Source organism: Pristiophorus japonicus, chromosome 18, assembly GCF_044704955.1.
Source record: "Pristiophorus japonicus isolate sPriJap1 chromosome 18, sPriJap1.hap1, whole genome shotgun sequence".
NCBI classification, from domain to species: Eukaryota; Metazoa; Chordata; class Chondrichthyes; family Pristiophoridae; genus Pristiophorus; species Pristiophorus japonicus.
Window position 1 is genome coordinate 30,847,575 of NC_091994.1, and position 72,089 is coordinate 30,919,663.

Genomic DNA, 72,089 nt, shown 5'->3' on the forward strand with positions numbered 1-72,089 from the left:
TTGCAATTTAGCTCTTGCTACCCTGCTATATATTTTTAGATTCTAGATTGAGGCTAATACCAGTTATATATGCTAAAATCACTCTGGGGTTATCTTTTCTGCTAAGAAAAATTTATTACATTACCCTATTCTTTAAAAAAAACTGGAAGAAAATGGCTTGGACTAGCAGCGCTAACAACCCATTGGACACAGCACACTAAGTTAACTGCATGTGATTTTGCACGGTCAAATCACATGAATTATTGGCATACTATATAATACCTGGCAATTCGATGTTGTACATTACTCCTATAGAGGAATAGTGTGGAAAGAAAAAAATCACCCTTTTTGGCCATGCTAATCAATGGTTGCAGCATACTGTGACCTTCTAACAGTGCGTGAGAAAGTTCTAATAAATGTTCTAATAAATTGTTTCCTTATATTTTAAAGGGAGAGGCAACTGGTTCTACATCCTTGATAGTTCATAAAATTTCCAACAGGTTTTTCCAGAAAATACTTTACAATTATCCAACAAAGCTAAGTGTGTCCAAAGGCTTGGTAGTTCGCTGTGGCTCAGTGGGTAGCAATTTCGCCTCTGAGTCATAAGATTGTGGGTTCAAGCCCCACTCCAGGCACTGGAACACAAAAATCTAGGCTGGCACTCCAGTGATTTGTTGGAAGTGCTGTCTTTTGAATGAGATGTTAAACTGAGGCCCTGTCTACTCTCTCAAGTGGACGTAAAAGATCCCATGGCACTATTTCAAAAAAGATCAGGGGAGTTATTCCTGATGTCCTGGCCAATATTTAAAACTCAATCAACATAACCAAAACAGATCATCTAGTCACTATTACACTGCTGTTTGTGGGAGCTTGCTGTGCGCAAATTGGCTGTCGTATTTCCTACATTACAACAGTGACTACACTCCAAAAGTACTTCATTGGCTGTAAAGTGCTTTGAGATGTCTGTTGGTCGTGAAAGGTGCTATATAAATCCTAGTCTGTATAGTTAAAAAGTGCAGAAGAGGACAGGTATAGTCACCTGCAGCAATCCTTCTCCTCATTGAGCAATTATATTGTTCTTGAAAGTTGGTAAAAACAAGTATATGGTTAAAACTGGGGCTATTGCTACCTGTGTAAAATGCATCACATACATTTATGAATGTTTGTCATTTGTTGCATAATATACACAAACCGTTTATACAGGGTGTGTGTACTATCCTTGCAATATATTGTACCATTTCAGTTAAACAATATTTTTTCCCGTCACCAACTCAGTCAGGCTATCCCACTCATTATTTCAAGTTGTCCATCATGCTCTCATGCTCTAAATAATAGTCCACTGATGTAGCAGTCATATATACATTTCTCACACCAGTATTGATTCATATACAAGTCGGTATAAGCTAGAGGCAGCCTTATGACTGAATACCCATTTCTGCCATGTTGCTACCATACCATCCATCTCATTCACCCTGATGGTTTGTAATCGACTAAAAGAAATGCATTCAGCATTTGACACATAGATGCTGCACATTAAATGTACATCTGATTTAGTTGTATCTATGATGCCCTTTGTCCACTGAGATAAATTCTTGTTAAGTGCACAGAGCCTCTGGCCAATCAACATTTTCTTTAAAGGGATCTGTGGAATGTGAGATTAGAGTGTTTCTTATTCAGTTGTTTCCCAGCATAGTCAGCAGATTAGCAGAAGTAATGGAGTAAGCCATTGCTAACTTAAGTGGTACCCCGAGGTAAGGTTTCACATCCCTGCACCTCACAGCCTGCAGCTTCGGGCAGCTCCAGACAGATCTGCAAAAAATGCTGACACCACAAATGCTCAAAGACCTCCACTGATATGCAGACTGCGGTCATTGAGGCCTTGAATAACAGATTGCAAAAGGCAGTCTCTTTGTTCTCCAACCTTTTGGAACAGGGTAAAAGACAAACATCTCTTGGGGCTGCAGCTTGTCCTCCTCAAATTCTTTCCTGCTGCCTCCTGTTGTGCATCATCTTCTCCTGCAAAAAAGAGGGAAATGTGTCAGTGAGTGTACTGCAATATGTTTCAGTAATGTGGCTGCCATGGTTGAACAGCTGACAGTGTTTGCGAGCTGTGGGATGGGAGTGCGAGGATTGCAACAGTGTTTGAGGGTGAGATAAAGCATATGAATTGAAGGGTTGAGTTATGATTAATAGAGATTGTTGATAGGTGGCTGATGGGGGTGTAGTGAATTGAGCAATGGATGAAGCTCATGGTGCAGATGGTAGGATATACCTTTTGAAGATGAACTCAATCACCTTGACAATCCATGTCAGATCATTAAATCCTTCCTACACTGCATCCAAGTTCTTGGAGCAACATTCCTGGCATTGATCTTTACAGCTACTTGTTCCCACTACCTCGTGACCATATGACTGGAGGGCCTCCTGCCCCCTGCAGATACAGGATGTCTCTCCTTCTCTCCACATTTTGCACCAAGATATCCAGTGCATTGTCAGAAAACCGAGGTGCTTGCTCTCTCGCATGTTTGGCCATTTCTCAAAGTATCACAGCCCAGATTCACTTTTCAAATACCTCCTGCCACTTCTTACAGCCACACTGCATCACCCCTTTAATAGATGCAGGCTATCTTTAAATAGTGCTAGTCAATGTTCCCTCTAATTTTTATTTTGTTGCACAGTACCTTTAACTGGCTGCGTGGGCCATTCAAATTTTCACGCATGTGCAGTTTCTTCCATGTAAAAGCCGGCGAGCGACCTGCGCGAGACCTCCAGACCACTGCTTGGCTGCTTAGTGAGAACGTTGGTGCTTGCCACGCGTGATATTCGGCCCCCTGCTGATGCAGCAGCCGATGAACAGTGCGAGCCCTGCGAATATGAAAGTTGAATGATTGTCCAGGTAGGGGCACAAAGGAAGAAACTGCATTAATAGAGTCTCAACGTGACAAAGCTGCACCTTGCAAATGCACCCATTCATATTTGTCCAGGCACCGAAAGCGCATCTTCAGTATTCTGATCTCTCTTGGGCTCATTCTTTCGGCTCCTAACAGGTGTCATCAGCCACGTTTTCAGAGGGCAGCCCTGGTCTCCAAGGAGCCAGCTGCTAACTTTGTTTTGAAGTCCGAAGAGCTCTGGAAAGGTGGACTGGCGCAGGACAAAAGCATCACGGCAGCTGCACATACATGATGATCTTCTTGTGGTTGCATACGAGCTGAACATTGATGGAGTGGGGCCGCCTTGATTGCGACGCAGGCAATCGATGATTCCCTGGATCGGTGGGAAGCCAGCCAGAGCCGCAAAGCCGAGCGCCTACTTATTCTGACTGGCCTCATCAGTTGCAAAGTGCACATAAGTTTTGGCCCTGGCAATCATGGCATCAGTCACTTGAGTGATGCATTTGTGGGCATCAGATTGCAAGATTCTGCAGCTATCTCCTGCAGACCCTGGAAGAAGCCAAAGGTGAAGAAACTGAGGGTGGTGGTAACTTTGGCAGTCACTGGAAAAGTGTGTCCACCAGGTCCACTTGGTGGCAGAAGGTCTTTTTCCAGAAGGCTACAACTGTCTGCGACCACCTGACGCCATACCCTGAGCCTCTTGAGGTACTGGTGTCCCGACATATCCCGGAAGCTAATCATCTGCCTGTATATCCTGTGTTGGGAGTTTCGCCACCTGAGTTGCACCCCTGTGCTCATCCCCCCTCTCCTGTGGAGCAGCAGGTCGGTGAGGATAAGGCTGCTGCTGCTGCTCATCTTGATCCTCACCTGAGGTCCAAGGGAAAGCTGCATAAGCTGCATGCTGAACTGATGCTTGGCAGATGGAAAGCGTAGATCAGACTCATAAAACTCCAAGGTAACAGAAATGACCTCCAAAGTAGTGGAAATCAGCTGCAAAGTAGTGGAAGCACAAGTCCAGTGAGCAAAAGCCTTTCACTTAGGCAAGGAAGCAGGTGTAAAGTCTGAGTACTTATAGGATTGTTTGCCTGTCATTTGGTCAGCCCCCTCAATTCTCAGTTCCAGGAAGCCCGGGAAACCGTGTACTCAGAGTTAAAGTCCAAGTCTGCATTTAAAACAACTCCTAATTGCCTCGTAACATCTTTCAATTGCTAACAGGCTCGCCCATGGGTGTTTCTCGCATGCAGTCAAAAGCGCTGAAGTTAAAAACATAAGTGGCCGGGTTCAAGTCGCCTTCCCAACCCATTGTCATTTTCATCTCTTTTTGGCGGGTGTCCTAGTTGCCTGCTCAGGAGAGCAAATTAAAATACAAACTCTTCTCCTGAAGTCTCCAGGGTGGATAACTAACTTGAGCAATTTTAACTGCTCATTAGTTCTCCCATGCTATATGCTCAATTTTGCTGACAGTATTAAAAATTCTGATATGTTATGCATCCCCACCCAGGTTCAAAATGTGTCATTCTTCATTACACATAAGAGAGTCACCCTTCAGCTTCACGCTGAGAGTTCCAATGACATTGCTTGGATTGGTACATCAGCACAAACTGGTTGAGCCTCTTTATTCAGTCGCCAGAATGACAGCTTTGGTAAGCCTCACAAACCCAAGCTCCAGACAATCTTGCATTCCGCAAACCATAACAAGTAGTTAGAAACTTTTGAAACACACAGTCCGGATATTTGCAGTATTGCACAAATCAGTTACGTGATTCACAATTAGGAATGGCCATTTGGAAAATGTCAGATTAAATAGAATTTCCGTTATCCGGCTGAAATCAGCTAAACCAGTGCAAAAGATTGTGTAATTTTAAACCCAGGTCATATCACACGTAATTCGAGTTTCCATGATCTTTAACGCTGGATTAAAAATCATTGCTTATTAAGCCAATGCCGCTCACAAAACTGATCATGCCCCAGATTGAAATAATGAGCATGGAGGGTTTCCACCAATTGCACCCATTTGAGCTTCAAATTAAGCTAGTTTTCTTTACGCATACAGGCATTGGTAGGCACATTTTAACAGTGTTTACATATTAAAATCTATTTAATTTACTAAAAAACTCACTAGTATACACCAATGAAACTATGGTTCAGTATAGTTTATTAAGCAATTTTCAGTGATTTCAAATCAGGTTACTCACAGGTGGAGACACTCTTAATCAAAATGTTTATTTTTTTATGAACTACCAATTTTCAGCTGTATTAATAAAACTACACCAGGTTACCACCCTTAAATACATCAATGAATATACTTTACAGCTAAAAAATAAAAATAAATCATTACACTCTATTCCACTGCCCAATTGCGCTGGTTCATGCAAGATTTTAGTTTTGTGATTTTGGAAATGAGTTTGTGCAGAAACTTGAATCATAACTTCACTTTGGAAAAACAGCGCAATTTCAAGCGTAATTTGTGCCAAGTTTACCAATTGCACCCAAAGGGGAAACTCTGCTCTTAAATCTGTTATTTTACCTGGCGCACTAATGCAAAATACCAAGTGTTGCTACTGAAAGGTCACAGCCTATGTTTGTTACTTATTAAAAAAATCATATTGCACATTGTGTACTAAACTATACCTGGGCTTGTCATGAAACCTCGTCATGTTTGCATATGGCAGATAGTCAGGTTAAAATTATTGTTAAAATGTTTTTCCCATATTTATGAGCAATTCACTTCTAATGAAGTTGCACACTGTTAGAAATTAGGGTTATCTAAAAATAACACTGTGTTTATTGATTGTATGTTTCTGCTCAAGGCAAATAAAGGGTTAATGTATAAGCTATGTTTTACCCGAGAATGAAGTTTCACTTTCCTGGAAGACTTGCCTCAGACAATGTTTTTAATGAGTTAGATTAAAGAATTTTGACAGTCTTTAATTTGGCCAATGAAGGCCCAACCTAATGTTTCTTCCATTATTACAAATAATCAATATTATAAGGCTAAGGTAGAATTTGGAGTTTGTTTAACAGTAAAAGTTAATTAGTATAAAAGACATAGAGAGGCTGAAATTGTCCCTTTCGATAAGGCCTCTGGCTGACTGAAAGTGGCGGCCACACGTTGGTGCGGAATGGCTGTTGAATCTCCGTGGAGGGGCCGCCATTTTTTAAATTGCCCTTCCTCAGGTTTGGAGCGGTGTCTGGGACCGCTCCACCCATTTTCGCACCGCAGCAGACACACGCCGACCCCTTACCAACTGGCAGGAACCCCTTCCCAAAATTGCCCCTCCAGAAATTGCCCTTTTCCTGGAATTGTCACGACAGGAGTGGCCCCACTGCCGGTCGATGCTCCTGACAGCTTTTGCTGGCGGTACACAGTGCAGCCACCCTTAAAGGGGATGTGGTGCTGCCGTCGACGCCATGTTTTTTTTTGTCGGCCAACTGCCAACTTGGGCCGACAATTATACCCAACAGGCAGCCTGGCACCCTCTCTTGACGAAACCCTCCCTGGTGGCCCAGTGTTTGCCACTGAAGTGGCTGCAGAGTTCGCAGTGGCCCTCCCCTTTAACTGAAGGGGAGCGATGTTGTGACATGTCAGCGCGGTGCTGCATGTCCACATTGCACGGTGCTGAGGACTGGTCGGGACAGTGGACCTGCTTTAAGGGCACTTCCGCCCCACTTCCAATCAGAACACCGCACCAAGGACAAAACATTTTCAAGAGCTGAATTTCTCTGGTGTCTCCGTCCCTTGGACTAGGGCGGAGAAAAGCTTTCAAAAATGGTAGGTGCGCCCCGTTTGGGGTGGGGCTCAATTTTGGCCCCAGAATGTGTTAGAGATAGGAGTTAAGAGTTTCCACAGCAACCAGCTGGAGTAAGACAGTTCTAAGAAAGGGCCTCTCTTTTAATGGCCCAAGGTTGTGCTTGAGAATGCACCGGGAGGACAAGGCAGGACGAGATAAGAGGGGGTCCAGATGGAAGGATTGGCCTTCAAAACCATAAACAAGAAAGATGCGTAATGGTTGTAAAAACCCTTCCTTTAGGATGGGTCTTCATCAGCAAGTGTGGACAAAGAGCTCGAGGCCCCATTGGGTAAAGAGTTTTTAGGAGAACCTCAATAGGCTAAAAGGTGTTGTCAAATCCCATTCCAGGTCTTAAACTCTGATTAAACACAATATACCCACACAATATTGGTTTGCAGTCGAACCTGATTATTAAAGTGACCAGAGATAGCCTTAACTGGCAATTTCTAACAAACGCGTAATCCAGTGGACTCCCACAATATGTTTACATTGCGGGCAAGGTTAATTGGTAGTTATTAACAATTATTTCATCATTAAAAGGGCACTTACACTATTAATTTTCTGTGGCGAGTTTAATGGGCAATGTGCAAATGCAGCAACTTCATGAAAATCACAGGGAGGTTCAGCGCAAGATGCCATTTTTGCGAAGCTAACAGCAGAGCAGCACAAATCAGTCATCAAATTGTGGCAACTCGCAATTCATTGCGTATATATTCCTCGCTACGATGCACGCTACTTTTTTTCAACAATGTTTGTTTGTTCACACTACAGCCAACAGATTTAATAAGGAATCAAAACCAATGCTTTAAAAAAATAGGTTGCAACACGAGCTTAAGTTTTCATTTCCAATGGTTCAAATGAAGTGTAAGGCTTAGGCGTGGGAACCAAAAGAAGTATTATCACATGTACCTGTCCTGACAAGTAAGATATATTTCCCATTGCTACACTGCCAAATGATCTGCATGCGTTGCATGTCTTTATGAAACATCAATACACATTCTCAGGGCAAGTCCAAAGTCTATCTTTTGCTATAGTCTGCACAAAATATAAAGCTTTCCAAACAAATGCAAGAAATGTTCACATTTATCTCCCCACTTGGAATTCTCTTTCTTAACCCTCCCCCAAGAATGTTTTACCATAAAGGCAGAGATCGATTTTCTTAAACTAGTGTTCATCAGTTCTAAATAATTAAGAGCTGGAGCAATCTTGACAGAATGGTAACACGTTAATAGGATGATATTTCTGGTATTAGGCAATTTAAATATAATTATTCACAGCTCCAAGTGGATATTTGGACAAGTGCAAGAGAGTAGTCTAATGCTGGGATCAGAAACTCGCATGCAGGTGAAATTTAAGGGTAGAGGCAGAACTCAAAACTTTGAAGTTTTGGCAAGGGCTTCATAGACATTTCAACCCACTAGCACCCTTTGTCAAGAGGAAAAGAGCCAAGAGTAAAGGTAAAGGAAAGCCAATGTGTTGGCATGGGTTTGCAGGTACTTGAAGAACAGTTTAGTACTTGACTTCTGTTTTATGGCTATTGAAGTGAAGGAGGTTCTGCGTGGTGTGTCGCACCACAACACCAATACAAAAGCAAAATACTGCAGATGCTGGAATCTGGAATAAAAACAGAAAATGCTGGAAATCTCAGCAGGTCAGGCAGTATCTGTGGAGAGGAAGCAGAGTCAACGTTTTGGGTAGATGACCCTTCGTAAGAATTGGAGAGTGTTCTTAACAAGCACTGAAGGGGGAGGGGAAGAACAAAAGGGAAGGTTTGTGACAGGTTGGAAGACAGGAAAGATTAGAGAGACAAAACGGATGATGGGCCAAATTGAAGTGGTAACGCCAGGAGTTAGAAAAACATTCGTCAAGATAGGGTGTGAATGGTGGGATAATGACCAACTGCCATTAGAGACATGGCATTTTTGAACTCGATGTTGAGTCCAGAAGGCTGTAAAGTGCCTAAATGAAAGATGAGGTGCTGTGCCTCGAGCTTGAGTTGAGCTTCGTTGGAACAGTGTGGGAGACCGAGGACAGAGAGGTCAGAGTGGGACTGCAGTGGAGAATTAAAGTGACAGGCGACTGGAAGCTCAGGGTCACACTTGCGGACTGAACGGAGGTGCTCTGCAAAGTGGTCACCCAATCTACGCTTGGTCTCCCCAATGTAGAGGAGATCACATTGTGAGCCCAGCGAATATATATACTAAAGTGAAAGAAGTACAAGTAAAAATCGCTGTTTCACCTGGAAGGTGTGTTTGGGGCCCTGGATAGTGGGCACGGAGGAGGTAAAAGGGTAGGTGTTGCATTTCCTGCGCTTGCATGGAAATGCGCTGTGGGAAGGGGAGGGGGCGCTGGGGGTGACTGCGGAGTGGACCAGGGTTTCGTGGAGGGAGCAGTCCCTTCAGAATGCTGAGAGAGGAGGGGAAGATGTGGTTGGTAGTGCGATCATGCTGGAGGTGATGGAAATGGCGGAGGATGATCCGTTGAACATGGAGGCTGGTGTGGTTGAAGGTGAGGGGAACCTTGTCATGGTTCTGAACGTTAGCGCTCCAAAGGGGGAGATATCCAATTTCTTGAAAGGACAAGTGCACCACAGCACTGAACAGAGGCGGAGGCAGGTTTGAGGCCACTACTCACTGGTACTCTCACTGGCTGCACCAGCCCTATGTTACATGTAACTGCAGATGGCCATTGGTCCTCATATTCCTAAAGCTGAGATGGGGATTCCCATTGGGGCACCCATTGGTGGCACTAAGCTAGCTGGAATCTCAGATTGGAGAAGGCTGAAATCAGTGTACCCCAGAGGTCAATGCTGGATTCACTTTTCTATTTACAGATGATTTGGACTTGGAATAGAGAATTGAAATTTGCTGAAGACACACAAGTAGCAGGTTTGACAAAAGTGAGGAGGATGGTAAAATATTTTAGGAGGACATAGACAGGTTCGTGGAATGGGTAGATGTAATTTAATGCAAAGAAGTGTGAGGTGATACATTTTTGGAGAAAAAACAAGGAATAGGATTTTACATTCAATAGAAAGACATTGAAAATTATGGATGAAGAGAGAGACCTATTAGTGTTTCAAATACATAAGGGCAAAAATTTGTACCTTTGCACCTCCCGTTAGTGCCCCCGGGATGCGCTAATGGGGCTCAAATGACTTTGCAACCGGACGCGGCGATAACATTGACTCCTGCCATATTCGGCGGGAGTTTTGCGGTGGCGCTACGCCGTTACACCCCGATCTCCTTCGCCCGAAGATCGTGATGTGCCGTGCATATCGCCCCGGAACTGGGCGAAAACACTGACAGCTGCAGGAGGCCTGCACAGGCGGCTGGCCACTTTGGGGGCGATGTTTAAAGGCGAGGTGGCCGAGGTAAGTACAAAATCTTAACTTATCTCTTGCAGCTTTTTCCGCGGGTTCCTGCCCGCGATCGATCAGCATGGCACTCTGCTTCAGTGCCAGGCTGATCGTGCGGGAACGCGGCTGTCAATCGTTCAGAAGGTAAGTTTATTTTCCTTTGCAGAGCCTGCTGCTATGGCCCTTCCATTTAAGGGAGGGAAGGAGTCTTTCAATGTGGCAGAGCTGCACGGCCTAGTGTGTAGCGCTGCTGAACTCACGCACCGCCTGCTGCTGATCGCGCTTCAAGAAGGAAGTGGAGCACTTTAGCATTCCACTTCCTCCTCAGAGTGCAAACGTCGAATTTTTTTAAAGTTTGAAATGATTTAGCGCCTGTCACTAATTTTTAAAACTTTTAGAAGTTAGCGCTCCAAACGGGGAGATACCCAATTTCACCCTCATAGTTCTTTGAAAGTGTATATAGAGAAAATCATAAACAAGGCTAATAGCAATTAGGGTTTTATAATGTGACATAGAGTACAAGGGTACAAAGGGAATACATGTTGAATTTCTGTTATCTGGCACCCTCGGGACTGGGCCTGTGCCGGATAAGGGATTTTGCCGGATGAGGGGAAGTCACGTGTTCTAAGGGGAACAATGCTATACAAACCATTTTTACAGCCAGCCCCCAGCCATTTCACTTTGATATCAAACTCACCATAAAATCTTCAATAAAAAGAGAGATACCTGTACTGTATCTTTGATTTGTTGTCTGACTGAAGCCGGGCCCAACCATTTAATAACGTGGCATTTTTAATATTTTGTCCTCACAAATGTTTTCAGGTAGCTGTTTCTGTCCCAATTAAATATGCAGTTTATTTACTGTAAATGCTTGATAAATAAGGGAAAATAAACATTTTTGGATCTCTCAGAAGCTTTGCTCCACTAGTTATTAAGGGAACCTATACAGCCAGCCCCCAGCCCCAGCCAGCCAGCCATTACTGATGTCCCCGAACCCGTGATCCACCGCTGCCCCTCTCCCCGCGATCTCTGTGCCACGCTGCCTGCCAGCCCCCAGCCCCAGCCGGCCAGCCCTGATACTGATACCGATGTTGCCAACCCCACGATCCACTGCTCCCTCCACCGCCCCACGATCTCTGTGCCGCACCTCCTGCGCCTCGCTCCTGCTCCAAAACTGATGCTAATTAGTGATGTGATTCAAAGTCCCAAGTGTTATTGATGTGATGATGATAATATTACAGGGTACATGTACAGTACAGTAATAATAATAAATCACTTATTTCTGTAGCGCCTTTAGAATTGTAAAACATCAGGTGATCAACAACAGTGCAGTGCAACAAGAGTCAACATTTACACTGCTGAGGATGTGCAGTCCATGCAATAAGCCAATGCTACACTCTTACCATTGAATATATAGTGTATTGTAGTGTAACTACAAAAATAATTTATCTATAGCGTCTTTAGCATTGTAAAACATCACAAGGCGATCAACAACAGTGCAACAAGATAAAACAGATAAATTTGACACCAAGCCACAAAAAAATAATTGGTAACTAACTCAAATTACATCCCAGTTACATCTGAGGTCTCGGCTGTGGTGACATCTGGGGTCTTGGTTGTGGCGACATCTGGACCTTTAGTCTTTTTGAACCAATCTTGCAGCTTGACTTGCCTCATCTATTTCTTTAATGGCTGGTCTTGTATCATGATTTCTTGCTCCAAAATTAAACATCTTTGCTCCAGTCTTGCTATCTGTGGCCATCTGAATACACTTATCAATGGAAATTCTTTCTTTAACTTCACCCTCACTATCAGCTTCATCATCACTAGCTTCATCATCTTTATTTTGTCCCTGCTGTACCATTTGCACAATCTCTTAATCAGTAAGTTGATTCACAATTGGTGCACCTTTGTCAACATCCATCCAGTCTTGTAAATTTTCCCCTTCCAAATCCTTAGTCACATCAAGCACTGCAGAGTTGTCGGACATCTCTGCACTGGTGCCATAATTCAGCAATTCACAAATAATTTGTTTGTCTTGACACGTGCAAAATCTGGTGAACTCGGCCCCACCATCCACATCAGGACTGTCCTCAAACATTAAGGCTGGCCACAGCTTGTGCCATCCATTTTTTAAAGTAGATGGACTTAATTTCTCCCAGACTTTAGCAGGGAGTCCAAATCACAGCCTTCATGTTAAAATCTTTCTGGAATATTTTCACGGACTTCCCAGCATTAACTGACAGTAGCAATCTTTGCATAAATTCACAGCGGTACTTGCACTTCAAGGATCTTAAGATACCCTGATCACAAGGCTGAATAAGAGAGGTACAGTTAGAGGGTGAATACAGTCCCACCACATTGGCCTATAAATTCCAGTCAGCTGCTGCCCGCGAGCGATTGACTGAAAAAGGAAAAAAAGATGTGCACTTACCTGCACCTGCTGCGCGCACGAGAGATCCCGGTCCTGAGGCCTCCACTCACTGCGTGTTGGAGCGCGTGCACATCGGGACGTCTGTAGAGCTGGAGCTGCAGTCACATGGCTCTGGGCAGTCAATCAAGGTACAGTATTTTCTCATTCATAATAATGGGAACTCCATAAATTGGAGTTCCCATTATTATGATTGAGAAATCCCCCCCAAATACCCAAAACACCAATAGAAAGAATACACCACAGGAAACATAGAAACATCGAAAATAGGTGCAGGAGTAGGCCATTCGGCCCTTCTACCCTGCACCGCCATTCAATGAGTTCATGGCTGAACATGCAACTTCAGTACCCCATTCCTGCTTTCTCGCCATACCTCTTGATCCCCCTAGTAGTAAGGACTTCATCTAACTCCTTTTTGAATATATTTAGTGAATTGGCCTCAACAACTTTCTGTGGTAGAGAATTCCACAGGTTCACCACTCTCTGGGTGAAGAAATTCCTCCTCATCTCGGTCCTAAATAGCTTACCCCTTATCCTTAGACTGTGTCCCCTGGTTCTGGACTTCCCCAACATTGGGAACATTCTTCATGCATCGAACCTGTCTAACCCCATCAGAATTTTAAACGTTTCTATGAGGTCCCCTCTCATTCTTCTGAACTCCAGTGAATACAAGCCCAGTTGATTCAGTCTTTCTTGAGGTCAGTCCCGCCATCCTGGGAATCATTCTGGTGAACCTTCGCTGCACTCCCTCAATAGCAAGAATGTCCTTCCTCAGGTTAGGAGACCAAAACTGCACATAATACTCCAGGTGTGGCCTCACCAAGGCCCTGTACTACTGTAGCAACACCTCCCTGCTCCTGTACTCAAATCTATGAAGGCCAACATGCCATTTGCTTTCTTAACCACCTGCTGTACCTGCATGCCAACCTTCAATGACTGATGTACCATGACACCCAGGTCTCGTTGCACCTCCCCTTTTCTTAATCTGTCACCATTCAGATAATAGTCTGTCTCTCTGTTTTTACCACCAAAGTGGATAACCTCACATTTATCCACATTATACTTCATCTGCCATGCATTTGCCCACTCACCTAACCTATCCAAGTCGCTCTGCAGCCTCATAGCATCCTCCTCGCAGCTCACACTGCCACCCAACTTAGTGTAATCCGCAAATTTGGAGATACTACATTTAATCCCCTCGTCTAAATCATTAATGTACAGTGTAAACAGCTGGGGCCCCAGCATAGAACCTTGCGGTACCCCACTAGTCACTGCCTGCCATTCTGAAAAGTCCCCATTTACTCCTACTCTTTGCTTCCTGTCTGACAACCAGTTCTCAATCCATGTCAGCACACTACCCCCAATCCCATGTGCTTTAACTTTGCACATTAATCTCTTGTGTGGGACCTTGTCGAAAGCCTTCTGAAAGTCCAAATATACCACATCAACTGGTTCTCCCTTGTCCACTCTACTGGAAACATCCTCAAAAAATTCCAGAAGATTTGTCAAGCATGATTTCCCTTTCACAAATCCATGCTGACTTGGACCTATCATGTCACCTCTTTCCAAATGCACTGCCATGACATCCTTAATAATTGATTCCATCATTTTACCCACTACCGATGTCAGGCTGACCGGTCTATAATTCCCTGCTTTCTCTCTCCCTCCTTTTTTAAAAAGTGGGGTTACATTGGCTACCCTCCACTCCATAGGAACTGATCGAGAGTCAATGGAAAGTTGGAAAATGACTGTCAATGCATCCGCTATTTCCAAGGCCACCTCCTTAAGTACTCTGGGATGCAGTCCATCAGGCCCTGGGGATTTATCGGCCTTCAATCCCATCAATTTCCCCAACACAATTTCCCGACTAATAAGGATTTCCCTCAGTTCCTCCTCCTTACTAGACCCTCTGACCCCTTTTATATCTGGAAGGTTGTTTGTGTCCTCCTTAGTGAATACCGAACCAAAGTACTTGTTCAATTGGTCCGCCATTTCTTTGTTCCCCGTTATGACTTCCCCTGATTCTGACTGCAGGGGACCTATGTTAGTCTTTACTAACCGTTTTCTCTTTACATATCTATAGAAACTTTTGCAATCCGTCTTAATGTTCCCTGCAAGCTTCTTCTCGTACTCCATTTTCCCTGCCCTAATCAAACCTTTTGTCCTCCTCTGCTGAGTTCTAAATTTCTCCCAGTCCCCGGGTTCGCTGCTATTTCTGGCCAATTTGTATGCCACTTCCTTGGCTTTAATACTATCCCTGATTTCCCTTGATAGCCACGGTTGAGCCACCTTCCCTTTTTTATTTTTACGCCAGACAGGAATGTACAATTGTTGTAGTTCATCCATGCGGTCTCTAAATGTCTGCCATTGCCCATCCACAGTCAACCCCTTCAGTATCATTCGCCAATCTATCCTAGCCAATTCACGCCTCATACCTTCAAAGTTACCCTTCTTTAAGTTCTGGACCATGGTCTCTGAATTAACTGTTTCATTCTCCATCCTAATGCAGAATTCCACCATATTATGCTCACTCTTCCCCAAGGGGCCTCGCACAACGAGATTGCCAATTAATCCTCTCTCATTACATAACACCCAGTCTAAGATGGCCTCCCCCCTAGTTGGTTCCTCGACATATTGGTCTAGAAAACCATCCCTTATGCACTCCAGGAAATCCTCCTCCGCCGTATTGCTTCCAGTTTGGTTAGCCCAATCTATGTGCATATTAAAGTCACCCATTATAACTGCTGCACCTTTATTGCATGCACCCCTAATTTCCTGTTTGATGCCCTCCCCAACATCACTACTACTGTTTGGAGGTCTGTACACAACTCCCACTAACGTTTTTTGCCCTTTGGTGTTCTGCAGCTCTACCCATATAGATTCCACATCATCCAAGCTAATGTCCTTCCTAACGATTGCATTAATCTCCTCCTTAACCAGCAATGCTACCCCACCTCCTTTTCCTTTTATTCTATCCTTCCTGAATGTTGAATACGCCTGGATGTTGAGTTCCCTGATCATCCTGGAGCCACGTCTCTGTAATCCCAATCACATCATATTTGTTAACATCTATTTGCACAGTTAATTCATCCACCTTATTACGGATACTCCTTGCATTAAGGCACAAAGCCTTCAGGCTTGTTTTTTTAACACCCTTTGTCCTTTTAGAATTTTGCTGTACAGTGGCCCTTTTTGTTCTTTGCCTTGGGTTTCTCTGCCCTCCACCTTTCCTCATCTCCTTTCTGTCTTTTGCTTTTGTCTCCTTTTTGTTTCCCTCTGTCTCCCTGCATTGGTTCCCATCCCCATGCCATATTAGTTTAACTCCTCCCTAACAGCACTAGCAAACAATCCCCCTAGGACATTGGTTCCGGTCCTGCCTAGGTGCAGACTGTCCGGTTTGTACTGGTCCCACCTCCCCCAGAACCGGTTCCAATGCCCCATGAATTTGAATCCCTCCCTGCTGCACCACTGCTCAAGCCACGTATTCATCTGCGCTATCCTGCGATTCCTACTCTGACTAGCACGTGGCACTGGTAGCAATCCCAAGATTACTACTTTTGAGGTCCTACTTTTTAATTTAGCTCCTAGCTCCTTAAATTCGTTTCGTAGGACCTCATCCCTTTTTTTACCTATGTCGTTGGTACCAATGTGCACCATGACAACTGGCTGTTCTCCCTCCCTTTTTAGAATGTCCTGCACCCGCTCCGAGACATCCTTGACCCTTGCAACAGGGAGGCAACATACCATCCTGGAGTCTCGGTTGCGGCTGCAGAAACGCCTATCTATTCCCCTTACAATTGAATACCCTATCACTATCGCTCTCCCACTCTTTTTCCTGCCCTCCTGTGCAACAGAGCCAGCCACGGTGCCATGAACTTGGCTGCTGCTGCCCTCCTCTGATGAGTCATCCCCCCCAACAGTACCCAAAGCAGTGTATCTGTTTTGCAGGGGGATGACCACAGGGGACCCCTGCACTACCTTCCTTGCACTGCTCTTCCTGCTGGTCTTCCATTCCCTATCTGGCTGTGGACCCTTTCCCTGCGGTACGACCAACTCGCTACACGTGCTACTCATGTCATTCTCAGCATCGTGGATGCTCCAGAGTGAATCCACCCTCAGCTCCAACTCTGCAACCGCGGTCCGTCAGGAGCTGGAGGCGGATATACTTCCCGCACACATAGTCGTCAGGAACACTGGTGTCGTCCCTGAGTTCCCACATGGTACAGGAGGAGCATAACACGTGACAGAGCTGTCCTGCCATGACTTAACCCTTAGATAAGCAACAATGCTAAAGTTTACTCACTGTTATAGAAGAGAAAAAAGAAAAACTACTCACCAATCACTTACCCCCTTGGCTGTAACATCACTTTTCTGTTTCTTTCTACTTCTTTTTTGCCTTCTCCCTGTAGCTGCACCAGCTCGCCTTTTATAGGCCTCTCCACACACCTCCTCGACGCTGCTCCCGACTGCCGCCGACGCTGGGCCCCGGACTCCCTGCTGTGCCTTTTATAGGCCTCACCAACGGACCTCCTCGACGCTGCTCCCGACTGCTGCCGACGCTTAAGGCATCGTAAAAGCTGGTTTTCAGCACACAATGTGCATGCACTGAAAACTGGCTTTTCCAATCTGTCAAGTTGGACATTTGCATGGGCAAGATTGTGGTATTTACCCATATCTTGCCCATGCGAATGTCCAGCGGATGTCCTGAAAACTCTTATGCCTGATAAAAGCAGGCGCATAGCCTATTTTACAGGCGTAAGAGTGGTAAAATATACAAAAACAGTATAAAATAAAATTTAGAAAACAAATGTTATTGTTCAAAACCCTCCCCACTATGGTAAGTTTATTTTAAAGCTTAATTTTAAAAATGTTTTAAAAAATTGGAAAAATATTTTTTTTATAATACATAAATAACTTTAATTTAAATTTATAAAAATATGTGGTGTATTTTTTCTTTTTTTTTTTAATTGGAGTTTTGTGTGTTTTGGAGGCTTTTTCCCATTCAAAATAATGGGAACTCCAACTTACGGAGTTCCTATTATTATGAATGAGATCTTACTTTCCCTGGATTGGCTGCCCAGAGCCATGTGACTGCAGCTCCAGTCCTGCGCACGTCCAGACATGCACGCGCTCCGACGCGCAGTCAGTGGAGGCCTCAGGACTGGGAACTCACATGGGCGCAGCAGGAACAGGTAGGAGCGCATCTTTTTAAATTATTTCCCTCGATCGCCCACGGGAAGCAGTCGACCGGGATTTCTGGGCCATTGTTTAGTGGTTATCCAGCCTTTCTTGTTGCCATGCTTTATCAATGGGAATATTTTCACCCCGTTAATGCCCTTGGCTTCACTCTTTTCTCAATGACCATGAGCTTGCACTTGTGCATACCTGCAGCAGTGCTGCAACCAAGGACAGTTAGCCTGTCCTTTGAGTCCTTCATTCCAGTTGGTGCCTCCTCAGCATCTGTTGTTCAGGTTTTTCTAGGCAGACAAAGCCAATAGAGAGCAGTTTCATCGGCATTGTCTACCTGCTCTGGGGATAACTTCTCCTTTGCAATTAACTGTGAAAATTCAGCAACGAATTTAGCTGCTGCTTCGTGATCTGCACTTCTTTTTTCACCGCAAACACAATGTAGAGTAATATACCATGCCTGGTTTTAAATTTCTGCAGCCATCCTTGAGAATATTCACATTCATGCTGGAGGTTAAATTCTTTGTGGAATATTTTCGCTTGCGCCATCATCATCTCGCCAGAAATGCTAACCCCATCATTCCGACAAAGCCTAAACCACTGTAATGGAGCACTTTCTAATTCAATACTTTTTCCTTCCCTCAATGTTTTACGAGAGGCCATACTTCTCTTACTTTCACTGTTAGCAAAAAACTTAAGGATCTTATCCTTTTGTTTCTTAATGTCATACACTGTTAATGAACCAATATTGTAAAACTCAGACAAGGCCCGTACCGCTGTGCCCAGGTCCAATGTCTTCAACAATTCTGTTGTGTATCTGTAAAGCATGCACTCCCATGTTCCACCACCAGGGAGCGCATCCCCTGAAGTACTAAGGGATCCCAGCATCCCTTGGGAGCACTGTATTATAAGCCGGCCCCTAAGGCCTGCTCCTCACTCTGGAGTGTCTTAATAAAGACTGAGGTTAGTGTTACTTTAACTTCCCTGTGTGCAGTCTCATCTGTGTTAGGAACACAATAAATTCCACCTTTTGCTGTATGGATAACGACACATGCTTACACCTGGTACCACTACCACTGCTTGATGGTCCCCTTGAAGCCATAGTCAGGGGTAAATCAGAGCACTGAGCACTGAGAATTGGAAACCAGGACACCAACCGCACAGCGCTGCACCTCTCACACAGACAGGAAGTGTGGTGAGAAGTGCGGGAAAACACCACTGTAGAATCCCCGGCCTCCCTCTCTCGCGATGCTGTTTTGCCACTGCTGATAACGCCGCTGACAACGACATTGTGCAAAAGCCGACTGCGCAGCATTTCGTGCCCAGCGATAGTGTGTGAGTTTGAATTACATGCCACTTTCATGCCACTGTGACCCAGGCCCTCTAAGGCAAGTATGTCTTTCCTTTGGTAAGGAGACCAGAACTGTACACAGTATTCTAGGTGTGGCCTCACCAATTTATCTCCTTATAAAAGTGTGACTATGAGGGAGTGGCATGACATTGCCAAATGGCCTCCTTCTGTGCTGTTACATTTTATGATTCTATGATTCCATTAGGATGAGGGTGAGTGTCAGTGGTGAATAGACAGTAAGGAATGGATGCACCTGCAAGGTAAGCTAGTGTGAGGAGTAATGTGCAAGAGTAGGCTTGGGAAGGCAGAGCGATGGGGTTTGAGTGACACACACATCAGGATGTGGCATTGCACTCACCTTTCCTGTCCTCATGAGGTCATTAAATTGCTTCCTGCACTGAATCCAGGAGCGGCTGACAACAGTCCTGCTGCCTAATTCCTTGGCGACCTTCAGCCATGCGCTTTTTGTTTTAGCTGTTGGCCTCTTCCTCCCATCACCAAGGAAGATGACCTCCCTGTAGGCTCTCACTCCCTGGAGCAGGATTTCCAGGGAGGAATCACTAAACCTGGGCAAAGCCTTTTGGCAGTGAGCCTGCATCTTTGCTTAGAAATGGTTAAATATTCACAGTCAAACTAATTATTCTATCTCACAGCAACAGCTAACTCAGAGCCATCTCTGGACCATCTCCAACAACCTTCAACTCTCATCTGTCCACTGCCCTTTTAAATAGGCGAGCTGAAGTCAACGCTCCATGATGTCATCAGACCCGCTCCAGTTAATTGGCTGGGAACCCGCATGGTTCACTCAATTGGAGTACTTAAGTTAAAACAAGACTGCAGAGCACGCTGATGAAACTTTCGGGATAGTGACCCTTTACATGCTCCCCCCAGCCCCATTCCCTCCACCCCACACTAAGGTGAAAATGCAGCACCATATTCATAATATATACCAATGGGCATGACTCTACTGCATTCTCCTTTCAACAAGGATGCTGTCTTATCCCCCTATCCACATTTGTGTTGGCCATTGAATTCTAGTAAAAAAACACAAGAATTGAATAGAATAAAATTAATTGCTGGGAGGCCCCGATTTTAACATCCGGTGGATTCCCCACTAAGGCTGGAGTTAAAATTACAGTCGGGTCTCGATGTCATCAGGCTGCAACATGCATATGTAAAGAAGGACCTGTTGACTTTGGGCCCGTGTCCTTGCTTCCTGCTCAGGAGAGCACATTAAAATTGCAAATGCTGCGATCATGGCAGCTTTCGGTCAGATAAGAGCCTGGGCAATTTTAACTGGCCACCCGCCAGATTTTTGCTGAGTGAGTATGGTTAGAATCGCCCCCTACTCCTCCAGCTCACAGCCCAATATCACCAAAGTGGTAATTTTGTCTTAATAGCTTTACAAGAGTGATGTCCCTTTAAGAACAATGGGCTCAATTTTCCCCAGTGATTTTCACCGTTTTTTTGGTGCGCGCTTTTTTTGGCCTAAGTTGAAAAATACAAGTTTCCCCAATCAATAGGGGGGTGGGGGGGGGGATAACCTGATATCTGCGCCAATTTTTCTCAATTATGTAAGTTTGGCCAAAAGAAAATTCTCCTAGACCAGGTGTGCGTGACCACTCCCGGAAAACCTTCTGGTGAGTTAAGAAAAATCAGCACACATTGAAAAATGGGTGCAGAAAGATGCTATTGTTTTTATGCGGTTTTGGAGGGAACAAAAAACACTTAAATATGCATAATATAGCTTAATTTTTTTTTACCTTAAAACGCTGTAAATGGAAATTTGATGGAATTCTGTAAGTTTTCATTTTCTTTTTAAACTGACACGCCACCACCGAACGTCTGCAAACAGGGCTCGAGGGTCGGAGCGTCGACCGGCAGAATCTGCTACTAGCCCGGACACAGGGGCTCGGCTTCAAAAGAAGCCTGGGGTGGGAGGCTGTACAAGGCATCAGAAGCATGCACAACCCGTCAAATGAAGCCCGGGGGTTGCGGAGGCAGGGGGAGGCTGTGGAAGGCATACAGAAAGCATCAGAAGCCTACACTACGCATCAAGTGTAGCCCGGGTTGTTGGGGGGGGGGGGGGGGGGGGGTGGCGGGGGGGGAAGTTCCCGATCACTGCGCCAGCTCAGACCTGGGTGTGGTCCAAATAGACCTTGCGGGGAGAAAGAACAAAGAACCTTGTCCTGCCTGCCTGCCATTTTGAGCTTCTTGCAAAGGTAAAATTTAATCATGGGGGCAACACTGACAATGCCATACCTCGTGCAAGCCTTCTGCATGATGGTGCTGCAGAGGAGACAATTGATTTGACGTCATCGCATGAGAAACCTCAGAGCACGTAGGGTGATGGGCAGAGGCCTTACCCATGTCGGGTATATCGAGATAGGCATTCGTACCTGCACCTGAGTGGTGCATCCTGTGTCAAAAGGCTGCGTTTCCGCAAGGAAGTTGTAACTAAGATCTGTGAGTTAATAAAAGCAGACCTGCAACCGAGAAGTGTCAGGAGGACTGCTTTGTCAGTTGAAGTGAAGGTTACAGCTGCACTTTCATTCTATGCATCTGGCTCGTTCCAACTGGGGATGTGTGCGCCATTTCTCAACATGCAACACATGTCTGCATTTGGCAGGTGACTGCTGCACTATATTCCCCGAGGAATGACTACATAAAGTTCTCCATGACCGCCCAGGCAATGTGGGCTTCTCCAGGATTACTGGCTTCCCAAAGGTACAGGGCTGCATTGATTGTACCCACATCACCTCGCGAGCACCTTTGGAGGATTCCGAGATGTACAGGAACAGAAAAGGCTTCCACTCCATTAATGTGCAGCTTGTGTATGATGACATGCATTGCATCATGATGTGAGGTACCCTGGGGGCACCCATGATGTGTTCATCCTACGTGAGAGCGTTATATCTGCCATGTTTCAGCAGCAGCCAGAAGGGCACAGCTGGCTACTCGAGACAAAGGGTACGGCCTCGCCACCTGGCTCATGACGCCCCTACGCGTAACCCAGACAGAAGCTGACTGGGAATATAACATGTCGCACATTGCGACGTGCAGCATAATAGAGAGGACCATTGGCATCTTGAAACAGCATTTCCGATGCCTGGACCATTCTGGAGGCTACTTGCTGTACTCCCCTGAGATTGTCGGTCAGTTCACTGTTGTGTGCTGCATGCTGCATAACTTAGCCATCATGAGGCAGCAGCAGCTGGTAGTAGAAGACCCACCCGAGGTGAGAGTGGCCGATGATGAGGAGGAAGATGCAGATGATAAGAAAGAGGAGGAAGAGGACAAGGAAGCCATGCAACTACCTGAACCGAGAGCATAACAGCGGAGGAGGGCGGGCCATCGTGCCCCTTTAACGATTGCTCGAGCCTTGCATCAGCAGCTCATCCGTGAACACTTTGCTACCTGAAGGCTCAGCGGCAACTATTCCACATGGACCATGTTTACTGATTGGACCTGTTCTGTAATGTTGTGTTGTGTTAATGGAACAAATGATGGAAATGATTCTTGTTTAGTTCAAAAAGTTGCGTTAATAATGGAACAAATAATGTAAATGATTGTTATAATTTAAAATATATTTTATTCAAAAGTTTACCAAACATTTGTTTGTACTTAACTTTAATAAAAATATTCTTGTATCAAGCTTTAAAATTTTCACTTAAGATCACTTACAAACTTTAAGATCATTTACAAACTCTAAGATCACTTAAACATAGAAACTGAAATTTACAGTGCAGAAGGAAGCCATTTTGTCCGCGCCGGCCAACAAAGAGCCGCACGGCCCTTGGTCAGCAGCCCTAAAGGTTACAGATAAACTTATGAACAATGACGGAAAGGCAAAGAGCATCCAGCCCAACCAGTTCACCTCACACAACTGCGACACCCCTTATACTGAAAACATCTACACTCCACCCCAACCGGAGCCATGTGATCTCCTGGGAGAGGCAAAAACCAGATTAAAAACCCAGGCCAATTTAGGGAGAAAAAAATCTGGGAAAATTCCTCTCCGACCCATCCGATCGAAACTAGTCCAAGAGATCACCCTGGCCGTATTCTATTCCCTGCAGTAATTACCATTATATCTGCGCTGTCCAACAAAAGGTCATCCAGTCTAATCCCAATTACCAACTCCAGGTCTGTAACCCGGCAGGTCACTGCACTTCAAGTGCCCATCCAACCATCTCTTAAAAGTGGTGAGGGTTTTTGCATCCACCACTCTTCCAGGCAGCGAGTTCCAGATCCCCACAATCCTCTGCATAAAGCCCCCCCTCAAATCCCCTCTGAACCTTCCACCAACCACCTAAAAACTATGCCCCCTCATAATAGACCCCTCCACCAATGGAAATAGACCCTTACTATCCACTATGTCCAGGCCCTTCAAAATTTTGTACACCTCGATGAGGTATCCTCTCAACCTCCTCTGTTCCAATGAGAACAAACCCAGCCTATCCAATCTGTCCTCATAACTAAGATTCTCCATTCCAGGCAGCATCCTAGTAAATCTCCTCTGCATCCTCTCCAGTACAATCACATCCTTCCTATAATACGGCGACCAGAACTGCACGCAGTATTCCAGCTGTGGCCTAACCAAAGTATTATACAATTTAAGCATAACCTCCCTGCTCTTATATTCTATGCCTCGTCCAATAAAGGCAAGCATTCCGTATGCCTTCTTAACCATCTTATCCACCTGGCTTGCTATTTTCAGGGATCTGTGGACAAGCACTCCAAGGTCCCTTTATTCATCTACACTATTAAGTGGCTTACCGCTTAATATGTATACCCTTTCCTTATTAGCCCTCCCAAAGTGCATCACCTCACACTTACCAAATTTTAAACTTGCAAATTTAGATAACTTACAAAAAAATTTTAATTTGAGAACAATTACAACAGTAACAACAATAACAACAACAACAACAGCAGCAAAGAAAGGCTGCACCCATCTCTCCTCCACCTTATTCTAAGACCGCCCGTTGCGCTTGGTCTTGGTGACTCCATGACCCCTGCCCGCAGGCGGTGGTGCAGTGTTTCTTGGGTTGGTACCAAGCTTATGCTTTTGAACATCTTGGGTAATGTGCACTTCTTGATGGGGAGGTGGGGGGCAGCCAGTAATGTGGAAGGCCGGGCTTGGGATTAGAATGGGAGTGGCAGTTGATTCTGACAATGGGCGCGTTCCCTTATTACAGCAGCTAACTCCAACATTCCCTCCCTCATGTGCCCTGACAATGTCTCAACTACCTCCAACATTCCCTCCCTCATGTGCCCTGACAGTGTCTCAACTACCTCCAACATTCCCTCCCTCATGTTCGCCGACTGTGTCTCACCTACCTGTGACATGCCCTCCCTCATGTTGAGCAAAAGTGTGTCAACTACCTGCAACATTCCCTCCCTCATGTTCACTGACAGCGCATCAGCTACCGGTGGCATTCCCTCCCTCATGTGCACCGACATTGTTTCAGATGACTGAGATATTCGTTCCCTCATGTTCCCAGACAGTGTTCCCATTTCTCTTGAGAGTGTTGCTACTTCTCCTGACAGTCCCGTACCTCATCACCCACCCCACTGATGGTGTCCAGGAGAGTTCGGGTAAGGTCAATGCTCTCAGCACTCAATTGCCATCATGTGAACCACATCTGTTAGATCCTGCACCTCAGGAGAGTGCAGTCGAGCTCTCCTTCCCCTCCTCACCCTGGGTGTGGCTCGCAGCATCCCACTGAGACCCGCAGCCTCGGAAGGTGGGGCCTTGGGTATGCATTGCTGCATCTCACTGGGACCCGCAGCCTGGGACAGTGGAAAACCATGGAATGTCCCACCAACACTCAAACCACTACTCAGGGAAGGGGCTAGCACCTCAATGGCAGCACCTGCACCTCTTCTAAAGTGAATACAACAGTGAGGGCTTCATCCATTTCCTTCCCCTGTCCCTCCCCCTCACCCCATGCTTTTGATCTGGAAGGTAGGATTGGAATGTGTTCTCCTCTTCAGGCCTGTCCTCGTCTGATTCGTCAGGGTTGGCCTCAAGTTTTGCAAAATATAACAGAACAGACAAATGGTTAGCGGCAGAGGAGGGGGGAGGGTGGCATGAGTAGGCACACACAGCACAAGCAGCAGGCTCATTTGAAGGACCACGATGAAGATAGCACATTGCATCAACCGAAGCGTAGGTGATGGAGACCTTCCCATGAACCGAAGCCTGGCCAGACTGTGGAATTTGCAGGACTTATCCTCTCCCTCGAGTGTGGGCCCAATTTGTGCAGTGGTGGTTGCTTTTCTCCAGGCAGGACCCATCAAAGCAGGGACCCTCTCTTCCAAGGGTGTCAGTGGGTGCAGATTTGCTGGGCCTCCTCCTGTTCGAGTTCTTTCACGTTTGTTGTGTGCCACTTTCCTCTGCAAAGATGAAAATATAACTTTTTGGTGAGGGTGTCTTTCTGCTGGGTGGGACATATACAGCTGGTCAGATTTACAATTGCAATTCCATTGAATAAATGAAAATATTACTTACAATAACTACTTGACCAAGGTCCTGCCACTTCTTTTTGCACTGACCTCCAGACCTCGGGATGGTCACCATTGCACAGTAATCTTCTGCAAATTGGTTCCAGCGTTTCTTCATCCCTTTTGGTGAAATTTTTGTGTGACCTCTGCTGGTGTCCAGCTCGTGCCATCTGGCCTCAATTACACTAACCAACGCCTCTGCTTCATCTCGTGAGAAATTCTTGGTTCTTGAGCCGCGTTGCATTATTGTATTGCAGCTCAGATTTTTCCACTGAGAATTAAAGTTCTCACACACAACTGGCTCTTTAAAAATGGTCGATTGCAGCCTGGGAGCTGTACTGGGCATGCGCGTCCACAGGAATCACGTTAAAAACGTTCTTTATTTTCGCGCATGCACAGAAGGGGCGACATCGTTTTTTTCGATGCAGACATTAGGCTCCATCCCCCGAGGCTACAGGACAGGCTGCGCAGCGCCAATTTCAATAAATAGAATAGGGAAACTTGCTACATTTATTTTTGGAGCAGTTCTGGCCTAGAAAAATGGGTGTAAACTCTGGCAGTACGCCAAAAAATGGTTTTGGGGAAAATTGATCCCAAAATGTTTATGGGTGTGTACTGCCTGCATAGAGTGTTTCATAATAAAAACAAATTTCATGTTCTCACCCACAGATATTTTGTCACGACAAAATCAAGTTTCACCTCCTTTCGTTGGCCGAATTACTTTTGAAAATTTTGGGTTGGGTGCTTGTTTTGGCAGTCACCAACAATACAGATACTACCGGCTTTCCAGATTTTTAACCTGTTAGTAGCAGCTAACATCAGCTTTCACATTTTCCACTTTTTAATGTCACGGAGAGTAAGGAGCTGCTGATTTTTCCCAATTAGGTATGGCCAAAATTCTGACTTTTAGGTGTCAACCATGTGTTCTGGCTGTAAGTCAAGTGACAAAGTTTTAAGCTTTAATCCAAGACCTTACTACTTGAAGAAAGTTTCTGGCTGCTTTATTTTAAATTAAGAAACTGAGGCATAAAGTACAGGATTGGAAATGGGAGAGGAGACATCAATTTACACACCCTTCTTATTTCATGCATCTTCATTCTGTTGAAATCAATGCTAATCATACTGTCTCCTTCTCTTAGTCATTCTTTCCCAGAACCTCCAAACTGTGGGACTTACTGCCTCCCTCATTCAACCTTTTCTTTTTACAATTTACAGGGGGTATTTTAATTCCAAGTTTGGCATCACCATAACCATCACTTCTTGGTGTATCTTATCTACTCTTTTAAAATCTTTTTGGGTTTCTGAAGTATGTATCTGAATTTCTCAATTTAAAAAAATGCCAAATTTTGTGATGCAAAAGCATGGACAGGCAGACTCAGTAGTCACAAAAATCTAAATATTAGTCGACATTAAGGTAATTAAAATGGGTGGCAAATTAGGAAACAAATATTGACTGGAAACAGTGCACCTTGGAGGTGACTTCTCTCATCAATCCATCAGGGTGCAATGGATGTGCAACACACTGGAAGTGCACTGTACCTAGAAGTACAGTAGGTGCAGCTGCCTGTATTTCCCAGACAGGCGTATTAGTCTGCAGTTGGCATGCGGTGGCTGTATGTGACAGCCTTCCATTGGGGACAGGGCAGTTGAATGTGGGAGATTGGCTGTTGAGGTAACTTTTGGGTAATTGATGGTATAGTCGGTCTGTTGAAAATCAATGGGCCCAAATTCGTGTTCCCCTTGGATTTGTATGAGGTACGCACGAGGTACACACGCGTGGGGTCCCTGCAAGTTCCGGGTTTAGCCATGCGAAGCGCATGCGCCTAAACCCGGAACTTGCGACGTCAAGCATTCTCTTGACAGATCGCACGCCTTTGAAAATAAAAGGCCTCAGCAGGCGGAGATTTGGCCTATTTTCCAAACTCCTGCCCAGCAAATCTCCTTCAAATCCTTACGCCTGATAAAAGCAAGCGTATGGCGTAAGGCCTGCTTTTATCAGCGTAAAAATTTTAAAGCAGAGAATAATAAATTTTTTTCAATAATTAAAAATGTTTAACTCCTACTAAGTAAGGTAAGTTTATTGTTAGACCCTTTAAAATATGTAAATTTATTTTTCAAAAAATTAAATTTTTGTTTTAAATAATTAATTAAATTCCATTTTGATTAATTTTGTTTTTTTAAATTTATTTTCAGTGTTTGTGTGTTTTGGGGGGTATTCCCATTCATTTATATACGGAATTACCATAAGTATGAATGGGGATCCCCCTACTCCAATAGGTTGGGCCGGCCCACATGATCCTAGTGATGCATACGAAGCCCAGACACTCCTGGGATAAGTGTACCTCTACGATGCCTTCACATACAGGTCCAGGATCGTAAGTCTCCGAACCTCTGGGACCACCAGGTACTTTCGTAGAAATGTTTGCGGTCAGAGGCACCCATCATGGGAAGCCTTCGACAGCACAGTCTGGGCTATTATGTTATTTTGTTCTTCCCTTTTTAAAAACATTAAGTTCTAGAAATTGGTCCACGCTTTCAACCTCACCTACACCCTCCCCGTAAATATTGGGGCCAATGGCTCTATGCCTCTGCATAAATCTGCATGGTAATAACTTCAATTTTTATTAACTTGTTAATCTGATTAATTCCAGACTCACTTGGAATTAAATACTCATTGTTTTTATTTGTCTGTGTAGCACAGGAATCCGGTGCAACTTCTTCAGTAATTACCTACTAAGATCTTAAAAAGCAAATTTCATCCAGTTTGCTTTTAGGAACAGGAATAGGTCATTCAGACCCTTGAGCCTGATCATGGCTAATCTGTATCCTAATTCCATCTACCTGCCTTGGTTCTGTAACCCTTAATATCCTTGCCTAACAAAAATCTAGCAATCTCAGTTTTGAAAGTTTCAATTGACTTTTGCGGGAAAAAGTTCCAGATTTACAGTATCCTTTACGTGAAGAAGTGCTTCCTGACATCACCCCTGAACATCTAGCTCTAATTTTAAGATTATTATCCCATGTCCTAGACTCCTCACCAGAGGAAATAGTTTCATTCTATCTACTTTATCAATTCCTTTAATCATCTTAAACAGCTCAATTAAATCACCACTTAATCTTCTACACTCAAGGGAATACAAGCTGAGCAACCTGTCCTCACAATTTAACCCTTTTAGTCCAGGTATCATTCTGGTGAATCTGCACTGCACCCCCTCCAAGGCCATTACACAGAACTAAATGCAGTACTCCCAATGGGGTCTAACCAGAGTTTTATATAACTTCCACCCCTTGACATATACACATACTCATTAGGAACATGTGTAACACAGTATTTGCAAATTGTCATAAGAAGTTTGTATGGAAATGGTCATTGTGTGAATGACCTGTATGAACTTCAATTTAATAAAATAGATCTTGCAATACATGTGTTTATGGTGCCCCCTAGTGTATTTGTATAGCATACGGAAATGCAGGTGCTTTCACCATCCACTTATTGGGATGTTACTAACATCCTAAGACAGACTAAAGCTTTACATACACAATCCTGTACAGTTGTTATCATTCACTTTTCAGGTTCACATTTTCAAAAGAACCCATGGCACTATTCAAAGAGTAGGGGAATTCTCCCGGTGCCCAAGCTAACAATTATCTATCATCCAATATCACTAAACCATCTAATCTGATCATTTATCTCATCGTTGTTTGTGCAAAATAACGGGGCTGAATTTGCGGTCGAAGGCTTCCCCGCGGGCAGATGCCTCCGACCTGCAAAAAATCTACGAACTTACCTGGCTCTTGCGCTCCTGGGTCTGTGGGCATAGGCCGGCGTAGAGGCTCACGTATCCCAGGTACAGAACTCCCATAAGTATGAATGGGGATCACATAAAAAATACCTCTACACATCAAATACATTTTAAAATGAATTAAAATGGCCTTTAATTAAATATTTAAAACAAAAATTTAATTAAAAAAATATGTACATGTTTTAACTGGGCTAAAAATAAACTTACCTTATTGCACAGGGTTTTAATGTAGAAATGATTGAAAAAAAATTTTTTTTTCTGTTTGTAAAACACTTACGCTGGTAAAAGTAGGCCTTACACTTGCTTTTACCAGGCGTAAGAATTTCATGGGCATTCGCTGGGCAGAAGTTGGGCAAATAGCCCAACTCTCCACCAGCAAATGCCCTTTTCCTGGGGATTCATACAATTTGTCAATCAGCGCATGCCTAAACCCGGAACTTGTGCAGCCCCTACAGGCACATGCGCACCTCATACACGTCTGTAGGGGCCGCAAATTCAGCCCCAATAAAACTGATCATGAGAAAGAGATTTTAGGATTACCAATATGTAAATAAAGCTCGTTCATTTTAGCCATCATCATTTCAGAAGTGAATGCACATGCTTGACCAACTTTCTTGACTTTGTTTGAGAAAATGACATGTTAAGTGACATTGGAAAGTACTATGATGTAGTGTACGAGAACTGTTAAATTGTGGAGTCTTTTCTAACCTTCTTATTCTGGATTGTTTCAACTCTCATATCTTAGATAGCTTTCATGGGCAAATTCCAACTCTCCATTCCTTCAGCAATATCTATATTCTTGTTTTTGGTTATATTGCAGGAAATGAAAAACAAACCCCTTCCAGTAATTACTTTAGCTCCTGGACTTATCCTATATCGCCATATGTTCTCATTCCAGTCTTCAAAATTGGGGCAGCATCACATCAGAGTTTAAAATATGAAACAAATTTATTCTTACAAAAGATGAACAGGCAAATAAGTAGGTCATATAATAGTTATTTATTATAGTAGACATGGCTCCTCAACTAGCTAAGAAGGTGGCTCAAATAGATCTGTGATAGTAGATTCAATACTTGACATTCCCAGGCATTTGCTGTCAAAATCAACAAAGCTAACAGAATTCTGAACTACAATTACCAAATCCATAGAGTAAGCCAGAAGCTGTCATACTGAAACTCTATAGTGCCTTAAGGCTCGACACATTTCTGGCCATCAATGTACACTGAAAACAGAAATCTATGAAAGTACATTGGAAAGAGCCAAGAGGCTGACATACAGACCTTAGGGCTCTTCAGCCATGACAGGAGCAAATGAGACAATGACTTACAGAAGTTATGAGTGTCTTGGGATATTCACCATTCATCTGGATGGGTGGAGCTGCAACAATACTGAAGGAGCTTGACACCATCCAGGATAAAACAGTTTGTTTAATTGGACTCCATGCTACTGTACTCAATATTCACTCTACCAGCATTGTGGTCACAATATATACAATGTGCCGCAGCAACAGGTTACTTCGACAGCATTTCCCTCAGCTGTGACCTCTATTACTAAGAAGGACAAGAATAGCACCATCAGCTCCAAATTACCCCCATTATACTAATGTGACACATCAATGTCCCCTCATCATTGCTGGGTCAATATCCTAGAATTCCTTAGCCAACACCATTGTGGGAGCACCATCACCACAAGGACTGCAGCTGTTCAAGGGGAAAGGCCACCACCAATGATCCCTTTAAATGCGGTCATGCAGCTCTCGGGACCATCCGCACAGCCCGCTTGCTGGCTTTTCAATGCGGAAAACCGTGCTTGCATGGCATTTTGAAGGGGGTCACGCAAACCCCCCCAAAAAATAAGAGGGAACATTGCCTACCACCATGTTCTCAGGTCAACTAGGAATGTGCAATTAATGCAGCCTTTCCAGCATCGACTACATCCCCAAAATAGTATACAAGATACTAAATGCAATAGGAAGTTAATCTGGAGCAACATTTTAAGTTAAATAATGACTGTAAAACAAGGGAACATAAGTAAGAACTGATAAAGAAATGAATTCAGGACTGATGTCAGGAAGTACTTATTCATGAATAGAGTCATTAATATCTGCGATGATCTCAGGGATAGGGAGTTGGAGCCAGATTTCTAGAATCATTCAAGAGACAGTTGGACTGTGATGGAGAAACAAAATGCTTCTACTGAGCATCCACAGTTCTCTTGGGTAGAGAATTCCAAAGATTCACAACCCTTTGGACTGTGAACCTGTTTTCGACACAGCCAGGGGTAACATTTTTTCAGCATTAACCCTGTCTAGCCCCTTAAGAATTTTATGTTTCAATTAGATCATCTCTCATTCTTCTAAATTCTAGGGAATATAGGCCTAGTCTGCTCAATCTCTCCTCGTCGGGCAATCCCCTCATCCCAGGAACCAGTCTCCTTGAACAGTTGCAGTCCTTATGGAGATGGTGCTCCCACAATGGTGCTGCCTAAGAAATTCTAGGATATTGACCCAGCAATGATGAGGGGACATTAATATGTCAAATCAGTATGGTGGGGGAATTTGGAGGTGATGTGCTATTCTTGTCCTTCTTAGTGATAGAGGTCACAGCTGAGGGAAGTGCAGGTGAAGTAACCTGTTGCTGCAGTACATCCTGTTGCACTCTCTCTAAGGCAAGTATGTATTTCCTTAGGTAAGGAGACCTGAACTGTACACAGTACTCCAGGTATGACCTCACCAATGCCCTTTATAACTGTAGTAAGATTTCTTTACTCTTATACTCTAATCTCTTTGTAACAAAAGCTAAAATACCATTTGCTTTCCTAATTGCTTGCTGTACCTGCATGTTAACTTTCTGTGATTCATGTACAAGTACATTCAGGTCGCTCTGAATGCAAACATTTCTCAGTCTCTCACCATTCAAAAAATATTCGGGTTTTTTTGTTTTTCCTACCAAAGTGGATAACTTCACACATCCCCACATTGTATTCCATTTGCCATGTTCTTGCCCGCTCAGTCAACCTGTCTATATCTCTCTGCAGTCTCTTTGTATCCTCCTCACTGCTTACGTTTCCACCTAACTTTGTATCATCAGTAAACTTGGATACGTACACTAAGTCCCTTCATCCAAGTCATTAATTTGGATTGTAAATGGTTGGGGCCCAAGCACTGATCCTTGCGGTACCCCGTTACAGCCTACAAACCCGAAAAAGTCCCGTTCATTCCTACTCACTGTTTTCTGTCCATTCACCAATCCTCAATCCATGCTAATATATTATCCCAATGCCACGAGTCCTAATTTTGTGTAATAGCCTCTTGTGTGGCACTTTATCGAAAGCTTTTTGAAAATCCAAATACACTACATCCACTGATTCCCCCTTATCCATCCAACCAAATACATTTTCAAAAAACTCTAGCAGATTTGTCAAACATGATTTCCCTTTCATAAAACCATGTTGACTGTGCCTAATCATGTTACGATTTTCTAAGTGCCCTGTTACCATGTCCCTAATAATAGATTCTAGCATTTTGCCTAGTGGAGAGAGCCAAATGTTAAAATAACAATTCTAGTGCAGCCCCAAATCAGTGTGACTTCAGAACAAGCAAAATAACAAAACTAATACCTCCTAATTTGCAGGAGGCATCTTGTACAATATATTTACAATATTTAAGTGAGACAGAGTGCCATGTGTCCCCTTTAACCCCTCCCTCCTCCCTTAATTCTCTAGTTGACTTCGCAGGTATTCCTTTATAAACCATGAATAGCTTCTGAACGGGACAATCAACTAACTGTAAAATACAGCATCAGTTATATTTTGTATGTAGGCACCATACCTATTCGCGTACTAGATCGTTTTCGATGTTGGGATTTGGGGAAAATGCCGGTTATTTCTACAAAAGAATCCGGCATATATTTGTCAATTGAAGGGCGATAAAAGTTGCGTAAAATTCATGACGTGAAAAACATACACCCGGCAACGTCATAATTGATACCGTTTTGACATTGTGATGTCCCACCTTTTAATGGATAATCCAAATGATTGAACATCCTCATTCTTTAACAATGTGTGCATCTTCGGAAGAACGCTGTGTATTTGCGTGAACCTTCTAAACTAAGACACATGTTACAAAATGGTCAGAGGTATTCGATTTGTAGTGCGGAGAAGTGCAATCTATCAAAACCCCCAAATTAACTGGGACGGATAAGGACGGACAACCAAAATCAGCAAGTAAATCCGAAGCGAAGATGAACTCGAATTGCTTCACTGTGAAGACGGGAGCACTAGTAATTGACATGGGATCGGGCAGTTGCAAGGTGGGATATGCCGGTCAGCCCAGGCCTGATTCCGTAGTGGCATCCATAATGGGATACCCGAGAGGGAAGAGTAAACGTACCCACATCACTGTGGGTAAAACGGTCTCAACCGAGCCAGATCTCAAACTAATTCAGCCAACCCGACACGGAATCATTGTGGACTGGACAGCGGCAGAAGATCTCCTCCGACACGTATTTTATGAGGATCTGAAGATTTCTCCAGAGGAACACGCAATCCTAATCTCAGACCCTCCTCTCAGTCCTACCACCAATAGAGAGAAGATCGCAGAATTTCTATTCGAGCGTTTTAATGTTCCTGCCATGCACGTCTCTTACCAGTCAGTGCTGTCCGTGTATTCTTATGGAAAAACCACGGGATTGGTGGTAGATTCTGGTGATGGCGTGACCCATGCTGTCCCCGTTCATGACGGCTACATCATGCCTGATGCAATCAGCCGAATAGACATAGCTGGTCACGATCTCACCACTTACCTAACAACGCTGCTCCGTGAGACAGGTAACGCATTTCATGAGAAAGCCAGGTACATAGTAGAAGACATCAAGCAGAAATGCTGTTATGTAGTGGTTGATTATCAAAACGAGATAAACCAGCTTGATCAAAAACATCTTGTGGACTATGAGCTACCAGATGGTCATGTCATCACCATTGGAAAAGAAAGATTTACATGCCCAGAAGCTCTATTCAATCCATCGATCATGGGGTCAAACGAAGAAGGTATTCACACAACGACCATCAACAGTTTGAAAAGGGTCCAGCCCCAGGTTAGGCAGCTCATCTACGACAATGTTCTGTTGAGTGGGGGATCGACATTATTCGAAGGCTTTAATTTTCGTTTCTGCAAAGAGATTTTTGATAGAGCTCCCATTGATATTAAAACCAAAATCCACGCTGTCCCGGAGAGGAAGTATGCTGTCTGGATTGGAGGCTCCATATTGGCCTCACTACATGCCTTCCAGTCTTTGTGGGTTCGTCAGGAAGATTATAAAGAACGAGGCCCATTCATTGTGTATCGTAGGTGCTACTGAGGCCATTGTTTTTTTGTCCTAATATAGTTTCAGAGAGTACTAAACATTTTAATTTCAAAATGTCATTTTGAATAAAGATGATAATAAAGGATTGGTATATCAGCTGTTGCTGGTTATTACTTTTCCCAACAAATATTCAAAGTTGTTAAGGCCAATTTCGAATATCTTTCTTTGTAAATTATTATTAAGGCCACCTTCCAGATTTATTGTACCATTTTAAGTACTTTATTAGAAATGAGTTTTCGGATAGTAACCCATCAAAGAAATGTACCTATGTAAAAATTCACATAGTTTGCTTTATTTTATTGGATTTGGGATTTTTCTACGGTTTGAGTCGCCTCGTCTGGTGTTCATGGAGCGGTAATATCCTCAAAATCGGGTCGGCAGTCTTCCTGCCCAATTAAAACTGGCGCTGCATCCGGCTCTATTTCAAAAGGGGCCTACAGTCAGGTGTTCAAAGCAACCTCTTGATTCAGATGATAGGCTCGTTCAACCTGACTGCCTGCCTCTCTTCCACTCTTACATCCGGTCCAGAGTGTCCTTGGAGATGGAGCACGCGGTGTCCACCGGTACGCTCGCGGCCTTCCGCGAGAGGTGGGCACCGGAGGGACTGGAGTGCATCATCACGCCCGGCAACCAAATTTTAATTTGATTTTACGTTTTAAAGTTTAATTTGTTTTAATTGCCGGTGCTTTTAGTGTCCCCCTTCCCTTTTATAGGGGGCACTGGGGAAAAATTGTGATTTTAGTGCCCAAAAAAAAAACCAAAAAAAAAGAAAAACACAAAAAAAAAACAGAAAAAGGAAAAAAAAAAGGGCCTTGTAAATGTCTGGTGTGTCACCCAGGTAGGGTGGCACGGTTTAATGTCTTTTGTTTTTGCAGATAAACTCCAAAAAGAGTTTCAGATGATAGGCCACTTTCAGATGGCAATCGGGGTCCTATATACATCACAGCACCTCGATCTCCATATTACATAGGAAATGGTTCAAACAGTTCCATGATGATGAAAGAGAAGAGGCCCCCTAAAGGTTAAGTAATGAATTTGTTTTGTGGGCTCTGGTGGATCCAGAATGTACCTCCGGGCCCAAAAAATAATCTGGCCAGCTGATGCCCCGTGACCGCCACCCGTCGAGATCACAAGCCACCCCTGCAACTTACCTTGCTGGCGGCAACTCCTGCCCGATTTCCAGTTTTGAATCTGGCGAGCTGGGTCGGTATGCCGTTTGGTGGCTGAAGCTCATTTGATGAATTTAAATGGGGTTGGAGCCTCAAACTCACAGAGTTGACTTCATCACCGGAATAGCTCGCCAACCCGGGTGCTCCATTAGTCGGACGGCTAAAAGTCAACATCTGCCCCCAATTATGCACAAGGCTCAAGTTTTTGATTATTATGCAAATTAGGGGAAGTCCCATAATGCGATTGGAGCAACAACACTTGCATTTACCTTGCATTTATATAGTGCCTTAAATGTAGTAAAACGTTTCATGGGATCAGTATCAGACATAATTTGACACGAAGCCATGTAAGAAGATATGAGGACAGGTAACCAAAAGCTTGATCAAAGACACAGGCTGCAATTTTCACCTAAAAAAATGGGTGGGTTTGGAGCATGGGGACAGGTAAATTGTTAAAAATGTGATTCCCAACCTGATCTTGCCTCCAACCCAGCCACTTCCGGTTTTGACACGGGAAGCTGGACAGGTGATCAATCCGCTCTGGGAAAGTACCTAAATTTAAATATTGTCATGAGGCTGAAAGATTCTTTTATCACCTCCATTTTGAATTTAACTGCTTGTGGACGGGTTTCACACAATTCGTGAAACCCGGCAGTTAAATCGAGGTGGGGACTGCTGCACCCAGGAGGTAAGTGGCTTTATACCTATCTCCTGGACCAACGGTCCTTGCCTAACCCACCCCCACGATTGGATACCCCACCACGTGGCCTCTGATCGCCTTCCACCGCCCCCCAGATCTCCGATCTGCACTATGAGGCCTCTGCCCCCCCACCCCACCGATGATGCTGAGGCCGGTCATAATCCTCCTGTAGCCAGACCCCAACCCCCGGCGAGCCACCCCCCCCCCCAATTTTCCACCCCCTCCCGATCACCTGCCAATCCTCCAACCCCCTCCCGATTCTCCAGCTGACCCCCACCCCCTCCACAACCCCCCATCCTCAAGCATGCCAACCCCCGACCATGCTGACCCCCCGATCCATGACCATGAACTCAGCGCTAAGGTCCAAGTTTGCCAAGGTGACATTAAATTGGCCTTGCACGCTAATGTCACCTTTCATTTAAATCTGCAGGGCCATCGATCTTACCGGCAGCGCTGCCAGGCCTTGGAAAATGGCAGATGCATTGGGACCGCCATCAGCTGGCGAAAGAGTGGCGGCTGCCCTCTTTACGCTACCTTTTGCCAGTAACGGGTGGCATTAATCTCGGGATTGCTACCAGTGCCACGTGCTAGTCAGAGTAGGAATCGCAGAATAGCTCAGATGAATACGTGGCTTGAGCAATGGTGCAGCAGGGAGGGATTCAAATTCCTGGGGCATTGGAACCGGTTCTGGGGGAGGTGGGACCAGTACAATCCGGACGGTCTGCACCTGGGCAGAATCGGAACCAATGTCCTCGGGGGAGTGTTTGCTAGTGCTGTTGGGGAGGAGTTAAACTAATATGGCAGGGGGATGGGAACCAATGCAGGGAGATAGAGGGAAACAAAAAGGAGGCAAAAACAAAAGACAGAAAGGAGATGAGGAAAAGTGAAGGGCAGAGAAACCCAAGGCAAAGAACAAAAAGGGCCATTGTACAGCAAAATTCTAAAAGGACAGAGGGTGTTAAAAAAACAAGCCTAAAGGCTTTGTGTCTTAATGCAAGGAGTATCCGCAATAAGGTGGATGAATTAACTGTGCAAATAGATGTTAACAAATATGATGTGATTGGGATTACGGAGACGTGGCTCCAGGATGAGCAGGGCTGGGAACTCAACATCCAGGGGTATTCAACATTCAGGAAAGATAGAATAAAAGGAAAAGGAGGTGGGGTAGCATTGCTGGTTAAGGAGGAGATTAAGGCAATAGTTAGGAAGGACATTAGCTTGGATGATGTGGAATCTATATGGGTAGAGCTGCAGAACACCAAAGGGCAAAAAACGTTAGTGGGAGTTGTGTACAGACCTCCAAACAGTAGTAGTGATGTTGGGGAGGGCATCAAACAGGAAATTAGGGGTGCGTGCAATAAAGGTGCAGCAGTTATAATGGGTGACTTTAATATGCACATAGATTGGGCTAACCAAACTGGAAGCAATACGGTGGAGGAGGATTTTCTGGAGTGCATAAGGGATGGTTTTTTAGACCAATATGTCGAGGAACCAACTAGGGGGGAGGCCATCTTAGACTGGGTGTTATGTAATGAGAGAGGATTAATTAGCAATCTCGTTGTGCGAGGCCCCTTGGGGAAGAGTGACCATAATATGGTGGAATTCTGCATTGGGATGGAGAATGAAACAGTTAATTCAGAGACCATGGTCCAGAACTTAAAGAAGGCTAACTTTGAAGGTATGAGGCGTGAATTGGCTGGGATGGATTGGCGAATGATACTTAAGGGGTTGACTGTGGATGGGCAATGGCAGACATTTAGAGACCGCATGGATGAACTACAACAATTGTACATTCCTGTCTGGCATAGAAATAAAAAAGGGAAGGTGGCTCAACCGTGGCTATCAAGGGAAATCAGGGATAGTATTAAAGCCAAGGAAGTGGCATACAAATTGGCCAGAAATAGCAGCGAACCTGGGGACTGGGAGAAATTTAGAACTCAGCAGAGGAGGACAAAGGGTTTGATTAGGGCAGGGAAAATGGAGTGTGAGAAGAAGCTTGCAGGGAACATTAAGACGGATTGCAAAAGTTTCTATAGATATGTAAAGAGAAAAAGGTTAGTAAAGACAAACGTAGGTCCCCTGCAGTCAGAATCAGGGGAAGTCATAACGAGGAACAAAGAAATGGCGGACCAATTGAACAAGTACTTTGGTTCGGTATTCACGAAGGAGGACACAAACAACCTTCCGGTTATAAAAGGGGTCGGGGGGTCTAGTAAGGAGGAGGAACTGAGGGAAATCCTTATTAGCCGGGAAATTGTGTTGGGGAAATTGATGGGATTGAAGGCCGATAAATCCCCAGGGCCTGATGGACTGCATCCCAGAGTACTTAAGGAGGTGGCCTTGGAAATAGTGGATGCGTTGACAGTCAGTTTCCAACATTCCATTGACTCTGGATCAGTTCCTATGGAGTGGAGGGTAGCCAATGTAACCCCACTTTTTAAAAAAGGAGGGAGAGTGAAAACAGGGAATTATAGACCGGTCAGCCTGACATCGGTAGTGGGTAAAATGATGGAATCAATTATTAAGGATATCATAGCAGTGCATTTGGAAAGAGGTGACATGATAGGTCCAAGTCAGCATGGATTTGTGAAAGGGAAATCATGCTTGACAAATCTTCTGGAATTTTTTGAGGATGTTTCCAGTAGAGTGGATAAGGGAGAACCAGTTGATGTGGTATATTTGGACTTTCAGAAGGCGTTCGACAAGGTCCCACACAAGAGATTGATGTGCAAAGTTAGAGCACATGGGATTGGGGGTAGTGTACTGACATGGATTGAGAACTGGTTGTCAGACAGGAAGCAAAGAGTAGGAGTAAATGGGTACTTTTCAGAATGGCAGGCAGTGACTAGTGGGGTACCGCAAGGTTCTGTGCTGGGGCCCCAGCTGTTTACACTGTACATTAATGATTTAGATGAGGGGATTAAATGTAGTATCTCCAAATTTGCGGATGACACTAAGTTGGGTGGCAGTGTGAGCTGCAAGGAGGATGCTGTGAGGCTGCAGAGCGACTTGGATAGGTTAGGTGAGTGGGCAAATGCATGGCAGATGAAGTATAATGTGGATAAATGTGAGGTTATCCACTTTGGTGGTAAAAACAGAGAGACAGACTATTATCTGAATGGTGACAGATTAGGAAAAGGGGAGGTGCAAAGAGACCTGGATGTCATGGTACATCAGTCATTGAAGGTTGGCATGCAGGTGCAGCAGGCGGTTAAGAAAGCAAATGGCATGTTGGCCTTCATAGCAAGGGGATTTGAGTACAGGGGCAGGGAGGTGTTGCTACAGTTGTACAGGGCATTGGTGAGGCCACACCTGGAGTATTGTGTACAGTTTTGGTCTCCTAACCTGAGGAAGGACATTCTTGCTATTGAGGGAGTGCAGCGAAGGTTCACCAGACTGATTCCCGGGATGGCGGGACTGACCTATCAAGAAAGACTGGATCAACTGGGCTTGTATTCACTGGAGTTCAGAAGAATGAGAGGGGACCTCATAGAAACATTTAAAATTCTGACGGGGTTAGACAGGTTAGATGCAAGAAGAATATTCCCAATGTTGGGGAAGTCCAGAACCAGAGGTCACAGTCTAAGGATAAGGGGTAAGCCATTTAGGACCAAGATGTGGAGGAACTTCTTCACCCAGAGAGTGGTGAACCTGTGGAATTCTCTACCATAGAAAGTTGTTGAGGCCAATTCACTAAATATATTCAAAAAGGAGTTAGATGAGGTCCTTACTACTAGGGGGATCAAGGGGTATGGCGAGAAAGCAGGAATGGGGTACTGAAGTTGAATGTTCAGCCATGAACTCATTGAATGGCGGTGCAGGCTGGAAGGGCCGAATGGCCTACTCCTGCACCTATTTTCTATGTTTCTATGAATCTTTAGCCCATAATCGAATTGAATGGCAGAACAGGCTCGAGGGGCTGAATGGCCTTCTCCCTGTTCATATGATTCTATTGTGTAGTCATCAAATTCCTTGCTGCAAAGAATCCAGGTGCTCTGAACTGCGCTTGATGCATTCAACCTGTCAGCTACTTCGTCCCAAGATTTCTGCACCATGGTCTATGAGCCTATGACTCCGATGTGGGAGAGAAACTTCCTTTGGCGTTTAACAGCATCTCCATCAAAGGAGTCCCTACTTCTTCCTGTGTTGCTGGCTAACATTATTCACCGTGGCAACTTCCAGGCAAAACCAACAAAATATGGTCACAAGGCCTAAGTCAGCAACACAATTGTAAGCAGCAGAACAAAAGCACAGCTCTTGAAGCAGAACAACAGACAAGACAGCTGTGGAAGCAAAAACTGTACCTTTTAATAATATCTTGCTGCTAAACACAAAATTATTACCTGTTCAATGAACGTACACCCAACCAAAGCTGCACCTCTGCCCAATGCACACATTCTCAATCCAAGTGAACAGTGTCACAAAGTACCAGCGCACTTCCAATTTTGTCCAAATATGCACTGGTCACGGAAGTATCAGGGCCTACTTATCATAGATGTGAATCAGTAATGTTTCATGCTGTCAGTCAGTTTTCCCTCAACACTGTCAGCATGTCCGTTTGCTGACCAAAATCAGTCTTTTTTGAGGCACATTTTAATTAGTCACCCAAGAATGCACTGAATTCTTCTTTAGCACATTCCCGAATCAGTAGAGTTCCAGACATGCCTGAAACATGTAAACTTGTGCACATGTTTATTCTGTATGAACGAATGAGCAAAATTGTTTGAATTGGCACCTTTAGAACATGCACAAATGCTGAATATGTGTGCACATCCACAGAGATTTGGAGCAAAATACTTACACAAATGAAGGAAAAGTGGAAATCTAGTGGACTGGGAGGACCATGATCTTTTTGAATGGCGGAGCAGGCTCGAGGGGCTAGATGGCCTACTCTTGTTCCTAATTCTTATGTTCTTATGTTCTTATGTTCTGATTGGGAAGGCTATATACAGGACTATATAAGGATACAAAGAAAGTAATGAGATGCAAAAATGAAATATGAAAAAAGGTGCAAGAGATATCAAATCCAACAGCATATTTTAAATAAATACATTAAGAGAAAAAGAGTGGTAAAGGAGAATGTGGGCCCATTAAAGACAGATGTAGGTAAGACAATAAGGAAATAATGGACTTGTTATCATCATCATAGGTGGTCCCTCGAAACAAGGATGACTTGCTTCCACAGCGAAAAGGGATGAGTTCACAGGTGTTTCAATGAAGGACCTAATATTCCAGATCCCGAACTACATCTTGAAGGGTGGAAGATGCCTATGCGTGGATTATTTTAATGTGCACACCAGTCACCACACAGGCTTGACAGAGCTCGGTCTTGGTCCAGTGGCAAGAGTTAACCAAGATGACCGGAGACCAGCTCTGCTGCACGGACCTAGTGCCCACACATATCGCCTGTGCTGCCCCTGGGCCCTCGCATCTTCTGGGCCCCAAACTCTCGCTTCTTCTGGGCCACGATCACATCCCTCTATGAACTCTTGCCGCTCCTTCGCCCTACCCCAACCTCCCTCCTTTACTGTGACATTGGCAGCATCCTCTTTAGTAAAAACAGATGCAAAGTACTAATTTAATACTTTAATGCCTCCTGCCTCCTCAAAAAGATCTTTTTGGTCGCTAATCGGTCCCACCCATTTGCTATTTATATATTTATAAAAGACTTTGAGTTCCCTTTTATGTTACCCGCTAATCTATTCTCGTACACTCTGCTCCTCTTATTTCCTTTTTCAGTTCTTCTTTGTATTTTATATATTCAACCTTGTTCGCTACTGCATTATTGTTGAATTTTAATCTCGATATCTTTAGTCATCCAGGGAACTCTATCTTTGGATACCCTTCTTTTCACCCTCAAAGGAATGTGTCTAATCTGTACCCAAACTAGCTCCTCCCAGAAATCCTCCCATTGCTCATTTACTGTTTACCTGCTAATCTTTGATTCCAATCCGCTTGGACCAGAACCCTTTTCAACTCACTAAAATTAGCCCTCTTCCAGTTGAATATTTTCACGTTTGATTTTTCTTTGTCCTTTTCCATAACTATTCTAAACTGCTCCGCACTGAAACATGCTTCACTTGCCCCATTCATTCACCAGAACTAGGTCCAGTACGGCTTCCTTCCTTGATGGGATGGAAAAAGTTCCCTTGTACACATTTCAAGAATTCCTCTCACTCTTGCCCTTTACAGTACTATTTTCCCAGTCTATATTAGGATAATTGAAGTACCCTGTTATCACTACTGTAAAATTCTTGCATATTTCTGCAATTATGCTGCAAATTTGTTCCTCTATCTCCTTTCCACTATTTGGTGCGTTATAGTATACACCCACAGCGGGTTCTGATAGCATGTCCTGACAGGTGTTGGGAAATAATTGTCTCCAATTTCACCTGAAGAATTCTAGAGGCTGTTGATCAAGCTTGTTTCTGCCTTTCCTTCCTCCCGCTGCACAATAAATAGTTCATTCTCCACCTATGATAGTGTTTACAGGACAAAATATATGGCTACATTGTATCCAGTTTCATAGTGAAGCAAGAGAACAAAATACTACTGATACAATGGAACCTAAAAATAAGTCAAGGAAAGAAGCTTAGTGGATTTAATATAAGTAATGAAATGGTAATAGAGAAAATAATGGCCCTTAAGATCATCAAATATCCAGGATCTGATGGTTTTCACCCCATAGTATTAAGTTAAATAGTTGAAGAAATTGCAATGTGTTAATCACAAACTAAAGCTCTAGATCCAGGAATTTGCTTTTGGTTTACAAAATTGCAAGTTTCACTCCATTATTTAAGAAAGGAGAGAGAAACCAGGTAACTACAAACCCGCCAATTTAACATCAGTTGTGGTGAAGTTACTGAAATCTATCATCAGAGACAAAGTGACTGAGCAAATGAACAATTATAAGCTGGTCAAAGAGAGTCTGCATGGATTTGTAAAGGTCACGTCTATTTGCAATACCAGATTGCTGATTGGTCCTCTTGGAGGACAAGACTAGATTTCTAATTGGTCCACTTGGAGGACGAGACATACCCAGCAGTTTATCTGGAATGTGTAATTAGATCCTGCCTGCCTAAGTAATCAAGTACTTTGCAATGTGTAACTAAAGCCATTATATTGACCACTAGGTTCCAAACACAGCTCACAGAAAACAGACAAGGCTCACTCTCGTGGGTTAGGACCGTTCCCCCACCAAACAAGTTCCTTCCCCTCCCCAACAAGTTCCTAACCTCCTCACCACCCGAGTTTTTGACTTTTTCGCTTCCCTCTTCCACCCTCCCCCCACCCTGCCCAAGATCCTGACCTTTCCTCCCTGCTCAAGTTCCTGACCTCCCCCCTTCGGTTTACTGAGTTTTCCCCCCAACAAGTTCCTGACTTCCTCCTCCCCCCTCCACCCCCGCCATTGATGGGGCATTGTGTGTGGATCATGGATTGTTAACAGGTTTATTGGGTATGAAATGAATATTAACAGTGGTTCCTGACCTCTCTCCCCCTCTGAGCTCCACTCCTGACACCCTCCGATCCTCTCTCTTCTGCCCTCTGATCTCTCTCTCTCTCCCTCCGTCTCTCTCTTCCCGGTCTCTCTCTCCCCCAGTTCCTCTCTCTCTCCCAGTCTCTTTCTCCCTCTTCCCGGTCTCTCTCTCCCAGTCGTTCTCTCCTTGTCCCCAGTCTCTCTCTCTCCCCACTCTCAATCCCCCCCCCATCCTCTCCCCCCTCCCCCCCCGCCCCCGCTGATCCTCTCTCTCCCCTCGCTGATCCTCTCTCTCCCCCCCCGATCCTCTCTCCCCCCCCATCCTCCCTCCTAATCCTCTCTTCCCCCTCCCCGATCCTCTCTGCCCCCATGATCCTCTCTCTTCCCCCGATCCTCTTTCCCGCCCCCCCGATCCTCTCTCTACCCCTGATCCTCTCTCTACCCCTGATCCTCTCTTGCCCCCATAGCTTCTCTTCCCCCATCCTCTCTCCTCTTTCCCCCCTTGATCCTCTCTTCCCCCCAGCCTCTCTTGCCCCCATCCTCTCTCTTCTCCCCATCCTCTCTCTCCTCACCCCAACCTCTCTCTCCCCCTCGGCCCCCCCCCCACCCACCTCTCTCTCCCCTTTTGAGTCTTGATCTTCCAACGGATCCCCTGACCTCCTCACAGAGTCAAGTAAAGTGTGGCCCACTGTGCAGGCTACAACTAGATACTCACATGCGCGGCTCCGGTATATCACAGAAGGGCGCACATGTGTTCGTGCAAATAATCACAGCGATTTGTAACGGGTAGGTCATGTCTGACTGATGTAGTAAATTTTCTTGTGGAGGTCACTAGCGTGATACATTGCGGAGTCTCTATGGATGTCATCCATATCGACTTCCTGAAGGCAGTTGATATGTTTATGCATGAGAGATTATTAACAAAAATGAAAGAGTAAGGAATTGGAGGTAATCTTGTGACATAGGTTGCCAATTGGTTGGGAAATGAAAATCAGAGAATCGGGATAAAGGGAATGTTTCTTGATTGGCGGGATGTGACAAGTGGTGTTCCCCAGGAATCTGTATTGGGACTTCAGTTTTTCACCATATATGTTAATTACTTTTCTGAAGGAACCAAGAGTCGTATATCCAAATTTGCAAATGATGCAAAGTTAGGAGGCTCAGTAAGTTATGTAATTGGGAGTAGGAAAATGAGGAAATCGAGTGGAGGTGAATTATGGAACTGGAGTCAGAAGGAAAAAAAGATTATCAGTCCCTCTATCATCTTATAATATGGTATGAATTTATTTTCATATTTTGACCAGAAACAGGCAATTGTTATTCATTATTACAGCTTATATGTTGGACTAAGATTCATGGATAAATATATTTTGTTAATTAAGTAATCATTGTGAGTTCAAATAATTTTGTTGATCCTGCAGTCTTTCTGAAATTTTTAAATGGAAGGAGATCCAAATTACACCCCATATGTTTTGGGTACAGGACTATTGTTAATGGAAATACTTTTAGATTTCAGCTGCTTATATTTTCCAGAAAAATAAAAACTTTCTCTTTGAATTTACTTTGTGGATAATGAATATAGAATCTGCAAGGTCGAAGATTACACAAAGCACGGGGGGATAAAAACCCTTAACAAACCCTATTTTAATGTTTAACAGTGTCTTCTTTGAATGGTGTTAGGAGACAGTGTTGATTTAGATAGCCTGTACACACTTTCTACACAGCCAACCATAGTTCATGTGCACATGTATTTAAACTATCATTAGGGTTAGGGTGCTATGGCAGTTTAAAGGTAAAATTTAAAATAAACAATTTCAAGGATATAATGGAATGAATACTAGTTTTGCAACTATAAGCGATGAAATATTTGGCCAAGAGTTACAAATTCGACACAACTGTGCAGTAATTCACAGTGCAGAAGAATAATTTTTCATGGACAGTCCTCAAGTGTTCAGTATTTTGCATGTCACAAAATGTAAGACTCGTTTTCATCTGCGTATAAGATTATTTTTCAAGGCCGTTGGTGCATATTTCAACAGATTATTATTGAACCGATTAAGGGAACGGGTTTTAAATTAATTTTAACATGTGGCCAACCCTTCAAAGTAATTTATTTCTAGATTTAAAGATACCGACAGCAAAAGTTGCCTGAGCGGCAAGTTGCATCTCACCACCGTCATAATTGATGAAGTAAAATGTGACTATGATGTCCTGCCGTGTAGGGGTAGATTTAACAAATTTCAGCCCTTGTGCTTTACTAAATTGATATCCTGGCTATCAAATACAGCATACCTGTCTGGTTGATCTTTGAAGACTTCGAAAATGTTACAAAAAATTCAAAGGCCGCCGTCTCGCACTGTGGATAAGACGAAAATATCAAGACCGCCGTCATTATCCGGATCGATTAAGGATGTCAAACCAAAAGATAAACCAGATCCTGTGTCACAGCCTAGAATTCCAATTATGAGAACGGGTGCACTGGTAGTGGACATTGGATCGGGGAACTGTAAGGTGGGGTACGCCGGCGACCCAATGCCCCAGTCACAGGTTGGGTCAGTGGTGGGATACTCGAGAGGGAAGACTAAACGTAACGACATCACTGTGGGTAAAACGGTCTCAATCGAGCCAGATCTCAAACTAATTCAGCCAACCCGACACGGAATCATTGTGGACTGGACAGCGGCAGAAGATCTCCTTCGACACGTATTTTATGAGGATCTGAAGGTTTCTCCAGAGGAACATGCAATCCTAATCTCAGACCCCCCTCTTAGTCCCACCACCAATAGAGAGAAGATCGCAGAATTTTTGTTCGAGCGTTTTAATGCCCCTGCCATGTACATCTCATACCAGTCAGTGCTGTCCGTGTATTCTTATGGAAAAACCACAGGGCTGGTAGTAGATTCTGGTGATGGCGTGACCCATGCTGTCCCCGTTCATGACGGCTACAACATGCCTGATGCAATCAGCCGCATAGATTTAGGCGGCCACAATCTCACCACTTACCTAACAAAGTTGCTCGGCGAGGCAGGTAACGCATTTCATGAGAAAGGCAGGTACATAGTAGAAGACATTAAGCAGAAATGTTGTTATGTAGCCGTTGATTATGAAAAAGAGACAAACTTGACTGACCAAGAGTACCTTGTGGACTATGAGCTCCCTGATGGTCATGTCATTACCATTGGAAAGGAAAGAATGAAATGTCCAGAGGCTCTCTTCAAGCCATCAGTCATGGGATCAAACCAAGAAGGTATTCACATGATGACCATCAACAGTTTGACAAGAGTCCAACCCCAGGTTCGGCAGCTCATGTACGATAACGTTCTGTTGTGTGGGGGGTCGACAATGTTTGAGGGATTTTATTCTCGGTTTTGCAGAGAGATGTTTGCTCTAGTTGCCAAAGACACCAAAATCAATATCCACGCTGTACCGGAGAGAAAGTATGCTGTCTGGATTGGTGGCTCCATATTGGCCTCACTACATTCCTTCCAGTCTTTGTGGGTTCGCCAGGAAGATTATAAAGAACGAGGCCCATTCATTGTGCATCATAGGTGCTACTGAGATTGGTTTGCTCTGCTGCTATGCAGTGAGATTTGAGGAAAAAGGTGGTTGGTTCATTTATGAATGAAATACAAAGCTGCAGTGTTAGGTACAAAATGTCAAAAAGGCAATAAATAGTATTACAACTGTTATCAGTAGTGTAATTCTTTTTTCACCTATTTGTAAATAAGACTTATTCGTTTTACTCCTAAGCTAACTTGAACATGGAAACAATTCTTCGGGAAAGAATTAAGAAGGGTGCTCTGGTCTTTATCATCTCTCTTCAATGACAGCAAAATCAAAACCAGGTTATGGTCTATAAGGCAATTTTCCTCTATGATTCAGATGAGGGCTTCTGCCTCTACCAACCTTTCAGGAAGTGAGTTCCAGACCCCCACCACCCTCTGGGTGAAAAAAGTGCTCCTCAACATCCCTCTAATCCTTTGACTAATTACTTTAAAACTATTCCCCCTGGTTAATTTAAATCTATTCCCCTTCTCTGCTCGGGGAAATAGGTTCTTCTTATCCACTCTATCTAGGGCCCTCATAATTTTATACACCTCAATTAAGTCACCCCTCAGCCTCATCTGCTCCAAAGATAACAACCCAAGCCTATCCAATCTTTCCTCATAGCTTTGTAAGTCCTGCTAATATGTTGCAGAAAATGTCCATTAAATTGCCGATGATAAAACACTGAAGCTGGGAGAATAACTGCTGCATGATATTTCTTACAGGCCAGGCATAAGAACACGCACCCACATATCCATGTTTGGTGTCTACCTGTAACAGGTGCAAAGATGCATGTGCCTACTGCTATAGCAAATGCTGGAAATACTCAGCAAGTCAGGGAGCAACTGTTGAGAGAAACCTTTCATCAGAACGGGAAAAACATAGATGTAATAGTTTTAAGCAAGTACAGAGGCAGGGAAAGGGGAAAGGAGAGAAAAGAACAAAAGGGAAAGTCTGTGATAGGGTGGAAGGCAGGAGAGATTAAATTACTTTATATTTAAGATTTCCAGCATCTGCAGTATTTTGCTTTTGTGTACATGCTTACTGCTGATGCTTTGTACCTGCAACTAGTGGGATCATGTAATGGGATATGGTGCATGTTCACACTGTAGTATCGAGGGTGGGAAGCAGCAGTACATTTGCAACTTTTATATGATGAATCGTGGTGGCTGCCATTCCAATTGGAAACAGTTCCTGGTGTCGGCTTTTACCTTGCAAGATCTTAAAGCAGCACATGTCAATTGTATAATAACCAATTAGACAAAGGTAAACAAGGTCAGATTCATTCTAAAGTAACATGCCTGGGATGGTATATTGGGACTGAGTTGATTCTCTGTGGCACACTTTGTACCTGAGCTAGGCAAGGCTTCCAAGATTTTGTTGATAATTAGCCAGTCTAGTTCTTTGATGGGACTTGGAAAAGTAGCTGTGTCACTAAGGGGACTGTGATTCTTCACACTCAGCTCCAGATAAGCCTGGGATAGTCCAGGCTGGACAGACAGCAGGAAGCTTACCAGTGCTCTGTGCTTGTAAGCTTCATTGTCTTATCCAACAGTATTCCAATGCATAATTGTGGATGTCTAAGCTTTGAGTTTTGATTATTGGTGCCCAAATTTCCTGTGTTTCCTAAGTAGAATGAGCCCTACAAGAAAATAGAGCACACACCATATCAGGCAAATGGAAACAGCTTAGGTGCATTTCTCAGTAGTCTAAACACCCTTAAGCACGGTGAAGAATCCCACTACATTTCCCTACATTGGTAGGTCACCTTAGTTGACATTAAAAAATTTACATCCAACTGTTCCTCTAACATTTCTGACTTCTAGTTTCTGCAAAAACCCTTGTTGCTTTCTTTTTAAAAACCTTACTGTCTCTTCAGTATCCTTTTTCAAAAAGGCTGTGCTCTCTACCAGCCTATGGCCTAGTTTATTTTAATTGCTTCTTATTCACAGCCAGAAAAAGGGAACAAGACTTTCCAATACAATAAGTTTGAGGTGTTTTCTAATTGCTGAGGACAGTTAAATAAATAACTTATTATTTGCAGTCTATGGGGAAACAACATCAATGCCAGCTCATTAGCATCTTAACTACCTGTCATCCCTGCCATTTTTAAAAACTTGTCTCAATAAATGGGTGCCGAAAATTCACAAGCATGATTCTGGTGGTTGTGCTGGCATTGCCCCCCATTGATGTCTCTAGCATTGATCCTGGTGGAGTTCATGGGGATAGGCAGGTATTTATCTGGCACTTGCCTGCCTATGTGATCTAAAAACTTCAGCAGCTATCTGCCCATAATTGGGGGGAGGTGTTGTTACCCAGGCCACATTTTGGACACCACATGAGTAAGGAGTCTGATCTACAAAAATTCTATAGGGTCCAGACTGCCTCTCTGGCTTGGATCCCACTGACGGGGGCTCACACAGAACTTTAGCAGGCAAGTACGCCTCCATTTACTTAATATGTCAGCCTCTACTGATATGTTAGTTCTCACTGGATCCAAAGGTGCAGGAACCCCTGGTCTTGACTCTACCTCTGGGCCCATTTGCCTTCAAATGGTTGGACAGAGCGTCCGCCTCTTGCAAGGCAACCAGGAAACTACTAACAACAACAGAACTAGGCCTCCGCCATTTTCTGTAGTCACACCATCCATGAAGGAGAAAGGAATAATGAGATATGGGGACAGCGTTTTCCGCTACTTCTGCTGTCAGGTGGTGGTTGCCTTATAAAATTGGGCTCCGACGGAAGAACGGCTGCATTTTTGAGGCCATACTTCTAAATGGAGCAGCCAGCAAGCACTTTTTAAATGAGTTTTTTGACTTTTCTACTCTTTTTGGGTGCAGCATTACTGAGTTCAAGAGCAGCAGTAGGTACGTTTAAGTCTTTTGAACTAATTGGTTTGAGTGCTGGAGAGTGCTGCAAGAATCCTGTCCCTCACTGCAGAATGCCATCAGGTAGCCCCTTATATTTAGCACACAAGGAGGAAAAAGACAAAGATTTACTTGAATTCCTCCTTCATGACAAGGAACACAAGTAACAGATGAGGAATAGGGTCACCAATCTGCTTGTACCCTTCCACCTGAATTTACTGTTCTTGCAGTAGTTACCTGGACCTTACAAAGGAGCAGTGTCTGGCAGTTCAAGTTTATTTAGGAGGATTTTGCAGAAAATACATGTCATCCTGCAGGGTTACTTGAAGCCATGGTACAGGACAAGCACAGCAGTGAAATGTATGTGATTTGGCATAAATTCCTTTGCCTGGAGGAAGGGAAGGTTCTGGGGCAATAAAGTCAACAATTGCCAATCTGCAGTACGTTAGTGCATTCACCGAAAGCATTGCTTGTCAGAAGAACACATTGCTGGGTTTCCCAAGGTTCAGGAAGCAATTGATGATACATACATCCCTAGGGAATACCACTTGTCAAATCCTGCCAATCTGAAAACATTCCCTTTATTCTGATTTTCTGCCTCCAACTTTCCAACTAATTACCAAACTATGTCACCAGTTTCATGTACTTTCATTTATGCTAATAATCTCTTGTGTGGAACCTTATCAAATACCTTCTGGAAGTCCATATAGGCAATATCCATAGACGTCCCTATCCTCCATGCTAGTAATCTCCTTAAAAAAATCAACTAGATTAGTCAGACAAGACCTATCCTTCACAAATCTATGTGACTTTCTTTGATCAGATCATACTTGTCCAACTGTTCAGTCACTCTGTCTCTGATGATAGATTCCAATGACTTCCCCACAACTCCTGGGTCTGTCTGAGCAATAGAGAGGAGTGGTGCAGCCAACTTGTGTCCCACCACTAGACAGGAGTGGGTCACCTGAAATGCACTGCTGATGTCCAACCCCAGGTTCACTGCGATCTCCAGCCCCAGCCATTGACATAGCCCAGGGGCACCTCTGGTGTAGCTCAGCCCCCTGTAGGGGCCTAGCGCTGACCAATACAGTGGGTTAATACGCAGCTGCAGGTATCTTCAAGCTGAAGCTGTTTCTCAGGCATCAGACTTTGGGACCATCTGGCTACTGACCTCTATCAATCCTAATTGAACTTCAAGATCCTAGTGATGTTAGTGTTAAAAAAACTTTGGAAGAGGCTTACCTTTAAATGTTCTGTCTGCCCCAGGAACCCCAACCCCAAACGCATCAGTCAGTGAGATTTTGGGGCAGGCCACAATGCTGTTTTCTGGACACCCAGCAAGTTTTCCATATAGAAAATGAGGTAGGAGATTGAGAACATCCCTCCTGCTTGATTTAAATACCTTGGTTGGGCCTGATGTATTTACCTTGGTTGGATACTGCACTTGCAAAATAATTCTGCCATCGAGGAATGTCCCGTAAAATGGTAAAGATATAGAGGCCTGATGACCTAAGGCAGTAATACAACAAAAGGTGAAAATTGTTGATGAAAGTTGATGAGGTTGAGGAGATAGGAAGTTGCAAATTAACCTGAAAATTACACTATGTAGTATTATAATATGAATGCTCAACACATTCATTTCAAAATTATCTGTCCACAACTTTAATGGAGGGTTAAACAATTGATATGTGTCTGCTCCTGGAAAAAGCATCCCCCAAGTCACTTACAATGTCATATTCAAATTCCCAACTGTCTAGATGTTGGCCCTCCATTTACAACATTTCTGCAACAGCAGATCTGCTCAATCACACACTCATCTCCAGCTTTGATGACCCGAATAAAACCATTACTCCTTCATTCCCCCCGGGAGGTCGATCCTGTACAGGCCAGATGGATTGCACCTCAACAGGACAGAGACCAATATCCACATGGCGGTGGGGGGGGTGGAGTTTGCTAGTGCTGCTGAGGAGGGTTTAAATTAATTTGGCAGTGGGATGGATACCAGGATGTAGCATTAGAAAGGAGAAACATGGTGCACAAAAAAGTGGGAGATACAGATAGCACTAGAGTAAGAGATAGTACGATATTAGATGAAGTCAGACTAAGAGAACATAGAAGAAAGTTTAAGATAGGTTTATAGTGCATGTATGTAAACACACAAAGCATGGTAAATAAGGTTGGTGAGTTGCAGGTACAAATAGCCACATGGTAATATGATGCTGTGGCGATTACGGCGACATGGTTCAAAATGGGCAGGATTGGGTACTAAATATTCCTGGATGTAAACGGTTCAAGATAGATAGGGAAGGAAAGAAAGGAGATGGGGTGGCAGTATTGGTTAAGGAGAATATTATCATGCTGAAGAGAGGACGGGCTAAAACCTCCACTTTTTTTGCATGCTTAACACCCACTTAACGCCCATTTTACCGCTGAAATGACGTATAACGCCCATATATCACCCATTTTGGCAAAAATGGAAACTGACGGGCTTTTATAGCAAACTTATCGCCGAGCGTTACTTTCCCCAAGAGCTTATCGCCAAGAATAAAATATTATCGCCCACACTTTTTTTGGGCGGAATCAGCAGAATGGGTGAAATCAACGCCCATAATATCGCCCAGCATTACTTTCCGCATGGAATTAACACCGCCCGCCCAGTGTTTTTTGTCATAAAGAGCATATTTACCCAAACTAGCGGCCATGGCGATCATCCATCGTCAAATTTCACCACCTTGCGTACACATCGCCCACAATATCGCTCGCTCAAAAAGCCGCCTACAAAAAATGAAACTAACCGGAACGAACGGCAGCAGTGTGGCTGGCATTTGATATATCCCACTCTTACGTGAGGAGCTGATATCTGAAAGATTTGCCTGAAAGAGCGCTGATGTGAGTGACAACGCTGACACACTGCTGTGTGTGCAGCTCAGACATCAATGGTGCCCATCACCTTGGTGCCAGTTAAACTTTACGTTGATTGATGTTAAGTTGTATTTAACCCTTTCATGGTAAGGAATCACCAGTGTGTAATGGTCCAGCTATCTGAGACAATGCGCAACAAGGTTATGTTTAATAACAAAAATTTAATACCAACATTGATCTGAAATCATAAGTATCACAGCCAATAACACCCAACCCCCGCCCACACCCCATTTTTTCCACCACTGACATAAATCACATGTTCAACATGTCCAGCAACACAGAATAAAAAAGGCAAAGCAGGAGCGTGGTCCCCAACCCCCATATGTTGCAACAAATTGCATACACCCAGATGAAGATATAACACAGCCATCACCTGCGCACATGCATCTCACTTTCCTTCCCCTCTCTCCTCCTTCTCCCCACCTCTACCCCTTTCCCTCCTCGCTCCATGGCGCCTGGCTAAGGAGCTCCTCAGGCGGTGCCTCATTGGGTGGGATGAAGGCAGATGCGGTCGTTGCACGGGTACGGGAGCTGGGGGTGCCAAGGGAGGATCTTGCTCTCGTGTTGTTTGCAGTGGTGGTGCAGAACCTAGGGGTGGAGTGCCACACTTGGGGACCACTGGAAGGCCTGTGGCAACAGTGTTCCTGGCTATCGCATCTAGGGACTCCGCCATGCGCGGAATGTACTTGGTAATGGTGGCCAGCTGTCGCCATATGCCCCCCAATGCTTTGATGAGCTGGTCACCAATGCCTACAGTCCTCCTAGACAACTGTATCATCACTCCGCTGTCATGTCGCGCTCGTGGACCAGACCTGCCGCATCCATGAGGCCTCCGTGGGGTCAGTGCCATCCTATGGACAAATGGGGTGCCCTTTGGAGAGGTGCTTGGGGCCGATACCTCCAGAGTGGAGGTGGGAATAACCGGAGTAGCACTGGATGGCCTTGGGGTGGAATGGCTTCTGGAGCGTGGCGATGCAGGTTCTTCGAAGTCCGCGCTCTCATCCGTGGAGAACAGACCCAGCGGGTTGACGGGGCGAGAATCGGAGCTCCTCAGCACTAAATGTAGTAGGATTGTCCGCCGACTCCTGCTCCGCGCCCCCACTTTCTGCATTCCGTGGTCTTGCCTGGGGCCGCACTGCTGGCTGAGCTGCAAAACACAAATGAGGTTGTTAGAGGAGAAGGGGGTGCTAGGGTGACAAGGTGAGTCCAGCGCTACACACAGTATATGCACGACAAAAGCAGCACCGCTATCAAAATCATCACAAACATCACATTTCATGACCATCAACACATTGTGCATTGCAATGATTTTCATTAGGCCAGCATTATTTCTATGGCGCTTTTAGAAATCACCTATCATATATGATTGTTCGGATATGAGTGGGTGTGGCATCTATAGACTTTACATGACGCAGTGGTGTAAGCTTTACTCACGTGGCATCACTTCAGGGTCTGCAGATGCGTCTGTGGCTGTCCAGGGGTACTTTCCCACGAGTACGAGCACTCGCTCCTCCATGTCAGTGATGTCGCTGGGGACAGGCGGACCTCATCGTCGATAGCTTCTTCTGTAAAAGGTGACAGGACGACATGGCATGAGAGCATTGCATCATATCATTGCTAGGTACTGTTACAGACACTGATACAACACATAACCGACAGATGTAATGAAGATTATTATGATTATTATCATTCTTTACCTAAAGACGTACACCGTGACCGCAGGCTTTGAGTAAATCATTCCCGGTAAAAGTGCAAGTCCTCACATCTGATGATAGTCACTCATGACTGTTATAAATCAAATTATATAAATACATAAGGACATGTAATACTTACTCTTGCGGATCCCACAAGATCGTTCCATCGTTTGCGGGATTGGTTGCCCTCACGCACATCATTGGTCGCCGATGAGACCACCTCTGCTATCTCGGTCCATATCCTCTGGTAGGCCTTTGGGGTGGGTTTCCCACGCCCTCCCTGTGTCAAATCACCCCAGCATAACTCGACCTCCTTCCGGGTGGGAGGCATTTGCCTCAACCGAGAACCTCCTGGCTCTTTTGCGCCCTCCAATGTGCTCCTCTCCCACCTCAGTGCTCTCTCCAGTGACAGTCTCCACAGTGTGCTACGATGCCTCCTCCTCTCCCTCCATTATAGGCCAAATTCGGTCAAATATGTGGCTAGTGACAGCTAATTTTTGTTTGTTAGAGCTTGCTGTGAAGCTCTAAAGTCTCCCTACTTCCTCCCAAAGCAGCCACTCCACACCCAGCATGCCTTCAGTTCCTCTGAACTCCCTCCCTCTCTCTGTCTCCTCTTCTGCACATGGCATGGTGACCATTGACCTCCAGAATCGCGGGAATCGAGCATTGCCATGCCGTTGCTAAGGACGGCCACACTTTACGGCAGAAGGTCAAAAAAATTTAATGCTACCGCCCATTTTATATCGCTCGCGGTAACCCCCATTTTCAAAAGTGGAGACTAGGTGGTTTGCGAATGGGCGAGAAACCGACGATCTGAAAACCCTTTTTTACCGCCTACGCCGGAAATATCGCCCAAAAGTGGAGGTTCTAGCCTGATGTCCTGGAGGGGTCAAGGATAGAATCTATTTGGTTAGAGTTAAGAAACAATAGAGGTGCCATTACACTATTTCTATAGGCTGCCAACTAGTGAGAAGGACAGAGGAGCAAATTTACAGGGAAATTACAGAGAGGTGCAAGAACTATAGAGTAGTGATAATGGGGGACTTCAACTATCCTAACATAGACTGGGATAGTAAAAGTGTAAAGGGCAGAAAGGGGAAAGAATATCTGAAGTGTGTTCAGGAGAACTTTCTTGATCAGTACGTTTTCAGCCCAACGAGAAAAGAGGCATTGCTGGATCTGGTTCTGGGGAATGAGGTGGGTCAAATAGAGCAAGTTTCAGTAAGGGAGCATTTAGGGAACAGTGATCATAGTATCATAAGGTTCAGACTAGCTATGGAAAAGGATGAAGACAAACCTAGACTCAAAATACTTAATTGGAGGAGGGCCAATTTCAGTGGGTTGAGAACAGACTTGGCCCGGGTAAATTGGAATCAAAGATTGGCAGGCAAAACTGTAATTGAACAATGGATTGCCTTTAAATAGGAGATGGTTCAGGTACAGTCGAGATACATTCCCACGAGGCGGAAAGGTAGGGCAACCAAAGCCAGAGCTCCCTGGATGACAAAAGAGATAGAGACTAAGATAAAGCAGAAAAGAGGGGCATATGACAGTTGTCAGGTTGAGAATACAAGTGAGAACCAAACTAAATAAAGAGAGTTCAGAGGGGAAGTGAAAAAGGAAATAAGAAGGGCAATGAAAGAGTATGAGAATAGATTGGCAGCTAACATAAAAGGGAATCCAAAAGTATTCTATAGACATATAAATAGTAAACGGGCAGTAAGAGGAGGGGCTTAAGGACCAAAAAGGAGACATACGCATGGAGGCAGAGGGCATGGGTGAGGTACTAAATGAGTACTTTGCATCTGTCTTCACCAAGGAAGACGATGCTGCCAAAGTCATAGTGAAAGAGGAGGTAGTTGAATTATTGGATGGGATAAAAATTGATAAAGAGGAGATACTAGAAAGGTTGGCTATACTTAAAGTGGATATGCCACCAGGACCGGATGGGATGCATCCTAGAATGCTGAGTGAAATAAAGGTGAAAATTGCAGAGGTACTGGCCATAATCTTCCAATCCTCCTTAGATACAGGAGTGGTGCCAGAGGACTGGAAAATTGTAAATGTTACACCCTTGTTCAAAAACGGGTGTAAGCACAAGCCAGTCAGTTTAACCTCGGTGGTGGGGAAGCTTTTAGAAACGATAATCCGGGACAAAATAAACAGTCACTTGGACAAGTGAGGATTAATTAAGAGAAGCCAGCACAGATTTGTTAAAGGCAAATCGTGTTTAACTAACTTGATCAAGTTTTTTGATGAGGTAACAGAGAGGGTTGATGAGGGAAATGTGGTTGATGTGGTGTACATGGACTTCCAAAAGGCATTTGATAAAGTGCCATATAATAGGCTTGCCAGCAAAGTTCAAACCCATGGAATAAAAAGGGCAGTAGCAGCATGGATACGAAATTGGCTAAATGACAGGAAATAGAGAATCGTGGTGAATGGTTGTTTTTCAAACTGGAGGAAGGTATACAGTGGTGTTCCCCAGGAATCGGTACTAGGACCACTGCTTTTCATGATATAAATGATTTAGATTTAGGTGTACAGGGCACTATTTCAAAATTTGCAGATGAGACAAAACTTGGAAGTATAGTGAAAAGTGAGGAGGATTGGGATAGACTTCAAGAGGACATAGACTGGTGGAATAGCTTAATGCAGAAAAGTGGGAAGTGGTTAGGCCACAAATGCAGTATTGTGTCCAATTCAGAGCACCGCACTTTAGGAAGAATGTGAAGGCTTTAGAGCGGGTACAGAGAAGATTTATAGAATGGTTCCAGGGTGAGGGACTTCAGTTATGTGGATAGAATGGAGAAGCTGGGGATGTTCTGTTTGGAGTGAGAGGAAATTTGACAGAGGTGTTCAAAATCATGATGGGTGTAGACAGATTAGAGAGAGAGAAACGGTTTCCATTGGTGGAAGGGTGTAGAACCAGAGGGCACAGATTTAAAATGATTGGCAGAAGATTGAAAGGCGACGTGATGAAGAATGTTTTTACGCAGTGAGTGGTTATGATCTGCCTGAAAGGGTGATGGAGGCAGATTCAACTGTGGCTTTCAAAAGGGAATTAGATATGTATAATTAGATTGAAGTTGCATGTTCAGCCATGAACTCATTGAATGGCGGTGCAGGCTCAAAGGGCCGAATGGCCTACTCCTGCACCTATTTTCTATGTTTCTATGCTACCTGTCATGTATGTATGCTTGGGGTTACTAGCCACCAGGAGGCGCCACTGTTGGAGGTCACTGGGCTGTACGCAAGAACCTTCGCATGCAAAATGAGCACCATTGGAATACTGGAGAGATTTGTGCCTGGAGAGGGCTGGTTGGATTTTATCGATCGCCTGGACCAACAAAATGGAGGAAGCTACTGACGCAGTTAGGCGCAGGGCAGTTTTCCTCACTGTTTGCAGTCCGAAAATCTATGGCCTCATAAAGAATCTCCTCTCACCTGCACGTCCAACGGACAAGGACTATGAGGAATTGTATGCTCTGGTACGTGACCATCTCAAACCAAAAGAAGGCATCGTGCTCACGTTATCGATTCTACACGCATGTTCATTCTGAGGGCCAGGATGTGTTGGAATTCGTCGCCGACCTAAGACGTCTTGCTGGGCCACGTTAGTTCGAAGACGCGTTGGGAGACATGCTGCGAGATTTCTTTGTAATAGGAACCAACCACGAGGTGATCCTCCGGAAGTTATTGGCTTCAGAGACGCTGGATTTGAGCAAGGCCATCGCGATTGCCCAGGTATTCATGACGACAGATGAGAATTTAAGGCAGATATCATCGAAGAGTCAGAGCTCCACGGCAAGTACTGTAAACAAGATTGTGTCATCGTATGGCGGAGCTGCTTATGGCAGGGCCTACTCGACTGCGTATGTGAAACCTGGAGCTGCTCAAAGTCTGCCAACGGGTACAAATCCGATTTCACCCTGTTGGCGTTGTGGGGGCAATTATCGGCATCATCAGTGTCGTTTTAAACAGTACATCAGTAAAGGCTGTTCGAAAGTGGGGCATCTTCAGCGAATGTGTCCACAACTGAGCAAGCGTGCTGCGACTCACCAAGTGGATGACTCAGGCTGAAGTGGGACAAAGTGGGACTCAGGCTGAAATGTTCGAAGTGCGTCTTCATGGCACCGGAAGTCGAATTTCTGTGGAGGAAGATTGCTGCTGATGGCATCAGGCCTACAGACTCGAAAACCAAGGCCATCAAAAATGCACCCAAGCCTCAGAATGTGATGGAGCTGCGTTCGTTCCTTGGACTACTCAACTAATTTGGCAATTACAAACCTAGATTGAGCACTTTATTAGAGCCACTGACATGCTGCTCAGAAAAGGCGACAACTCGATTTGTGGTGTGTCTCAAGATAGAGCTTTCGAGAAAGGTACAAATCTGCTTTGCTCTAAAAAATTGCTGGTACATTATGATCCATGTAAGTGTCTAGTATTGGCCTGTGATGCTTCATCATATGGGATTGGCTGCGTGCTCCAACAAGCTAATGAGTTGGGTAAACTACAACCTGTTGCGTATGCTTCGAAAAGTTTGTCAAAGGCTGAAAAAGCCTACAGCATGGTAGAAAAAGAAGCTTTGGTCTTCGTTTTGAACACGAAACAGATCACAAGCCACTCATTTCATTGTTTTCAGAAAACAAAGGTCTCAATACCAATGCATCGTCCCGCATCCAGAGGTGGACGCTGACATTATCTGCCTATGATTGTCATTTGCCATAGACCTGCCACCAAGAATTGTGCCGATGCATTCAGCTGTCTGCTTTTCCCACACTGGAGGTGGAGAGACCACAACCTGCAGATCTACTGTTAGTTATGGATGCTTTTGAGAGTGAAGGAACCCCTGTCACTGCTCAACAAGTTAGGACCTGGCCCAGACAGGACCCGATTTTATTGGTTGTAAAACGTTGTGTCCTTAGTGGTGATTGGTCTGCTATACCCATGAAAATGTGTAATGAGACCAAACCTTACAACCGTTGCAAAGACGAACTATCCATTCAGTCAGATTGTTTACTGTGGGGTAATGGTGTTGTTATGCCTAAGAAAGGCAGAGAGAAATTTGTAAGTGATCTACACAGCATTCATCCCGGTATTGTCATGATGAAAGCCATTGCCAGGTCTCACGTATGGAGGCCTGGAATTGACTCTGATCTGGAATCATGTGTGCATCAGTGCAACACTTGCATGCAGCTAAGCAAAGTACCAACGGAATCTCCGCTGAGTCTCTGGTCGTGGCCATCCAAACCATGGTCAAGGATCCACATCGACTTTGCGGGTCCTTTCCTGGGTAAGATGTTTTTTGTTGTGGTGGATGCATACTTCAAGTGGATGGAATTTATAATCATGTCATCCAGTACATTCACAGCTACCATTGAGAGCCTTCGTGTCATGTTTGCTACTCATGGTCTGCCTGACATCATTGTGAGTGACAACGGATCTTGTTTCACAAGTCTGGAGTTTCAAGAGTTCATGAAACTCAATGGTATTAAACATGTGAGCTTAGCACCATTCAAACCTGCTTCAAATGGTCAAGCAGAGCGTGCTGTCCAAACAATCAAGCACAGTATGAAACGTGTAACTCAGGGTTTACTGCAGACTCGCTTGTCATCCATATTGCTTAGTTACAGGACAAGACCCCACACGCTTACCGGGGTCTCCCCTGCTGAACTATTGATGAAGAGAGGTCTCAAGAACAAGCTCTCTCTTGTCCATCCTGACTTGAACGATCGAGTTGAAAACAGATGACAAAATCAGCAGTGCTGCTGTGTCATGCGACATCTCTGTTAATGATCCTGTGTATGTATTAAATTATGGTCAAGGTCCCATGTGGGTCGCCAGTACAGTTACGGTCAAGGAGGGTAACAGAGTGTTTATTGTCATGCTCAAGAATGGGCAAACATGCAAGAAACATGTTGATCAGATAAAGCTGCGGCACACAGAGGAACTGGAACAAGTTCAGGAAGGTACGATCAGTGACCAACCAACCTATATTCATTCATCAGAGGACTCCTCCGTCATCAATGAATCTGGACTTTCAATCTCTGACATGGTCATTGCCACTCCCATCAGATCGGCTACCCAGACTCCAGTCATAACTGACTCAGAACGCTCGCCCAGAACTGGAGTTGAACTGAGACGATCAATTCGTGAGCGGAAAGCCCCAGACTGTCTTAACTTGTAAAAAGACTGATACTAAGATCTTGAAGGGGGATGTTGTCATGTATGTATGCTTGGGGTTACTAGCCACCAGGGGGCACCACTGTGGGAGTTCATTGGGCTGTACGCACGTGTGTGTGGGCCAGGTATATAAAGCAAGCCACCATGTGATATGGGCACTTTGGGCCCGAATAAAGTTGAGCCAGGTTTGCACCTGAGTGAGTTTACAGTATTCAGTCTATCAAGTTATTACATACATAACAGTACCTGAAGGGGAAAAATTGCAGGGATACGGGGAAAGGGCGGTGGACTGGGACTAGCTGAAGTGCTCTTGCAGAGAGCCAGCATGGGCTCGATGGGCCGAATGGCCTCCTACTGTGCTGTAACGATTCTATGATTTGTAAGCATCGGTGCAGGCTCCAGGAAGATATTAAAGGATATTGGACAAAGTATACGCCAGAAGGTTTTTAATTAAAGAACATGCTGGACACTGTACTGTTTACATTTTGTGTTTCATTGTTTGTGAAAATGTCTGGAGCAGACCGAGGTCTCTGGGCAACAATGGCCAGGAGAGAAAACTTATCCCAGGCAATTGGTACGATTGTTCAGTAATGGGAAACCACTTAGCCCAAGATAAAGTGCGACCTATCAACGGTCATTTACGCCGTTACCTGGACGAGATTGCCCCGAAAGGAGGGAAACCGAACAAAGAACTGCCATTAAGTCGCAGACCCAGTGGAAGCAGAAGCCATCAGGAGCCATCAACAGAATACATGAACGTAAGATCTGGGATGATGGGCCATTCAGATAATCACTCCAGACAAAGGAAATACTCTATTTTGGCAGGAAGAAGCATGGACTTAACGTATACGAGAAGGCAGTTTGCTGCCATTTCTCTCTCTTCTCTCCAAGAACTGTGCATTCCGTCCGGGACGGAGAGGAGACCCACCAATGAGGGACCAAGAGCCTTGCAACTCTACCTTCGGAAGGACCCTCGAGACCAGGACCTGAATGCTGCAACGGCGGAATCGGAAGAGAAAGCTTTCCCCAAGGAAGAAGCAGCGAGTAAGCCAACGGATAATCTGGATGAGCCTTATCCAAGCCCATGCACCGAATCGAGTGTCGTGTGTCCCAAGCCAAGCCTTAGGGGTTTAGTGGGGAGGTGCTGCATGTGATTATAGTGTTTGTGAGGTGGGATTTGTTGGACGAATCCAGTTATACTCGGTACATTATCGTAGTTTGTTTTCTTAGTCGTCTTACTTCGCGACAGGGGTCTGTTAGGACAGGCAAGTTTTTGTACTGTTGTACTGTTTCATTTACGCCTCCACATGTTACTTTTACTGGTATATGTGTGTGTGTGTGTGTGTGTGTGTGTGTGTATGAAACTGAATAAAGTATTGCACGGTTGAGACCGAAAGACCTGTCTCTGGTTCAGTTTTCTGTTCCCCAAAATAATTCCCATGTCTAGAACCATAGGTTGGGGTGATTCGAAACCACCAAGGCAAACCACCTACAGAATCTGGCGACCGCGGCAGGACACAGGTTAAGGGAACAAAGAGCAAGAGATCGGCAATGAGGGATAGGATTTCCTCATACATTTTCAGGAAAGTCAATGTAATCCAGCAATAGGTGTTAGATCTGTTACGGGCTGATAGTCCTCAGGATAGGGTTGCAGAGTGGACAGGGAGCAAGGAATATAAAAAGGTTTAAGGAAAAGGTGATTTGGCTCCTGTGCCTGCAGAAACAGTTGCTCTGGGAGCAGGTTGGAAAACTGCAGGCCGAGCTCAAAGAGTCAGAAGAGCAGTCAGCCATGATGGGGGTAGTTGGTAACAGACTAGTAGAGGAAAGACAGGAGAAGCACGCACAGGAAGAAACCTTCCGCAATACCGGGGAGTACCTGCAGTGCCAGGTCACTGAGGCCAAGCTCAGTGAGCAGGCTGCACGCGAGGAGAATGCCCGGTTAATGGGGAAGGTTGATGGGTTGGAAGGGTAGTTAAAAGACATCAAAATAGCATACAGAGTAACTAGGAGCAGGGGGTACAAGGGATCGCACCACGGCCCTTGTGCGGAAAGAATCCAGAGCCTAACACAGGCCCTGTCCAAAGCCAGATGGATGGTTTGTTTAATCGCCCCGGGGGAAGCTCGGGTGGACTGGGAAGAGGAAAGACATGAGACTGAGGATTGGGACCGGAATAGGGAAGACCGACTGGCGCCAGAAGCGCCACCGGGACCCATGTGTCCTCTGCGGCAACAGAAATTCGGTCCGCCCGCACCCAACGGCGCACTGGGCCCACTGCAGAGTGATTACATGGTCCCATTTACAACCCCACAACTGCAGGCGATGTTAGTAAACTTGCTCAAGCTCATAAAGGAAGGAGATACCTCCGTCCACTGCGCGGACGTGGAACAGATAGGGAGGCTCAATGGGTGTAGTGAGGGTGATGCTCACAAGCTGCTACTGTTTTCACTGGAGGGAAAACTTTATCAGACCTTGTCCGCAGCTGCCAAGTTGGGACAGAGGACAACCGTGGGGTTGAAGGAAGAGATCCTGAAGGCCATGGGGCATTCTCAGGACAGTCAATTCTCCTGCGTGGAGAGAACAGTGCAGCTGGCTGGCGAAAAACCCCAGGCATTTGCAGACAAGCTATGGCCTGTCTACGAAAAGGCTACGGGTGGTGTGATCGACAGATTGCAGTTGCTAGGGGAGCCAAGGAACCACTGACTCAGGACCCTCGTGGCAAACAGTTTGCCACGAATCAGGGTAAAGGTGGAGGCCTGGTTTGACTCTCAGGATCTCGCAAATACGGAGGCCAGCGTGCTCCGAAGGATGAACCTGGCTTTTAAAACCGGTTCAGAGGAGGAGATCAAACCAAATAAAGGCCGAGGGCATGAGATGAAGGCTAGTGAGGGTAGCAAGAAGGAATGGCGTCAAGAAGGGGGTAGTGCAGAGAAGGCAAGGACATGCTTTGGGAATGGGAAGATGGGATACTGGAGGTGAGAGTGCCTGACCCAGAAAAAGGGGCAAAGCAAAGAGAGTCCTCCAGTGCCCACGGAAAGACCTGTCGAGGCAAAAGGGCCGACCGAGAACCACTTGATGTTCTGGTAGTCGCCCTTCGGACAGTTTTGGGGCAGGAAAGGGGAAGGAGAGATGCTGCCGTGAGCAGTGTGATCCCAACTGCTCCCGTAAGCCCACCACCTTGACTAGCACGCGCCCAGCCTGAGTTCCTGTGTCCGCTCACGTACGATGAGTGGGGCAGACCTTGTGTGAGGATGGGGGTGGAGACAGTACACGGGAAGTACTTGGTGGATACTGGAGCTTCGAGCACGGTGATCCATCCAAGGGACCCGGCCAATTCACCCTGGTCCAGCAAGGTCCCATTCAGTCTCATGGGGTTCCATTCAGTCTTCTCCTTCCTAAAAATTTGATGTCCTGTGCCAGGAAAACACACCGAGCATTTCAACCTGAGCCCCACGCGATCGAACCGACTAAGAACCTCCTCCAGATTCTTCAAGTGCTCCATGGTGTCCTGACCTGTAACCAATATGTCGTCCTGGAAGACCACAGTGCAAGGAACCGACTTTAGCAGGCTCTCCATGTTCCTCTGGAAGATCGCTGCGGCCGACCGAATCCTGAACGGGCACCGGTTGTACATAAATAGATCTTTGTGGGTGTTGATGCAGGTGAGGCCTTTCGAAGACTCCTCCAGCTTCTGCGTCATGTAGGCCGAGGTCAGGTCCCGCTTGGTGAATGTCTTCCCTCCAGCCAGGGTCGCAAATAGGTTGTCTGCCTTGGGTAGCGGGTACTGGTCCTGCAGCGAAAAACGGTCAATTGTTACCCGTACCATCCTCCTTGAGTACCGGGACAATCGGACTGGCCCACTCGTTGAATTCCACCAGCGCGATGATGCCTTCACGTTGCAGGCTATCCAGTTCGATTTCCACTTTTTCACGCACCATGTACAGTACCGCCCGAGCCTTGTGGTGGATGGGTCGCATACGAGGAACCAAATGAGTCTGCACTTTCGCCCCCGAGAAGCTTCTAATGCCTGGCTCGAAAATGATGGGAACTTGCTTAGAACCTGGGTACATGAGGCATCATCAATGGACAAAAGTGCTCGGATGTCGTCCCAGTTCCAGCGGATTTTCTCCAGCCAGTTTCTAACAAACAACATGGGGCCATCCCCTGGCACAATCCACGGTGGGAGTTCATGTACTGCTCCATCATAGGAGACTCTGACTTCAGCATTGCCAATTACAGGAATTAGTTCCTTGGTGTAAGTCCTTAGTTTGGTGTGACTGGGGCTGAGCTTGGGCCTATGTGCCATTTTTCCCCACAGCCTGTTGAAAGCCTTTTTACTCATTATGGACTGACTTGCCCGTGTCCAGCTCCATAGATACTGAAATGTGTAAGGGGAGCTTGGGGTCTGGGTTCGAATCCACACTCCCCTGGGGTTCTGTACATGTGATTTATGAGAATGGGTGAGTAATGAGGCACCAGACACAGTAGGTAAGAGTACAAAATGGCTAATGTTGTTTATTTAGAATAGTAAACACCAAGGTAGAGGGCATAGGAAGAGGTCATAAATAGCAATAATGGCACAATCTCACTCAACAACACGAAAAATCTCGCAACAGGGAAGGGGAAAATAAGAGGTTAAAACATTCCACTCACACACAACCACACCTCCCACTTCCACCCTTCTTACCAATTCCTATCCTAAATTGAATCTGTGAGGGGGTTTGTGCTATACTCACAATCCTATCAACTCCGGGGTTCTGGGGGCACTTATTTCAGCTCGGGGTCCCTCTGGGGTGGGTTTTACGTTGTTGGTCGGTTCGGTTTTCCTCCTCGATGTTGGTTTCTTCTCTTTGCCTTTCGGTTGGCTCCTAAGCAAAAAGCTGCTGGAGTTAAGCACACCTTCCCCAGAGCGAGGGCCCTGTGAAAAGCTGACTCAACTCCCAAAAGCTGACTCCAACCTCCAAAAGCTGACTCCCACCGTTCCAAAAGCTGATTCCCACCACTCCAAAAGCTGACTCCCACTGCTGGTTCTTTAGCTCCTATCTTTGTATCCAATTTAGTTCTGGCCTTTTCACGTTCAAACTCAGTTGGTGGTCCATTGTGTAAGTTTGGGCAGGGAGATAGCTTTGAATATTCAATCAGAAGATGTCACAGGTACAGGTAGGTGTGAAGACAAGGGTATTGCTTCAGTGCACATTGGTGCCTCAATGTTTGCTAGTCCATTGTAACAGTCCTGGGAGTCAATCAGTTTGGGCCTCCCCTTTGATGGGCCATTAGGTAGATGATGGTCCACATTATTTAGGGGTGAGTCATATTTTCAAACTGGGCCGGGTAGTCCCCATTGGTTGAGGATCCCCCGCTTCAGGCCCGACTCGACCCCTGATTGGCCTGCCAGAATGCACTTTTCCCCCATTGGCCAGTGCCTGTCTCGCTTGTGAGCCAGACTCCACAATGTCTGTATCTGCCCACACGTTTCCCAGCCTGCCTGGTCTGAGGATTTTAATTGGCCAAAAATGTTCATTTAAAGTGTATAGAACGATCCCATCTTAGTTTTCTTGTCCTTAGGGTGTTCCAATAAAAATGCAGCTGTGGATTTTCGAACCTTACACTCCCCCATTAAAACACTCTGTCCAGGGTGTTTTCAAAATGTGAAGCAAAACCTTTTCCCTCTCAGAGCCAATCTTCCCCAAATTTTACCTAAACCCACGATAAAACATTAAAATTCACCAAAGGTATTCATACATTTGGAATCAATACAATACTGAAAATGTGAAAATGCTTCTCAACCAATACCCTTCTACCAAAATCATAATAGTACATAGTATCACATATCATGGTATTACAGATAGGGAGGTACGGACCTTTTACAAGGAACAGACTTTTCTTTGTGCGAGCCGAATGTATTGCACTGTAATCAGTCCCGTCATACTGCATAGGCTTTGCTAGCCCTCCCTTTTCGTTTGGCCTTTGACTTGGCTTCCCGCATAGCTTTCTCAATTTTTAAACGACGGCCCTTTCTCCTAAGCTGGCAGCGGATCACCAGCAAATCGGCTATGCTGATCAGCTGTGCCACTACCAGGGTGTGAGAGAGGATGCGGTCCCAGACCGGGACCTCTACATCCAACCCCCAATCCCACCAGGGCCTTGAATTTAAGTCAGCTATCTGGGCTCCCAATTTTACTGTTTTTTTGTTGTAGGGTGAAATAATGTTTCTGGGATTTTTGTGCTGCTTTGAACAGATCTGTCAGGTGCTCTGGTAAAAATGGAATGTGGTATCCGAAATGTGCTACATCATTGTCCATGCTATTAATCATTGATGCCCCGGTGTTGAAACTGGTAAAACATCATTCCTGATCCCTCTTCTGTGTCTTTTCGGTTTGACGTTGTCTTTGGGTTGTAGATGGTACAGCAAAGTCTTATTCAAATAGCCAAAATTGAGCTCGTAGAATGTCCTGAACATTTCTCGAAGGAGAGCCTGGTAGAGGCGTTCTGTCTCTTTTGGGCACCACTCAGGTGGGTGCACCTTGGTAAGGTTTAGGATGACGGAGGCGACAGCGTAGTGGACCCCCCTGTATAGCAGCTTGTCCGTGGGAACCAAAACCAAACCGCTGTCTGGTCCCTGGGTGGTGGTAGGGCATCTGTCCATGTTAGTTGGTTTGGTCGGGGCTGTGGGCAGGGGCTGTCTGGGGTGTGCGCTTAACTCTGTGGCGTGGATGGAGCTGGGGTGGCTTACTATGCATGCGACCATGCTCCGGTTCCATCCCAGCCCCTTCCCTTCATCCCGCCACTGTCGGGAGAACACTATGGAGATGCCTGCCAGCATATCTTCTCTGATCCCCACATGCACACACACACACTCCTAACTCCGCCTCCCACCATTTATCCCAACACACACTCACTCCCCCCTGGTTGCCCGTGATGGTCCGGTAGGTGCTGTTATCCAGTCTCTCCCAATCTGCTGTCGGGTTTCCCATGTCCTTGCTCAGCTTCCCGAGCCACCACCACCTTCCCACCGGGATGTGCCCCTTACAGGTCAGGCGAACCCTCTTCCCAACCACTACCCTAACCCGGGATGCGGTCGCCTCAATGCTGGGGCAGGAGACTGATGATTCCCCATACGTGACCCTGGGGTGGCTGGAGTATCTAGTGGAATTGAACCCCAACCACTATGGCCACCCTCCCCTGTGGGCATATATTGCGGTCCCCTCTACCCCTGGTGTCCCTTCTCCTGTGGTGACAGTCGGTGCCTGCCCCCCTGAGCATCCGAAAATAATGGCTTCTTCAGTCTCTCCCCGGTCGCCGATGCACATTCTGATGTAGGTGCACAGGAGCAGGAATTTCCTCATCTCTGGTTCCTCTTCTGAAAGACAAAACCTCATTTGGTTCTAAAACCCTGAGCCCCCTGGCTCATCCCTCCCCCATTTTCCACTCTGTCCACACCTCACAGTACCCCTGCACGGGTTTAAACTGTGTGTGCCTATCGGTCTGACCGCAAACCGCAATTTTACTGTGGCAGTCAAGGGGTTTCAACTAACAAACACTTGAAACAATAAACAAACCTTACACAAAAGAGGAAGTGAGAGAAAAAAAGAAGTCCAGGCTCCCTATCCTATTGGCTCAAAAGCCTCACTGTTATACTCCCTATATTGCAGAGGCCACCCGAGCCCCACTACACTAGAGAAATCTTTATATATATCTGTACACACCTACTGCTCTCCTTTTTAACATGCTTGCCACCCTTCCCGGGTGGCTGTGCTAATCCCTGGGACGCTCCTTGGTTTTCCTTTTATGCGGGGGAATGTAGGGGGGAGACCACCTCTCCTTTGCCCTCTTGGGCCGGACCGACCTCCGCGGCCCCTCTGTCTCCCCTGCCAAGGTGTCCCCCGAGCTTCGGGTAGTGCTTACTGGGCTGGTACAGCCCCTCACCCCCTCCAGGGATGGCTCACTGCCCTCGGGAGCAATGAAAATCCCCCCGGCAGGCTCCTCACTGCTGGGGACTCCCGTATCCTCTGGGGCTTTGGGTTGTACAAGGGTTCCACCTGAAACCACTCGCAGCTGATACTCTCACAGCGTTTCCTCTGTTCTTCTAGGGACCACTCACTACTGGGACCCGCCGCCACCCTCTCTCCTGCAGGCTCTGGGCTGTCCGCACCGAAGGCTCGGCTAGCCCCGACAGGCTCCTTACTGTCGGCGGCCCCTGTCTCCGGTACAACCCCTTCCCCAGTAGGAGACCGTGGCTGCAGGGTCACGTCCAGTGACTGGCTGCCTGCCCTGCACGGCCCTTTTCCCCTAGTACCTCTCGGGAAAGTAAAACAGGCTGCTAGGGATGGTGGCATCCTTGGCTGCGGAGTCCGAGCGGATCTCCTAACGGGTGGAGGTGAGTCCTCGTCCCACATGTAGGGTGGGAATCCCCCTTCCTGTGGGTCCCAAATCTGTGGGTAGTTTGTACCTGTGAAGCAACTCACTGCTCCTTGTGGTGGGATCGGTGGGGCTGCAGTGGTGGGCTGGGGCTCGGGATTATCCCTCCGGGCTGCCCTTTCCCACGAAGTTTTGCCTTGTTGGGGTTAAACAGTTTACATTGGTTAATGTGAAACCATTTAACCTGGCGGGGCATCTTGACCGCGTATACCATGGGGCTTGCCTTGTCGACATGCTGTAAGGCCCCATGTATAGTGGCTCAAAGACTCCCAACCTGGCAAAGTTGCGGACCATAACCTGGTTCCCCACCTGCCACTCGTGGTGTTTGCTCGGTTCCAGCAGCAATCGGTTGGTCTGATGCTGCTTCCCCATGTTAGTGGCCGCCTCCAGTGAATCTGCTTGAGGTGGTCCCACAGACTCTTGGTAAAGCGGTCCCTATTCACCTCGATTACCTGAGCTTCCGTCAGGACCGGGGCAAATACATGGCGGGGGTTCGCATGGCTCTTCCAGTCATGAGCTCGTACGGGGAATACCCCGTGCTTTTCGACTGGCTGGCCCGGATCCCCATCAAAACCAGGGGCAATCTCTCCACCCACCTCTGCGGGGAATCCCCAGTCTCCTTCCTGAGTTTTTCTTTCAAGGTCCTATTCATACGCTCCACTAGCCCCGAGGACTGGGGGTTGTAGGCGACGTGCCACTTCCCCTCAATCCCCAGCACCTTAAGGGTTGCCTGCATGACCTATCTTGTGAAGTGGCTGCCCCGGTCGGACTCCACGTACTGTGGAAGTCCCCACCTGGAGAACACCTCCCTAACCAATATCCTGGCGGTCCCCGCTGCTGTGGCTGTTCGGCAAGGGAAGGCTTCAACCCACTTTGTGAAAGTGTCCACCAAAACCAGGCAGTACCGGTACCCTCCGTTAGCCACAGGTAGGGGCCCTATGTAATCAATTTGTATCGATTGCCATGGTCCCTCTACCCTCCTTGCATGTCCTAAAGACACCTTTCTTTTCTGGGGATCTGGATTATTGGTTGCACAGACAAGACAGTTCGCGCAAAATTCACAAGTGTCTTCCCGGAGCTGGGGCCACCACCCGATCTGTTCCACCTATTGCCAGGTGACCTCCGGTCCGGGATGTCCAGCTCCAGGGCCTGCGTGGGCCAGCTGAAGGAACTCGCTCTGGTGCTGCTGGGGCACTATCCACTGCTCTCCTTTAAACAACATCTTCTCCATAACATGGATGCCTGTGCCTCTGTACAGTCCTTCGACCTTTTCTCCCGCAGTCAGCTTATCCATGACGGACTTGAGGACGGGATCTCACGCCTGTACCTGCTGGAGGTCCGGGGCTAAAGCCACCCTGCGCTCCCTTGTGTCTCCTGTCCACCCTGGATAGCTGCTATGGGGCCTGCCTCAAGCGGGTTCCACTTGGTTCCTGTTCGGGCTCTCTCTTTGGCCAGTTGATCTGCCTTTTGGTTCCCTGCAGCCCTGGGCCCATGTTTGTAATGGGCCTTTACTTTGTGAATGCAAATGTCTGCCCCGGTCCCTACTGCCTGCATGATGTGCTGCAGTAGGGGTTTTATGGCCAGGGGCTTACCGTCTGCAGATGTATACCTGCGACGGGACCAGATGGCTAGGTACTCCGTGCAGGCATTGCAGGTGAACATACTATCTGAACAGACGGTATAGGGCCGTGGGAATTTGTCGGGGTGGGTGACTACATACATGACTGCTGACAGTTCAGCATGCTGGGCGCTCATGGAAGTTGGGAACTTTATGGCCCTGGCAATGCTTGCCTGGGGATCATAAATCCCGCACCCTGTGAGCCTTTCCCCCGCCACCACCGTGCTGGACCCGTCAACATAGCTCTCCCGGCCGTGGGGATGGATCCCCGCCCGGAGCCCTATGTCCATGTCCCAGATCCCCTCAACGGAGCAACGGTGGGCTTTCCCGGGGTACAGCATGTTGGCTGCCAGTCGGGGCTCACACATCCCTTTTACTATGAGAGCAGGAGGGCCCAGCGAGCAATGCGTGCGCTGCTCACTGTCCCATCCTTAATTCTCCCATCCAGCAGCATCTGAGTGGGGGTGTGATGAGTGAGGAGGGTGATTGGGGACACTCCTGTAAACACCTGCCACTGCTTCACAGCCCAGTGGGTGGCCAGCAGATGCCTTTGACAGTTTGAGTAACCCCTCTCACCCTCAGTGAGGACCCTGGAGGAGTAGACCACCGGCCTCAGCTGGCCGTGCCGCTGTTGCATCAGCACAGCACTTAAGCTATCCCCGCTGGCTGCTACCTCCAGGGAAAATTCCTCGCCCTCATCTACCGCTCCCAGGGCCGGAGCTTTCTGCAGGTCTCCCTTGAGGCGGGTAAACGATGCATCACAGTCCTCATCCCATTCCCACTCCACGCCTTTGCGCAGGAGCCGGAGTAGGGGGACTGCAATGGCTGCATAA

The 72,089-nt window shown here is 45.6% G+C and overlaps 2 protein-coding genes across 2 annotated transcripts; both read left to right on the forward strand.

Annotated features, from left to right (window-relative positions):
- The first annotated feature begins 22,187 nt into the window (after positions 1 to 22,187).
- LOC139229016 (actin-5-like) lies at positions 22,188 to 34,655 on the forward strand. The gene is made up of 2 exons (XM_070860679.1): positions 22,188 to 22,316; positions 33,450 to 34,655. Exons 1-2 carry the CDS (start codon positions 22,188 to 22,190, stop codon positions 34,653 to 34,655), a joined length of 1,335 nt encoding a protein of 444 aa, XP_070716780.1.
- Positions 34,656 to 46,329: 11,674 nt separating this feature from the next.
- On the forward strand, positions 46,330 to 47,565 carry LOC139229017 (uncharacterized). The gene has a single exon (XM_070860680.1). It carries the CDS (start codon positions 46,330 to 46,332, stop codon positions 47,563 to 47,565), a length of 1,236 nt encoding a protein of 411 aa, XP_070716781.1.
- Positions 47,566 to 72,089: the final 24,524 nt, after the last annotated feature.

Bases quoted from the DNA above. Each gene is read 5' to 3' on its own strand.
- LOC139229016 (XM_070860679.1), top strand. From the start codon at position 22,188: ATGAGGCAGCAGCAGCTGGTAGTAGAAGACCCACCCGAGGTGAGAGTG. The intron at 22,317-33,449 runs GCATAACAGCGG...TTCGATTTGTAG, and splicing joins TGCAACTACCTGAACCGAGA to TGCGGAGAAGTGCAATCTAT.
- LOC139229017 (XM_070860680.1), top strand. From the start codon at position 46,330: ATGTTACAAAAAATTCAAAGGCCGCCGTCTCGCACTGTGGATAAGACG.